This window comes from Leptosomus discolor, chromosome 2 (genome assembly GCF_034619465.1).
Source record: "Leptosomus discolor isolate bLepDis1 chromosome 2, bLepDis1.hap2, whole genome shotgun sequence".
NCBI classification, from domain to species: Eukaryota; Metazoa; Chordata; class Aves; order Leptosomiformes; family Leptosomidae; genus Leptosomus; species Leptosomus discolor.
In genome coordinates this window covers 121,251,533-121,323,015 of record NC_141392.1, presented here as the reverse complement: position 1 = coordinate 121,323,015, position 71,483 = coordinate 121,251,533, and the positions used below count along the sequence as shown (strand labels likewise).

At 45.1% G+C, this 71,483-nt stretch overlaps 2 protein-coding genes across 2 annotated transcripts; both read right to left on the bottom strand.

Annotated features, from left to right (window-relative positions):
- Positions 1-19,290: 19,290 nt before the first annotated feature.
- Positions 19,291-54,908, bottom strand: CDC5L (cell division cycle 5 like). Its single transcript, XM_086461650.1, has 16 exons — positions 54,779-54,908; positions 51,764-51,867; positions 50,513-50,674; positions 49,523-49,650; positions 48,578-48,677; positions 48,103-48,321; positions 46,830-46,974; positions 46,522-46,710; positions 44,958-45,106; positions 42,197-42,359; positions 40,617-40,781; positions 38,913-38,993; positions 38,311-38,556; positions 35,446-35,643; positions 21,349-21,561; positions 19,291-19,626 (listed from the first exon to the last, which is right to left on the bottom strand). Exons 1-16 carry the CDS (start codon positions 54,821-54,823, stop codon positions 19,522-19,524), a joined length of 2,412 nt encoding a protein of 803 aa, XP_086317776.1. The 5' UTR covers positions 54,824-54,908; the 3' UTR covers positions 19,291-19,521.
- A 2,908-nt stretch (positions 54,909-57,816) lies between these two features.
- Positions 57,817-64,434, bottom strand: LOC147416063 (uncharacterized). The gene is made up of 3 exons (XM_086460345.1): positions 64,392-64,434; positions 62,786-63,403; positions 57,817-61,944 (listed from the first exon to the last, which is right to left on the bottom strand). The coding sequence occupies exons 1-3, from the start codon at positions 64,432-64,434 to the stop codon at positions 59,294-59,296; spliced, it is 3,312 nt and encodes a 1,103-aa protein (XP_086316471.1). The 3' UTR covers positions 57,817-59,293.
- Positions 64,435-71,483: the final 7,049 nt, after the last annotated feature.

Genomic DNA, 71,483 nt, shown 5'->3' with positions numbered 1-71,483 from the left:
CTGTCTCTTCAGGTAAGCTGTCTTTTCAGGTCTCTTGTAGCTCTGCCAAAATCTCCTTGCTCTTATTCTAGTACTCTTGAGCAAAATGTGTGGTTCCCATTAATGATGATTATTGGCAATAGCAGTGGTAACAAAGACGTGCAGTCTGCTGGCACAGCCCTGGCTCTCGGAGGTTGCCTGCAGTGCCTGGGTGAGCAGAAGATGCATGGTCTTGCTTTGCCTCCAGCAAAGGCTGGTTGCTGGTGGCACTGTCCTCAACAAGCATCTCAGGGTGCATTCGTGTCCCTCTCCTGGGCACCGTGCCATAACAAGCTCCATGCAGTACCCCTTTTTTTTCTCACCAAGACCTATAAAACTACAGTGTTTGCTGGGTGTGAGCACTGGTCATGCTTATAACACTTGTTGTGGGGTAAAGGCCTTGCCCACAGGCTCCAGATTGAGATTTCAGAGGTCACTTTTCCCTCATACCCTGCGCAGGAGATCATTGGTGCGGCTCACATGTTCCTGACAGACCCGCTTTTCCATGCTGAGGAAGCAATTTCAGTGCCTATGAGAATATTACTCTAGGCCTGAATCCAGTGACCTTTATTCAACTTCTACTCCGTCAGGAGAATAACGATGGAAATTGGAGGAGGGGGAGTTGGAAAAACTTTTGCTTTCCCATATGGTGCCACCAGGAGTGTAATGGTGTACCGCACCATAACAGCACACGTTAGCCTTTGGCTAGAGGTTCAGCCCTGGCTGGTACACTGTCCTTGTGCCAGGTGAGGCTTTAAGAAATCATCCCCCATCTGCCATAACTTACAGATGGAATTTTAGTACTTAAAGTCCCCTTAAGAAGAAGAGGGGAGTCCAGCTGACTGTGTCACCCAAGAGGGAGGTATTCACCCAAGTAAATGTCCTCGATTAAAGGATTAATACATTTTGCTTCTTAGCTTGGTGCCCACAGGTGTAGCTGTCTACCTAGTCCTCAGTCCAGCTCTCTTCCAGCTGAAGCTCTGTTCTTCTAGCGCTCCACATGCTCAGGACCATCCCAAGGCACCTGTAAGATGGGGTTCCCCATTGCCTCTCAGCCAACCCCGTCTGTGAGCATCACTTCTGCACAGGGGTGCCAGTGATTCCAGCACAGCAAAGAGCGGCTCTGGAAGGTTTTGCTCAAAAAAATGATGGCAAGAATGTTCTTTATGACTGTCTCCTACAGTGAGCATTTTCCATGGTGATGGAAGGTCCTGGTCCAGTTCCTACCTCTCTTTGAGGAGACACAACCTTGCTTTCCCACCTGGACAGGCTACAGAATAAGACCTTTCCTTTTTTTATCTTTGGCCTCTCTGCTCAGAGCCGACCTAAGACTCTGCTCCCTGGGCAAATAATGTACTGCAAATGGCAATCCTTGGATGTAAGACTATCTCAGGAGTGTGGTTGGGAGGGCAGGATTTCCTTCTGCCCAGCCGTGGGCCCTGCGGCCGTGAGGAGGAGCGGCATGCTGGCTGGACCGAGGTGTCTAAAAACACGTGTGAGTGCAGACTTCCCCTTTGAAGTTCACTCCTGCTCGGTGGTCATTTGGCTGAGATCCCTATCTGCTCAGTTGAATCCAAGGTTTTGAAGGCTGTGCCTGAAACTTCAGGGTGAAAAGATAACACCTAAGAACATTCCCCTGTTTTAACTGAGTTGCTGCTCAGCCGAGATCTGCCCAAATTCCTTAAAATAGCTGGCTCACCCCAAATGTGCCCAGAAACTGAATAAAAGATTTTGCAAACTTGATCCCTGCCATGCCTGAAGGCTGTACCTGCAGCAGCTGAGCCACACTGCTCAGTAACAGCCACCTCCACAGCCATCCTGGAGGGAAGCAGCAGTCCAGCCACATTCACCACTTCATAGTGCATAAATATAGTAGCTCTGTGCATCATTCACCTAGTGGCGGGCCATTTTCAAAAGTTTTACCGCTTTTTTTTTTTTTTTGGTAGTAGGAAGCATCCTTCAAGCGAACATAAGACCATTTGATGTTACAATAAACCATTCTGCTGGCTCAAATCAAAGATGAGGCACCGAGGTGTTGTAAAAATCTTTGAGTCAACGAAAGACAGCTGGTTGAATCATTTCCCAGATTTTCATATGACTCATAAATTTGTTACATAGTGAGGAAATTCCCTGAAAGCTTCTTGGCAGGCACCACCAGTCTGACCAGTAGCTAAGAAACACATAACCTTCCAGTTATAGCGGGGAGCGGTGTGGGGAGGAAACAAAGAAGACTCTGCCTTTGGGTTCGAACATGGGATCAGTTGAAAATGCATTCCTGCCACCAAAGACAGAATCCTTCTGCATAAGAGGCCAGGAGATTTAAGGGACAGCTTCTCAGTTGTAATGCAGTCCAGAAGAGTTTGCCCTCTCGCCTTCCACCTATACGCCTGACGGCACACATACACAGAAACATGCACAGCCAGACTCTGTGGGGGTGACCTGGTGGTACAGATACCTGCACAACAGTCAAATGCATGAAATTAGACCTCATCCATTTTAACCAAGATCAGAACAACTGGTTTCATTTCTTGACAGACAGCCCTAATCCTGTCTTATTCAGACATCTAACTAATGGCAAAATTGTAGATGTTTCTGTCATCAAGATCCACATTTCTCTAAGTAGCTAATGGAGAGCACCTTTGAGAGCCTCTAAAGGGAAAAACCTGTCTGCCTGGGGTAGGTAGGTTGGGTACTTGTGCTTTGGGCTGTTTGTGGGTACTTGTATTCCACACAAGACCTTCAAAGGCTTTTTTTGTCTCATTGCTGACTGCAGGCAGACAGAAATGGCTTCCTTCAAGGGGAACAATTAAGTAGAGACCTATAGTCTTGGCACAAACTGGGGCCTCAGTAATGTGGACCTCAGCTCCCTGATGCAGCCCACCTCAAATTAAGCAGTGTGAATAAATCCCAGTGACTACCTGTGTTAATTCAAAGTTTGGGCCAAGATCTTGCCTGGCACCTCAGAGACCTTTTGAGCCCGGAGTTGTCTCCGTTTCCCCAGAAAAACAGAGCATTATTCACAAAAATCCCCCTGCTTCGGATGTCGCTGGTGCAGACATCTGCATCTGAATTACTCAGTTATCCCTTCTTCATGGCCAAAGGAAAGGACAAGCATGTTCCTCTCATTCCGAGTTACTGAAGCTCCACGTGATCTCTGGTATTGTACAGATAAGCTCACAATAAATTTTTTTCATGTCCCTGTGATATATAAAGAGTAAACCAAGGGACACATTGTCAAAAGCTGAGATGTGACATCATTAGTACCTCTACAGTAAGACTCTACGATGCACCTTTTGGTTGTTCTGTTGGGTCTCTAAACTCTGCGCATAGTTATCTTTCAAGGAACCACCAAGGCATCCGTAGGTGTTGGTGAGACAAACTGTTGTACAGCCTGGGTGTAAGCATGTTTCTGTGTTGGGGAGGTGCATGTCTCAGGTTGTAGCAGAGAAGCCGTGGTGCTTTGGTGTGTTGGCAGACAGGACATCTTAGGGTGGTTCCCTGTCACTGGGACCACAGGCAGAGCCCAGAGACCAGCTGCAGCAATTGACTCCAACGTGTTGGGCTGGGTGATGGGAGTGAGACAGTGTCCAGGTTGGAGAGTGTGAAGATGATGAGGGCAACCTTGCAGAGACGTGGGGACCACCAGAGGGACACGGGCCTCAGTTGGGGAACCATCAGTTCGGGTATTTTAACTAGTGCTTCAGAAGCTGTGTGACCTGGCAATTTGCCCCATGGAGTTTGCACACGTTTAATTAATCCATTACATAATTCGACAGCCATGGACAATCGTGTCTAAAGCTCCCACTAAAGTCCCAGTGCGTGAGCACACACAGGCACACGCACATTTAATGTAGCGCTGCTCCCTGCTCCCCAAATACTGCTGTGTTTAAAGGCCAAAGGAAACACAAATGACATTTTGTTTCTTCTCTGAGAAAAACACTTCCAAACTCTGACCAGCAAGAATGGATTGCATTTCAGGGACTTGTTTATTCATCCAAAGCTCAAAAGATTTAAGAGTTTAAATAAAATGTCTGAATGAGGCTCCGTGTATGTGAGCCTCTGAAATGCTCTTTTTAAGAGACAGACATCTGACGCCTTGGAGGAGCTCCTCAGTGGAAGAGAAGGCTTTAGCGGCTTCAGTCGTGCGCAATTAAAGCTGATCAGGACTTTGGACTGGTTGACAGCATAGAAAATCGTGCCCAGTTCAGCCCTCCAAAATGCTTCTCCATGTCACATATTTGTCACAGCTTTAGCTTCAAATTGCAGTGTGAAATATACAGCCAGTCACCTGGTTTAGGAGTGAAAATGTTCTTAGGAATTCAGAAACTTTACCAAACTGTTATTCTGACTGCTTTCCAGATTGAGACTTTTCTTTTTTTTTTCTCTTTCTTTTGGTTGCTTTAATTTAGTAGAGGAAGTGAAGGCAAATAGTTTAATCATAACCATCCCTAGGGGCAATTTAGAATCATTTTCTCATTAGTGTATATAATATGCAGTATAAGTAATGTTCAATCAGATGGTTGCTACAAAGGCCTATGCAGACACTGAAATGAAATGCATCCAATGCTTTGAATAGCTGAATGAGAATAATCTTGTCTTTTTGTATCTTGCTTCTTTGTTGGTGGGTGAACAGGATTTTTCCCCCTCTTTCTTCTCTCTTTTTTTTTTTTTTTTTTGGAGGGGGCAATCAAACTTTCTTCTAAATAGTAAAATCAAGTTATAAAAGTGGAGGGATTCCAAGACTATTAAGGCTCCAGGGAACTCAATCACAGACAGGGAAAGGCAGGAAGTATTTGAAGAGGGAGAAGAATAAAAAAAAATTAAAACCAAAGAGAGCAGGAAATACGTGCTCCATAAAGATGACTTAACTGGTAGACATGTGTCACACATCCAGAAGAAGCGTCCAACACGAGTATTTGAGGGTATTGTGGTGGAGGCAGTAGCTTCAAAGGCTTCTCCTCCCACAAAAGCTACTCAACCTATGATGCATTTAACCCCTCCCCAGTTTCATCGTGCCACCTTGTGTGGGTCAGGCTTGAAGTTGGATCATGGAAATGACCCCAGTTAAAAAGCAAGCTGTGAGGATTCAAGATGGTGGGGCAGGAAGTTCTTGCGCCATCTCTCCTGCCAAAGCTGGCACAGCACAGGATTACACCCCAGGGTGCAGACACGTAAATAAGCCGAAGTAAAATGTCTAGTACTTGGGTGACCAGGCAGTTCAATGATTGCCCTATTGCTCCTATCAGCCAGGGTGGGGTGCTCAGTGACAGCTACGTCACATAATTGGCATCTCATGGATCATGCTGACCATGATGGGAAGCCCAAAGAGCACTGCCTGTGATTTCAGCACAAGCTGGGAGCTGAGGGAGGTAAATGCTTTCCTCTTCCTAGAGCAAGAAGTTAGTAGGACGCCTAGGTGTTTGCCCCTTTCTGTGTTTGTCAGTAGGTTCATGGGGTGTTCAGGGTGGTACCTGCTGGCTTTGATGGACCCTGTCTGGGAAAAGGGCAAACTCTGGGATTTCCTACTTTCCAGCTGGCCCCAGGGTGGTGACTGGGATTGGATGTTGTCACTTGAACATCGAAGTCTCTACGTAAAAATGTAGTGGCTTCACTGGCCTGTTTTTTATAGGTTGGAAGAGACGTGAGTGCTGCTCCCAGCATCCACAGAGATCAAAGGTATGAAATAGGACTCCATAGCAAAGGGTTTTGCAGATCGTTTTTCAGGATCATTCAATGAGGGTTTGAACCTCCCAAGTTTCACTTAATTCTTCATAACTGAATAAAACCAAAAATTCAAAGTGAAACTCAACCCAGAAATCCACGTTCAGCTTGGTTTTGGATGGAAACCAAAGGAAATCATTTAATCCCAACATGGTTTCCACCAGAAGCTCTGTATTGGTCTGGGTTTGGTTGAAACTCAGCTTTTGCTTCCCCTTGCTGAACAGTTCATGTAAACTATGGAATAAGAAGAAACAAATTCAGGAAATACTTGTGTATTTTCCTTTAACAGTTTAAAAATACCTTCTGAATTCCATCAAACACATCAGTTCCATGAAGCTCCAGGAAACATATCAGTCCAAATTCTCTGTAAATTGGAAATAAGAGAAATTTGTCACTGTTTATCTTCAACACAAATACAGACATCCCAGCACTGGAAGAAGCAGGAATATGTAGCCTGCAAACTTTTCCCACAGGTAGAAAAAAAAAAAAAAAAAGGCAACTCCAAAACAGATTCTTTGTTTTGATAAACAAAAATGAAAGGCCTAGACTTGCAACTAGTTTTTCCTCTCACTTTTACAAAGTCTGAAGGAAGTAAAAGCATCACACTGCTACAACAGGCTTGGAGGATGTTTTCTGAGATATTAAAAATCATGTTATGCTACTGTCCCATTGTGCAACAGAACCAGCACACAGACTTTGAGCAATTAAGGACAAGTCTGATTATTGTCTTATCTCATGAGTCATTGCAAGGAAAACTCTATTGAATGAAGGTGACAGGGCAGTTCAGATAGTATGTTAGTGGTGAGTAGTGGGTATCAAAAATGGATATTTCTTATTTTAGGATGTGCTTGTGTAAGTCCTGCGAAAGTCTGTCACACAACAGCAAGTTTACCAGACAGACTTGTCTCACTCATATCCGCTAGATCATGAGAACATGATGCTTCATAGGAAGGGACGAGAAACCATAATTTACACTTATGGGATGAGCAGTCCTGTGCAGAAGTATTTTGCTAAGCCAACAATTAGGGGTTGCTTGAACTCAGAAGATGAAGTACTGGCTCCTTTGAGCTCATGGATGAGTTGGTATCAGTTGTTCTGGACTACTACTGTAATTTGGTATTCACCTTTAGGCAAAAATATTTGTTTCCAGAGTTTTGGGTATGATTTTTACCCTATAGGGAGTGCTGGGCGTCTGCAAGCTATGTACAAGGGAAACTCACACCCCAGAGATTATTTCGTGAAAATCCTGCTTGCTGACTTTTTGGTTGTTTCTCCTCAAATTCCTCATTAATATATTCTCCACTAATAAATCTTTTCATTGCTCAACCAGCTCTATAGAAAACAAAAGTACTGTTGGGGGAGTGTTTGATTGCAATATTTTTTTCTGTAGAAATAATTATTAGCCAATAAAGTTTGAATGAGCTTGGCAGAGTCAAATCCCCCACAGGGATTGGGTGCTTCTTCATTGGATCCTCTTGAAAAAACTCAAATTAATTCTGCCTTTGCCATGATTTGATTAGCTCTTGTTTCACAGGTGGTTAAGCTTCCAGAGATTTCTATCTGCGCAGCTAACCTGTGAAATAGCACTTGTTGCTCCTTTTGACTTTATTTAATACACTAAGTACAGTACATAAGCATATTTTAAAGACATGTAAAAAAGCAAACACAAAGAAAAGATTTAAAATATTGACTCACACACATGATGTTGTTGTGCTTCTATCCTTTGACTGTATGCAAGAACATTATGTGTTTTGGCCAGGCCATTGTCAAAACAGACAGAGATTAATTACCGCAGCCATTTGTTCTGTTACAAAAAAAAGATAAAAATAACTCATGAGTCATGACAACAGCGAATATTGTGGAGCCAAATCCTGCATCCTGTTTGCCATTTTCTAGCCTCAGCGTAGAAGAAAAGATGTGATTTTGAGAAATGATCTGGTGCTATCTTTAGTACCTCTGCAGTGTTTACACAGCTAGGGAAGTTGGTGTCTGGCATCGTCTCTAACGACAAGCAGACGTGGTTCGGGAGGAGGGTGTCCTGCTCCAGGCTGGGGAAATGGAGTGTTGCTGGATGGGGCTGGGAAGGGTTGGTGTACATCAGTAGATATGGCTGCAGGGCAGAGACATAACCTTAAAACACATCAGGACTCAGAAATCAGGGGAAACCCAGAGTTCTGCTCAAGCAGAGCCCTTCAGTATGTGTTTGGCATTTATTAGCATGTGGTCATCGGGCCTTGACCGCGTGCTTAGGCCCTGTGTGGAGAGGACCTCCTGTCTTAGAGTGAGCTTTCAAGGCTGAATTTCATCCCACCGTGTGGGACAAGATCCCCCATGTAGGGGACACGAATATGAGTATTATTGCCCATCTGCTGGTACACCCTCAGTGTTTCTGAGGTTTCCTGCCCTGGTATTATTAGTATGGACAAGGAGATGGACTTCACCTCTGGAGCATTTTCATGGCAGATGAACATCTCTGCATAGCCAAGAGGCCACTGCAGCATCCTGGGGGTGTTACCACCTTTCATGCAGTCTGAGAGTTTCAAATCCAGCAGTGATGCTGCCCAGCGAAATACCACAGAAATACCACATGCATCCCCCTGCCACAGGCTCCCTATGCTGGTACAGAAGGAGGGAGGACACAATGGTGGTCCTGTAGCTTAGCCCCAGGGGGGTCCTTGGAAAATGGTGGCCTTACCAAAAACCAGCACTGACAGTGGAAGTGAGCCCCGTCTTCCCTCCTGCAGGAGAGAGGGAACCTGCTTAATTGGCTCCAAATCTTGGAATATTTTATGAATGAAGATTTGGGTACAGGGGGTAGAAATCTGTCAGCTCTCAGGTAGAGTGAGAGTGCTAAGCAAACAGGTTGGTAATATTGGCAGAAAAAGAGGAACATTTTAAAATGTGAGCTAGATGCGCTTGAAACCATCTAAAACCTTTAAACCACGTTAGAAAAATGATTCACTGTAGTCCTTTGCTTCAACAGTTGTGGCTGTTTCGCTGTGGTAAAAGACCCTCTTTTAAGAGAGATGAGTCTATCATGAATTAATCATGCTTTCCTAACTGACAGCATTAGGCTGTGGCTGTGCCAGCACTTGCTGAGATGGTCAAGGACCGTTTATGGCTGTTCCCTCCTGAAGGAAGCAGGAGCCAGCCCAGGGAGGATGGGTTTGGGTCTGTACATGCTGGAAGTGATGGCAATGGGCTAATGGGGCTCTGCAGTCCACAGGGTAGGATGCTCAGCCACAAGAAAAAGGCTCCCATCACCTTGCCACTTTTTGGGGTGAGAGACCAGCTCTTCCTTGCTACTGTCCGTTAAGTGGTCACAGCCACAGCACAGGGCCATGTGTCACCAGTGTGCTGGACCTGGGGGTCTGTGTTGTGCAGCTGGTAGGATGCTTCCTATGCACCATCGATTCCCAAGGTTTTCTCAGAGGTTAGCAATGGCCAGGGACAATTTTTAACATAGTTATCATTCTGGGAGGATTAATTTAATAAGGGCGTGGGCACACCCAACCTTAGGGACAGGGATAGACTGGTTTAGTTCCCTGGCACAGATGTGGCCAGGCACTGCAAGGAGGATGCTGTAACCTCAGTGGGGCAGGCAGCAAACAGTGAGCAGCTCTGGACTTCACACCCAGATCCAAGGATTGCTCAGATACTTTTCATTTCACAGTGACTGGATATAATAAACAAAGACAAACTGGACCGGAGTTTCCTAAATTCTTCCTTGGAGTGCTCCTGCCTGCCTGGTCTGGGGAGAGGGCAAGAGGAGCTGAGTGCCTTGTTGCTACAAAACAAAATTGGGCAGCTCCTGGTCCAGGCATTGCTCCCCCGCAGAGAGCTGTAGGGATGAATCTCTTCCAGCGAAGGCTGTCCCTGCTCCTGGGTTTTTACTAGGCCAAGTGCTCTTGCCGAGGAGCTTGAGCCAAAGATGGCCAAAGACGTCACCTGGGTCCCATCATCTCTGGGAGTATGGTGATGCCAGACAGAAGGCACCTGAGGTCAGCCTTGCACGTGTGACATAAGCAGAAAAGCATCAGAATGCATCTTTTTTCTTTTTTTTCTTTTTTTTCTTTTTTTTTTTTTTTTAATTTTGCTGGCACACGTCTCGTGTGTCAGGTCATTCCTTCACACATACACATGTGTGCACTTCATTACAGCTTCTTGTCTCCCTCCCTTCCTCCACTTTGCCCCGCTTCCCTGCAGTATCCTCCTTCCACTCTGGGGCTTGGAAGCTGCGTGCAGCCTCTGCAAGAAAACTGCTTCCAGCTGTGGGCTGTGACAGGCTCTCAGCCGCTGTGCAGCTGTTCTGGGGCTTCTGCTCCCAAAACCAATGGGGAGGGTGGGGAAAGGCTGATCCTTACTGCTGACTGTCTTCAGAAGCAGCTACCCAAGGCTGGGTATGGAGGTTGCCTTTGGACACTGTCAGCAAGAGGCACAGGACCCTCTTGACAAGCTAAATCGATGCACAGGTCTACAAGAGCTAAAGGAAGATTTCAGCAAGGTGGGTCGTAGCAGTCTGGTGTCATCATCACCATTAATGCAAGAAAGGTCTAATGCTTGGGGAACCTCTACTTGAAGCCAAAAAGGATCTTGTGTGTGCTATGCCCAGGCAGCTCTGTCTGCGGCATGTGCTTTCTCCCCATTTGGTTACTGACTCGGTTTTGTTCGATGTCAAATACTGTCAAACTCCAAACGAAGCTCTTCAAGCCTCCTTAAAGCACTCTCTCTGGCTTTGGTCATACAGCCTTGGATACTCAGGTCACTGCAGAACAAATTTCTTTGTCTGAAAAGTAAAAATTCCTGTGAACCATTTCAGCCACTTTCCTAAGGGAACTTTCCTTTTGTGCCAAGGGCTCTTCTCAGCAGAATCCAGGCAGGCTGGGTGTCTGCTTCTCCTTGAAACCAATGGGACAGAGGTACTAGATTCATGCTCCTGAAGATACCAGAAATAGCCCAAGTACATTGAGTGAGATCAACAGGAAGATCTAAGTGCTTGCAAGTGGGACTTGCAGAGAATTTAGCTAGTTTGGCCCAAAAAGCTCTCTGCAGTTCTTAGGCCCCCTCCTTTCTCACGAAACTGCCCAGAACTGGCTTAGGCTGAAGGTTCCATTCTAGTGTAAATACCACTGTGATTTGCACAAGACAAAGTGTCCCCTGAAGGGTCAGGTATGGTATAACGCAGCCCCCAGTTTGGAGTTCAGCACAGCGTAGGTGGCCATGACTACATACATTCTTACGCTTCAAGAGTTTTGGAGGTACCACTCGGTATCTCTGTACCCAAAGGCAAGGAGGCCCTTTAGAAACATCTGTCCCTTACCACACCAAAGGGTTGGCAACCCGCTGCCCTGCTGAAGAGGACTTCCTAGGAGGCTGGTAGGCGCCTCCCCACCAACTGGCATCTCTTGACCCCTCCTGGCCAAATCTTTGTCATTATTTGTGGTTATCTTTTGCTTGGTGTTTCCAAGACACGTGTCTGCCTGGCTCCAGCTTTCGCTGTGAACCCTTGTTCTTCTGGCTGATTCGGCAGTTTCTTCAATTACTGTCACAACCTCCCCTTGCGTGGCCACATAGGCTTGGCTGTGCTCCTGCCATCACTCATTACTGCTGGAACAAGGGAAGGCAGACATGTTTGTGCATTCCCTGGTGATGCACAAACTGCGTCCTGTGGTCACTGGGGTAACTGTAAAACTAAAACAGATCCCTGCTGTTAACCAAAAGGCATTTGCAATAAAAGGAAGTGAACTACAGTGCTGGAGGGGTTGTTTTGCTGGTAACAATACATTCTGGGACCTGCTAGGAAATCGGATTCACTGCTCTATCTTCACCCTCACAATTAAGTTCACCCTTAGTTTAACGTGATTTAGAATTAGGTGGGATATTTTATGCTGATAGTATGTTCAAGGACTTTTTTTTCAGTGGCATTGCCACTGTTAAGGATGACAGAATAAAACCCACAGGATGTGCTACAGCAAACACGAAACACATGAAATACAATTCTTGAGCCTCATTTCCTTTCTGTACAATCCTCTCATGAGGTAGAGAATGGCCAGCTACTGCCACCTTCCTATCTAGAGACCAGGCAGGAGACCAGAGACAAAAAATTCTGCCTTCACTGGAATTTGGGTGCTTTCCTGGCAACATAGTGATGCCGGGTAGTTGATCTCTGGGATGGGCAAAATTGTCACGGAAGGTCTGGACCTTCAAATTCCTAAGAGTGCTGAAGGTTTGGCATCTCCTCCAGAAAGGTGCGTTGTCATACAGAAATGACACACTTGAGTGACTATAAACATCTGCTAGCACGGGGACAGAAACTGGCTGGGGCCCCTGAAACAACGGCCACCCATTTGATACATGGGGGGAAAACACCCCATGAGGGTGAGGAAGGGAGGCTTCGAGAGCTGCAGGGTTGGGGTTCATGCTCTGCTCTGAATCTCATCTTGAAGATTTTCGCTCTGGCTCCCTAAGGGAGTGCTTCAGCCCTGACACAGCTGGGGACAGTAGAGGCTTTCCTTCTGCTCTCCCAGTAACCTGAGTCCCTTCTCCAACTGCTATGCAGGTTGATGACCCTGCAGGACTCAGCTTGAAGGCTGCAAATGGTGCACGTGTGAGTCTTGCTAGGATGCTGGTCAGAGGTACGCATGGCCATGGAGCCACTAATGAGGCAGGTTTCTGTAACACCAGAAAACCCAAGGCTGGGTTTGGACACGTGAAGATGCACCACAAAGCAGTACCTTTGGGATTTAGCCCAGAGTTGAGACCTGTCAAACCCACCTCTCCCATTTCCCAAGGCACCAGGCGATGGCGCAGTCAGGGTATTTGAGCCGCATTCAGCTCATCAACAGTGATGGAAAATAAGCAGGTCGATCATGGCTGGGTAGATTTTGCGCTCAGAGCTCCTTCATGTCTACAGAGTGATTTCTTGAAGCACATGGGATCCACCAATGCCTGAGAGTTGGAGGACATTAGTATATAAGGAACTCTCTCCTCTTTCACCAAAGGACCTATTGCTTCTAGGTTTTCTCTTGTTTTCGTCTAAACTTAAAGCAAGGCCACCAGCATTGTCTCTTCTCAACTAAAGCACCAGGAAAAAAGGTAATGAAAATCTTTGAGGTCACTTGTACACAGGATGAGCTTAAGGACATAGAAGCATCATGGTTTGAAGGGAGAATACCTTTGAATGAACCAGCTGGAGAAGGGAGGTGAGATCCTAGTTTCAGAGTCCAGGACTTCACGAATATCTGTGTTCTCAACCCGTATGGTCTAATGAAAGACTCTACCTCAACCCAAACCCTTGAAAGTGCTTTGTTAGGAACACAGACCAAGGAGGGGCATGTCTATTCTATGCTAGAGATTGAATTAAGAAAGAAAAGAAGGGAGACACAATCTATGGAATAATTTAACTTCTATTTATAGTAATTTTAGGGCCTGCCATACAGATTAATTAATGTGGCCAGTAAACATTCTTTTTTTAAGATCCAGCTACAGTGATGGTCCTGTACAAGCCCCAAGATAATACTTGAACATTAACAGGTAAGAGAGAGACAGCTTTGAAATCAATGCTTTACACAAGGGCCAGACATTATAAAGATCAGTGAAATAATTAATTCTAAAAAACGCCCAAATACACAGTTGAATTACTACAGGGGTGCCTTTGTGTCTGAGGTTCAACCAGTGGATTCAGTCCTTTCAATCACAATTAGTTCTGGAATATTTTGCTGGCCATAGAGCTAAAAATGTAATCCTGCCTGGCTTGTTCAGCTTTATTAAGCATCTATGACTATTTTTTCAAAAGAGGATCTCTTTCTTCTCCTGACAGAAATGCTCATCAAATACAGACAGAAGAGGAGAGGAAAGGAAATGTCAGCTTCATTGAAGTTGAAGCCAAATCTCCCATTGGTTTCACCGGGGCCACAATCTCACCTAAGCTGCATAACATGCTTTAAAATGCTACTGGCACGATAATGATACAAAATAGACTCCATGTTTCTCTTTTTGGAAGAGGGCAGGGAGTGGGAGGAGAAGAGGGGAACCTAACACACACATTTGTCTGATCCTATGAGGCGTTTACCTGTAGCATGTACTTGGCAAAAGATCTGATACATGAACTGAATAAATAGTAAAATAGTCTGTGTTTCCTTGTGTCACAATTCATAAATGCTTTCGATGCACATAAATGATCTTACAAGGGGTACTTGCATTTCCTTTGAGGAATATTTAAGGAATCCAAATACATCAGAACCACGGTTGTAACTTGGAAACCTGAAAGCGATCTAATGAGGCAGATCCTGTCTAATCTCATACGTGAAAAACCTTCGACTTTGATTTGAAAGCAAGACTTTTCTAACCCTGACAGTAAGGCATCTCTTAACAAGTTCTGAAGAAAACCCAGAAAACACCCCCCTCAACAACCGGCAAACAATCAAACCCAGTATGAGTAATCGTACCGGCAGCAGAAGTGATGCTGTAAAACGCTGCTTGTACCCACCTCTCTACCTTTCCACATACTGTGTGGATCACAGTTGTGCCTGAGGCAGCAGGAATTGGTTAAAGCCACCTTATTTAAATGCATCAAAAAAATTAATGAGCCATAGGCTAGCTGGAGGGGAGAGGAGAGGCTTACCTAATGGCTGTGCCTGCATGCAAACAAAACGTGAAGTTCCTCTTTTCACTCACTGCTACTCCCCTTTGCTTCAAAGTCATTAAGGCCCTGATTAAACAAAGCACTTTGAGACCATGTTGAACTTTTAAAGTGGTGGGACAATTGTGTGCCCTTAGTGGGGAGACAGGGATGGCTTGGCTGACACGTCTGCTAAGCGTGTCTTTTAAGTCCTTTCCTGAATCAGGGTCTGATCTTGCCCCCGTGTGAATTAACGCGAGCGCAAGTCTTCAAGACCAGCAGAATTCCGTTGTAGGTACCAGCTGAAGTCCTGGGAAGGCAGCAAGTACAAGCCTGGAATCAGTTACAAGGTCACTGCGCTTTTAGAGGAGTATCTGGCGACTTTTCAACATGCGTTTCACTCAACTAAGAAAATGGGGGAAATGCTATTTGATACTTCACTTTTAAATCCTGCTTGGAAGACAGGTGTTGCTTTGAACCCACAGTATGGAAGATAACTGCAAGCCGCATTCCTGAGATGAATGTGAGGCAGATTAAGTCCAGACCACAATAATGTCATCTTCTCCAGCAACATCACCGTCCCGGGATATCGAAGGCAAGCCAAAGTTCACACACTAGTTCAAGATACTGCTAGCTAGTTTGCAGCCAAACCAAGAAGTTCAGACATGGGTTTTGACGCATTTTATTTAGAAAGCAATGTTCAGGCCATGTTTGCAAAAAGCAATGTATCTCCAGCATTTATCATCAGGGGCTCAGATCCAGCCTAGGCGGTTAGAGTCCCTCATTGTGGGTAGCTGCCTCATGTTAGCTACTTGCCTTGGAGCACTGCAGACCGTGTTTCACAGTCACTTTAAGCAGACAACGAAGTGGGACAGGCTCTGACAGAGGCAAGTCTGCCCCACCTCCACCTTCACTTGCACCTCCTACCTCAAAAGTTGGCCCAGCTCTTGGCTGTACAGAGGACTGGACAATTGAGCTGGATTAACGCGTTTCAAACCAAACGCGGCTGCCTCAGCGCTCGAACCAGCAAACGAGGGTGCAAAAGCAGAACAAGCAGCAACGGGCAAAGACAAGATGCTCCTTCTGTCGGCGCTGTAAGTCTCCGCTTAAGGAAGGCGGAGAACTACTGGAGATGTGCCATGTTTTGAAGAGCTGGCTCCAGCGCTGTTGGATTTCTCACAGGGAGCCTCCTGTCCCTTAGAAACGTCTCCCCCCCTTAACTCTAGCTCATGCTTGATTTTTGTTATCTGCCAGGTCTGGATGAGACACTCAGCTGTTACGATTTAATGCTGATCTGTCCTATTAACTTTCCCAGGTACCTGAATCCAACTCAACTGAAGTAAATGACAGTCTTATCAACTCCACGGACTTTGAAGCAGGCTCCAGCTCCAGCTGCCAAGTCAGAAGGGAGGAAAGTCATCAGCTGCAATTCTTTAAAGACCTGCAGATATATCTTGGCATGCTAAATGGAAATGAAGGAATTTCTCAGGGAGAACGTTAAGTAATGCTCAAAATAATTGTTAACATGCAGAACACGACACCCATCCCTCCTCTGACGCTCAGTCAGGTTATGGTTTACCCACTGCAGTAACCTGTTAACTAGTTTCCACTGTTTGTGCTTGTACTTTACTACTGTTCTTGGAAACAAAGACCAAATTAGTGGCTGGCTTCAGAAGTTTAATTAAAGTTTGGTGTCAAGGTGTGCTGGTCGCTCCTGTGTCCACCAAACACAATCACAAAGCATTTCAGAAAGAGATTCAGGGAGCATTGTTTCAGACGTAAACCGGATCTAAGCCCAAGACAGACACCCAGAAAGCCCAAAGCTCCATCACCACCTGCTGTTGGAAGCATTGACATCTACCAGCCTCCAAATTGGGTTGAACAAATTTCCTAAGCGCTCCACTTTAACCTACCACACCTGAATTCCCGAGATCAAGGATGCCTAGCCAGGCTCTGCTGCTCCATCCACGTTCCTCCGGATCCAACACACATGTGCACAGAGCATCCAGTGTGAAGTTTTTGGGGTGATTTCAGCAGATCTGACTGGCTGCCTCAGAGCGGGCCCCGAGGCTGCGAATGATACCCAGGATTAACAACCTCAGACAACATCTTAAGCTTCAGCCAGTGGTAAGTTACTGTCCGTTGGCACTGAAATACATCTGGCCAAGGAGGCAGGAGTGGTGCCATAGTCCCACCTCTGTCAATATTTTGTGCCTGCAAAATCAAGGCCCGAAGCTCTAGTAGCAGTCACCTCGGATAAAGACAAGATGGGGGAGCCTCTACAGCTCAACATCACCTTTGCACTTTCTGTCCTCTGGTCGCTACAGTCCCAATTACTGCAGGGCTCGTTCAGGACCCTCAGCAGTACCCGACATCAAGCCTTCTCCAGGACCCTCTGAGCTCAAGAAGCACCACAGGGCCCCAAGTGCCTTCTGAACCAAAACAGTCTCTCCCCAGCTCACAGCAGGATTGCTTAGCAGCCATCAGGTAAAAAGTCCAAGCAGGGTACAACTGAGCTTTAGGTAAGGCAAGAGATTTTGTTTCATTAGTTTTCTTTCATTACTGAGATAGGCAGAAACTTCAGGACCAAAGAAATCTGACTGGAGACAGGGAAAACAGTGGACTTGCTTAAGCGCTGTGTAAGCAAACCCAACTGGAGAAAACATTGAGCAAACCTCCTGCCAGTACCTTTCAAATGTAACCACCTCCTATCTGCTGCTGCATATGCCACAAACACCTCTCTGCTACAATTAATAACTGGTTAATTGTACGCATTTCAAGAAAGTAAAGAGTCTTTTGCAATTTATCAGTCCGTCTGAATTTGCCATTAAAAATATTTGCTAAGGCAGAGTGCTTGAATACCTGTCTAGCTCTGAAGCTGTCAAAAAATAAGAGGAAACATCAAAGAGGCTCTGCTGCTGCCCTAAAATGAAAGGAAATAATTGTAGTTGTGGTATCGTTAAACCTACGAGCGTTTTCTGTTAATATCTCTAGCTACCACACAACCACAAGAACTGTCATGATACACATAAATGTGATTTCTCCTTTTGGGTATAACCATCCAAGCTAAAGTACCCCATATGCTAAAAGATTGATGCTTAATACTTCTTTCCAGATGTGCTCTGGTTTAGTTAAATATTTAACACATTTCTAGAAGTATATAGTCTATAATTGCATTAATACTTCAGAAGAATGATGTCCTGGTGAGTAAAGGGAAAGATATTTCAAGGCTGGCTGTGTACCTACTCCCACCAGTGATCAGTACGAATCAGACAGGTTGCCTTTAAAAAAATCTGATTGCCATTGATCACCGTGGATGGCCCTTAAACAGCTGCACAGCCACAACCCTAACTGCGTCCCCCGGCAATATTCCCAAGGCCTAAACAAAGTGACATTCTGGACACGGTAAAATTGCCAACAGCAAAGTCCCCATTTAAACTCAAATATGCACAGTGATGCGTGCAACTGGATGTATTTAATTGCTGAGTTTGTGCTGTTAACAACACAGTTCTGCCTTTTTCCCTATACATTTCCACAAACACTGGCTCAAAAGACCCAAAGTGGAAGAGCTGGAAATAAGATGGATCCCCGGAAAAGTGATGAACACCTCCACAAAAACAAACACACAAAAGCAATCCCCTTCCCCACAAGGAGATGCCTGACTCTGGCAAATGCACGTGTTAAGAACATCGGGAACAGCTGACAAAACTTTAAGCAGTAACATCTACCTCAAGCGTGGTCTGACTAAATGGTTCTCAGAGATTTTGGATGAGATTTAGGAAAGTAGCTCAATGAACGGGAAGTAACGCATTCACCCCCTTCAATAACCCCATCCTCACCCTTCAGAACAGTCAAAGCAGCGAGAAAACGAAAGCCTGTTCAGATGTGGCGAGAGGAGGAGTAAATAGGGAGCTTTCTTCCCCGCCACACCACGGCCGCCCTGGCAGAGCAGCACACTGAGGAACCAGCTCTCACAGAGCAACAGGAGCGCTGTGGGCTGAGGGTGCTCTCCACGAACCCCGAAACGATGGCGAGCACCGGCGCCCTTCTGAGGTGCCGTGCCTGTGTCCGCAGCTGTAAGCTAAACGCTGCTCACGGCAGGCATGTGCCACCAAGCTCCGAGGGCCGGCCACATCCCCACTGCTCCTGAGCCTTCCCGGGGTCCCTGGCCAACAGCAACTCACAAACCACGACCTGGAGGTGAAGACACCGGTTGATCAGAGCCAGAACAGAGCAAGGGACAATTGTACAAACGGAACAGAACAAGTGACTGAGCTCCAGGGCTTGTGACAACCATCTTCCACGCAGTCTGGGCCAAGGCAGAACTGTGACCTTACCCAAGTCCTTCAGCCCACCGTATAGAAGTCAGCAGAAAAACGTTCATCAGCCAGACGGAGGGAGCACACACACTGTGCACAGATGATTTTAAAAGCATTAATACTTAGAAAATTGAAGGGTATTTTTTCTGCTGAAATCTCTGGGAACAGTTAGGCTATGCTGGGTGCTTTTATAAAACTTAAACCGACCCAGCATCAGGCCGGTGAAGTTACACTTACTGCCAGTACGACCATTTGAAGGTCTTGACAAAAAGGGGAGTGTTCAGTCACAGGCACAGAGAAGAATCAGAAATGTGCTACTATATGGACCAGAATTATCCCGCACAGGTCCTTTCTATTACAAGTTACAGTCTTGGAAAATAAAAACAGCAGCAGTGGAAGGGAAGAAAGACAATTTACCAGACACACAAGAGAGGCCTGGGATAGAGGAGGATTCAATTTTAGTTAAAAGACAGGTGTTTTCTTTCTTAATTCCAGGTTTATTCAAAAGACATTATTCTGCAGCCACATATCTTACAGGTCTTAAGACTGATAAAACACTAGTAATAATGTGATAACCTAGCAAATGAAGACAAGCCTAAAATCACACCAGAGTGATTTGGTTTTTCTTCTTTTAATAAAATTTTGGACATTTCAATCCAATTTTTAATACTGGCCAAAGCCATTCATACCTAGAGCATTTGGAACAGTTCATTAAAGGAACAAAACTCGACAAGATGCAAACAGCAGGCTACACTGGACTTCTGCAACTGGTGGCCAAAGCTGCTGGAGAAGTATCTGTACACTCTAAAAATGTTACATCACTGACGAATGGAATTTTGTGCTTTAATACTTTGCTTGAAAAGTCTCTTTATCCAACATGAAGTCAGCAAATCTCTGCTGGAGCTCCTTTTCTCTCTCCTGCTGTCGCTGCACATCTTCCTTCAGACACTGTAAGGAAAACATAATCAAGCAACCAGTCAGTTTTTCCAACAGTCACAGCCATGAAGACCTTTTCCAAAGGCTGTATTCTAGTTCCTTCAGAGGAAGGGGTCAGAACTGAGACAGGACATTGCTGAAGTTACTTCTTTTAAATATAAATGTAAACCAGAGCAGCTGGTGTAGAGTATCAAGAATCAGTTACCTTACTTCAAATGCCAGGTATCTTACCCTGGCTTTGACAGCAGTTAATATCAAATGCTTCAAAAGGAGATAGTCCAAGTTGGAAGCTTGCCACAAGCAGCGCACTGTATTTACCAGTTATCCATGGACTCTTAACTTCCATGAAGGTTTGCTCAAAACCTTTTTTGGGTAACCTTCCTAACTGACCCTGCAACAAGGCCTAACACAGGCCACCTTCCACTAACTACACGGTGCATGAAGCAGAACCATTGCTTGACCTAAAACTGCCGGCTGCTACTTTGTTTGATCTCCCTTCGCTCTTGTATCAGAGATAGTAAATGTATGCTGAGGATTAACTAGTAAAGCACCATTTACCAGGTGCCATTAGTAGCTTTCAAGCTATTTAATACGTTTTCACTGTTAACTTTCACTAAATCAATTAATCACTTTGAGTCTGTAAACAATCTATCAGCATTTCTAACAGTCTTCATAAAATAAGTTTTAAGAACAGATATGTTTTATCTTTTTTAATGGCACACGGTTGAGAAGATTTGAGCCTCAATGGAATCCCCCTCTTCTAGAAAACTAAAAGAAAAATTGTGCTCAGGTGAGTACTTATTTCTTGGAAAGCAAGCCTGGCACTGGCTCAAGCCTAGGACTGAGTCTCAGTTGAGGGCTGCCTTGTTAGCTGAGTAAAGCAGAGAAGAATATCCTGGAGATCCTTAAGCTAAGAACAGTGGCTCTGAGACATCATTTTCAGGTATCTCAGTGTACTTGTTTCTGCTAGTTCTGTGCTGAAGTCAAAGCTGCTTAAGAGAAGGAGGCATCTTCCTCCTCAAAGCCATGGCAACCAGTCAGAGGCTGGTAAGGCAGGCGGTGTTACAGAGGAGCAATGCACACGTCGTTAGCCAGTCAACGGGACTGCAGGCAAATGGCCTGAACACTGAGGATGGCTCAAAACTGTAGTTACAAAACAACTGCTCGGCTTCTGAAACCGAGAGCCATGTTTAAATCAGTACAATTACCCTCTTTCACAGGGATTTCTAAAAATCCAGCCATCTGACAACAACGTTAGTTTCAGGGAGTAATACAATCAATATGAGAAAAGAAAGGAGAATCTCCTGTAGTATGTACTGGCATTTGGTCCACTGACTTTTAAGGAAGTAGGAGGTTTTATACAAGTTTCAGACCTACACCAACAGTAATTAAAAACAAAACAAGCCAAATTAAGATAGATATGGAACTTAAGCCGATGCGCATTGCAGAAGATTAATAAAACAAGCCACACAAGGAAACAAAACATAAACAAAGTCGAAAAACACACTAGGAGATTAGTCCCAGCTTCTAATATATATATATATCTATCACAGAATCTTTGATACTGAAGTGAACGGCAGAGGAGTCTGGTTAAAGCCAAAAGTGTAATTTAAAAAGACCATTAAATACTTGATACAAACTCAGCCATGAACCTCGAGAGCCCCTGCACTGTAAAAACATCTTTTCCACAAAGTGCCTGTATTTGACCCAAGGTACTACATTTAGGAATCTCACCTCCAGTCTCCGAGGGATTGCAGCATCTTCATGTTTCTTCAGCTCCTCAAAAGTACGTAGCTCCAGATGTGCCTGTTCAATCTGGTCCCACAAATCATTCAATTGTTTGATGAGGCCCATTGCTCGAGACTGATAACCACCAAGCAAGATTTTCAGCTTCTTCTCCATCTTGGCAGCCCTCTTTGCTTCAGTTGTCATGTGACCTCTGTTTATCTGTCAGAAGGAAACCAAAAAATGTTTTCTTTATCTAGAACTCAAGTCAAGCAGGGAAAAAAAAAAAAGTAGTAAAAATTTATCTGTGGAACTGTATTTTGTTGATTGAGTTCTTTGATTTCCATTAACAAATCATACTGCACATTTCAAAACAACCTAGATTTCTGGATTAAAACCTTCACAATGTAAACACATTGTTCCAAGGGTGACGTCCACTAGTCAAACCAGGGGCGATGACACACCATGCGAGTACAGCTTTATAGACAGGAATCACTGCAGCTGCTAAGTAAGCAGCCAAGTCACATGACACCTTGCTACGCCGCATCCCGCTTACACAAATGTTCTTTGCCTTCGTAAACGAAAACTAAATCAAAATATGTTCCTCCTTTACAAAATCATATTCCTAGTCCGCAAAGCCAGCCACATCTTTCAGTCCTCCTGCCCACCCCTACAGGATTCAGTTAAATCACATTCTGTAAAGTAAAAAGGCAATCAGGAACGTTAAGGCAGCTCTGAACCTGTTTCTCTGTTGCACAGAACCAGAATGAAAACATTCAGACTGGTCTAGGTGGCAAATGAGCGGCAATGTTGGAGCATGGAAGCACTGCAAGGCACAGCAGGAGGACTATTCGAATGGTAACTAAATCCTACCCCCTATCTGCATGCGCTGTCTCGGGAGAGCCACATCAGGAGACAAAGGGCTAAGACTAGATCCTGACAACTCACGAAGGTGGGACAGGATGGAGACACCAACTACTGGCTGCTTCTAAAAGGTATGAAAGGCAAATCCAAAATAAAAAAAAAATCCCCAAAACCGAAAGACCCCACGGTCACCACCCCAAGAAGAACCCAGGTGCCACAATGAGAACTCAGCAGGTGGTGACCCTTCATTCCTGGCGTTGTCTTAAAGCATCTCAAAACTATCACTTGGATTCAAAAGCCTCGGTAGCTGAACGCTGGACAGATTACTTGATTAAGTGTTCAAAGTCAGGCTGAAGCGGGCTTTGGGCAACGTGATCTACTGAAAGATGTCCATGGCAGGGGGTTGGACCAGATGATCTTTAAAGGTCCCTTCCGACCCAAACCATTCCATGATTATGTGTCTTCGTGTTTGTAAGCAGGTGAGTACGAGACTGCAAATAAGTGAAATTGCTTTTGTCTTAAAAGTAAGGAACCTCACCTACCTGTAAGATCTCCCATTCAGCTTTACCACACTGCTATCATGCTGCATCATTATTCCCTCCTGTGCCACACCAAAAACCTGGAGCTCCCCAGCAGCCTCCCTAGCAACACTGCTTTTCTACGGGGCTTTTCCCTTACGGATCTCACAGCGAGAAGGTAGCATTATCTTAGATAACAGACAAATACTGAGACAGCACAACGAATCAGCTGCCTAAGGTCAGTGACAAAAGCCAGGAGCAAACCTGGACAATTTACAATCCAATAGTGTACACAACAGACACGACAAAGCGGTGAGACTAAAATGTGGTGTCAAAACCACAAAGCAACTGGCAGGGTAGACATGAAGCTCTCCTTCCTGGATCATTCCAGTAAGCGCTACCTGGTGTGCCCTGGATTCAGAAGTCTTAAGTTTCCCCAAAGTTGCCCAGGTCAGTTCTCTAAAACCGTAATCCAGACACAATCCATAAACAGACAAGTGATACAAATTACAAAATGCTGCCAACCGGGACACAACGCCAATAAAGCAGCATATTCACATGAACATGTGAGAAGTGTTTTATATAACATTTATAAATAGCAAAGGTAACAGGAGCCTTTGTGTATTTTTATACATGTATTCAGCAGGGCAAAATGAAATGAGCAGTAAAAGCATGAAACAGCCATCAGCATTTTTAAAGCCTGATCACAGAAATCTTTAACACTGAATCACAAACCAACAAGTAACACAGGACTGTACCACCGAGCCAAACTGTGGAGAGGTGTAGCATTTCCCATCTCTACTTATACGGACATAAGGTTCCTAGCTGTTTTACTTTAATGCTACTTCCTTTAAAATCCCCCAAAACCAAAACCCACCCTTTTTTGCAGAAAGCATTGAGTAAAAGATGCCAAACTCAACCAAAAAAGGACTCGAGCTTCTCAGATTTTGATTTTTGCCACAGTTAAACATAGATTAGTGCAGGAGATGAAGAAAAATGTCTTAAGTTTCCCAAGTGTTAAAATAGAAAAGCCTGACTCTGAACCCCAGTGGCTAAATCGCCTGTCCTTGCCTCATTTCTTTAAGTATCAAAGCCTTGCTCGTGAATTTTCTTGCATACAAAAGAATTACCACTGATCAACCAAAAAGCAGAAGCTTTTCACTGCTTTGAACCCTCCAGTTACCCAAGATACCATCTTTCACCAATGAAACTAAACTCCATTGGGTAGGAACTACTTTCTGATCTGTGCCTCACAGAGGTAACTACAGTCAGCCAGACAACCCCACCAGGGCTCGTGCAGCCTTCACAGTCTTACTCACCAACTACTGCAAGGCACATTTCACCAACCTTTCACACACCCAGCTTTATTAAAGGACACTCTATTATACAGCTGCGTGTTTCTGTAAAATGCCCTACTCCTTAAGAATTTATTCACTCATTTAAATCAGTTTTAGGAGGTGGTGCAGAGATAAACAAAGCGAATGGTCAAGGGAGTGAACTGTTAATAGGTGAGTGAAAGAGAAATTTGACTTTCTGACCAGTCGAGTTTGCTCCTGGGGAGAGAGATGCAGACTGCTATGCTTTCCAGATTCTGTTTGCAATGCAGACTTAAGCTATGCCCAAGGTGCTTTAAGCATACAGAAAGGCGCCTCTTTTTCAATATTTACATAAATCTAGAGAAAATTAAATAAATAGATTAGGGATTTGTGAGGATACTCTCTGATGGAAAAGTATGAAAGCTTTAAATGTCTTCACTGGTAAATAATATGCTATTACTGCAACAACAAATACAGCTGTGTGGTAAATGAACTATTTTCCAATTACTGTTTCTTGGATGAAAACCGTGTGTTGAGAGCCACTGGCATTTAGAGATCATGGAATAGATGGATGTAGAAGCAAACAGAATTTTGTTTGTAACAGAGGTTTAATGTAACAAAGATCAATTGTCCCAAGTTCCACAGCACAGCAGACAACACAGAGTACGCCTGGTGCGACATGAAACTTCAATCAGAATGTCCCTTTTCTAGAACAGGTTAAAAAAGACCAGTTAGAAAAGTGCCACTATTCTGCCGTGCCAAGTGAAGATCTGTCAATTTTCTGATAAAGTGTTAAACACTGAGTACCTGAGGACATGAAATACAGTTCTAAGCGCTATCTCCCCCATGCAGGAATGAGATGGGATCGGGGCATTGCACTCCAAAGTCCTGCATTATCTGCATGCTGGAAGTACCACCAGTAGCAGCAGCAGCACTGGGTTGGTCTCGCACCTTCACGTGCTTCAGTTGGGATTCAGTTTGCTTGGCTTCAGACATCAACACCCGAGCTCGTCACCTGAGGTCTTTCCATAACCAGGAGAGAAACTGGCAACTCTAGGGCACGGCTCATCTGAGCCAGGGCCTCGGAACGAGACTAAGCGTGTCCCTAAGACGGGCACAGACTGCTTGCTCAGACACCGTTACCAAAGGTCAGGTGGACCAACCCCACCCTAACTGTGTACTCTTTTAATGTATGACGTATAATAAAGCATTTTTCTTCCTCCAAGAAAACCCAAAGCCAGTTCAAATCTAATGCTTATTGTAGTACGAGACCCTGATTATTTAAGCACTCTTGAAATTTTCAGACAATGAGAATTGGACAATATTTCAGAGCTGTTCTGGTTATAGGTTTCTACTTTTAACTACTAGAGCTCCTTGGGCTGTACACTGCTATTCAGTCCTTGCTTTTCTACTCAGCTCCTTGTCTATCTTGGATTATCATACGCCTCGCTGCCATAAAAAGAAAAATAAAAGAGAAAAAAAAAAAAAAGAACCTCCCAAGTATCTAAACCCAGAAATAACAGCCCTTTCTTCCTTCTCTGCTTATAGAGAGAAATGTGAACACTCACCACCTTTCCTCCTCCCTCCCAACTACAAGATTTTAGGACCTACTACGAAAAGGTCAAAAGCAGGTCTCTGCTTTTGTAACAAATACTATTTATTAAAAATTGCTGACTGCTGCATTAATGCCAAAAACTGCATATAATTTTAGTTCAAGCTTCATAAAATTTTAAGGCTCAGATACCAAGCTGAAAATTCCAAGCAGTTATGAAGAGGTGTGTTTAAACAGTAGTCTACATTATTTGCTTAAAGCTAAGAAATAGATTTCAGTAAAGTCTGACAACCATTTCCCCCCTGAACCTAGCAGAAAACGTAAAGACATTTGAAAGATTTCTCCACTTCGTTATTTATTTTGTACTGCTCCTTGGCCAGCTTTGGTTCCGCTGACTTTTGTACCAGCTACAGCAAAACCAGAACAGCACGTACAGACACAGGGTAAAATGATGTAGGATGTTAGGTCAAGAAGTGCGAGAGCCTCATCCCATCCCAAATCTCTTATGTAAAAGCCTTCCCTCACGCCTAGCAGAGTTGTGCCCAGTTTTCAATACTACACCAGAGATCCAAAGAAGAGAAACCAAAACCGAGCAACAGACATAATCAGTGGTTTATAAAACATGACCCAGAAAAGGCAGACTGACTGAAAAAACGAGGGGGGAAGGGGGGGTGTGTTTGTTCTTTCTCCATCTAACAAAAATAGAGAAAATAAAGATACAACAACATGTTTTAAATACCCCAAAGATCCCTGTGAAAAATCAGTCTGTTCTTACGTCCACTGAGAAAGGAAGAGGGATTTAAATTTGGCAAGGAAATTTTAGATAGGAGGTTAGTGGCAAGGTTTAACTAAGGACAACAAAGAACAGGGGAAGACTGCTTATGAGAACAAACATCCACTGGGAAAGATTTAAGAAAAGCTGTCACTGAGGAAGAAAGGGCTCAAGTGCCTTCAAAACTGCATCTTCACAATTCCTGATCTCACTAAGTCTACTGAGGACACCCCTTCTCCGTTCCAACGGCTGTTTTTCCCTGTACTGACTGTTTTGTTTTCCTTCCATTAAATGGGGAGCTCCCGGCAATCCCTAAACAGCATTAAGCTCTCTTGTCCTCTCACTGAGCTGCTTAATCTTGCCTGATGGGTAAAAAACATGTAAGGAAAAACTCCGGCACATTCTTACCAGAGCCATGGTTAAAAGTGAACCAACCTGTTCTGGGACCCTGGAGAATCAACATATCCTCAACAAAGCTGCTTAGCTTGTGCAGGGAAAGCCTCTGCCAGCTTCAGCGACGCCGGCTGCACAGGTCACTCTTGGAACCTACATAGGACTGCTCCAAACGTGACTGTAGCCTCCTTCCGCACCTCACCCACAAGCGGCCCTCCCATCCTCAATCCTGCCGGCAGGAGCTGGATTAACCATTTCAATAGCAGGGTTTGGGAACTGGCCTCCTATCGGCTCGGTCAGCCAACAGGGACACTGATGACTGCAACACTAGGTCACCCTCTGCACACGTTTATGGGATCTGCCTCTACAAGCCTGACGGCGCACCCTACAATAGCACGCTTTTGCACAAAAATTCATTAATTGCTCTACTTAAAAATATTTTTCCACTTCCATGCTCTTGGACAGAATTCTCCATTTTTTGGCTTGCAACACTGATTCATCTGTCTACAGTTTGACCAGGCAAAACTCTCTGTAGAGTCTGCCTCTTACCTCTGAGTTAGCAAAAGATAACAGCCAGCCCTGCTGGAAGCTGAGGCTTGGGGTTACTATCAAACAAAAAAATTGCATTTCCAGCGTAGAACAATATGGGCTCAATCCATCAAACTGACATCAACATTACCATTAGCTCAGCTGATCACCTGACACCACTCCATGGCTTGACACCGTTTCGGCACTCTGCTGCGACACTGAAGGTGGTGCTTACTTAACCTACGAGGGGGTAGGAGGGTAATTATGAAAAGGTGCTGGCCAGTATCAGAGCAGTCAAAAAGGGACAGAATGTGTAACTTTCAAGAGATAACAAAGTAGGATTTAATTCTGACTGACTGGGATCACACGAGCTTTTCATGGGAAGATTCAGTCATAGGTGACCTCCAAATTAAGGCACTGCTGGTATGCAACTGCAACTTCACAACTAAAACTAGACTAAATGTTCAAAGCTCGCATGGGAACATACAGCTACCTTTTCCCAATTTAACAGGGAAGCCTCAACATAAACTCCTATATTGCACTTTGTTAGGCAGATCATGTACCCCATTATGACTGCAAAGGCTATTCTCTCTATTCACTAGTCAAAACTAGCAACTCAAGAGCAATCACCACATGAACTGTATTTCTCAAGTTATGAGAACTTGCCTTTAACTGTCATACCATGAGTTGGCAGGACTGTTGAGTAAGACAGTACTGGGTACATCAAGAACAAGTTTTCCCACAGAAGTTCATAGCATCTAACTATCTAGATCTAGAATAATCCAGAAAGCTACTGGGTAAGTTAGCAGTCACTGCTGATCTACAATGATGACATTAAAGCCCATGTTGAATATTTCCATTTGGGAATTGCTCCTACGACTAACAGTATTACCAATGATACCCATCTATCATAATCACAGTAGAAACACATCTAGAAAAGCACAGGTTAGGAAGAAAACCAAATAATTTTTTTTTTACTAAGGTTTCCTGAAAGCTTCCTACCTCTTCCTGGAAAAAAAAAAAAAAAAATAGTAAGATCACAGACAGCAACAACTACCTCAGGCTAACAGCTTTGATTAACTGTAAGGAAACATGGATTACTGCTGTGTCTGACGAGGTAATATGGCAGCAAGCACAGTGTCATTACCTTTAAAAACAGTCACTGCAAACCCAGAGTTCTTGGAACAGTCTCTTCCAGAGAAGAGGCAATCTTGTGCAAGCTTACACAATAAACAAGTTAGCAAACAGCCTGGTTCCCTCTCAATACACAGCAGCAGCCCCATGATGAGCCTGCAGCAGTCACCAGTACTTCATTCCAGCAGCTACTATTAGAGAAGCATAAAGGAAGGAAGTTACTTTGTGAGCAGCAACTCACACTGGCCCAACCTTCACAGGTTCTGACACTACTTCACATTAGGACAGGCTTTAAAGAGAGACAGGGCTGCAGATGAGGTGGCTTCCAGGAAAAGACTGTATCAATTTATACTCTTCTCCCTCTCCAAACACAATTTTCAACAGTGATGGTGTTCAAAGGCCTTTTGCCATGAAGAGCTTTGTCAATGCTGAACTTTATTTCTAAGCATGTAAGTTCCCATTATGAACTACAATTCCAAATGAGAAACCTGATTTCACCAACCACTGCAGAGGCAATCAACGACATTAGACATGGAGGGAAAAAGCCTCCCAGCATACTATGAGCAACTGGACAAACAAAAAGCTATGTAGCCTAAGCTTATTTTTAAAGAACTTTTTCATTGCTCATTTCCAATGCTGGGGTACATCCTGGACTGAGGACATGCAAAAAAGGACTTTTTTCTATACAAAAATGAGTTATCTGCTCCCCCAAAATCATGACCTCAGAAGAAAGGCTAGCACAACAGTGCAATTTGAAGACAAATTTGAGACTCATAGAGAAGATTACAGAAAAATGAATAGAAAAACCCTCTCACTGGCATTCACCTGACTCCTTACAAAGGTCCCAAAGTAAGTCAATAGTAAGAGAACTGGTATAAAATCAACTAGTAGCATTTTCCTCTGAAAGTAACTGTTTAACAGCAAAAGTATATTTATTTCCTGAAGCTGTTCAATTGGCAGTCTGGGAAACGTCATCGCTTTAAGAGCTGACTAGTCACATTTGAATAAAATCAGACCTGCTTTCCTCCTTCCTGCTCACGGCAATGAAGGTTTCCGGAGGAGTAGCTGTTAACTGCAAATGTAATTTGTGGGGAAAACCAAGGATGTCAATAAGTTAATTTACCTAAAGGATAGTGAACAATGATTTATTTTTTTTTTCCCATACTTCTAACACGCAAAGATACAAAGCTCCAGCTCAACGAGCTGTAAATGAAAAAGACAACCACTTTTCAGGGAGCAGAAGTACACCTAAAGATTTAGCAGTTTTAGATAGTGATTTTCAGCCGCAGGTCTACAAGTGCTTTGCACAGAAAACTACAGAGCTCCATAAGGCAAACGTTACTCCTTTTCCAGTGATAAAGGAACCAAGGGAGACATAAAACCTAGTTTTGTATCACTGATCTGAGGAGCTCTAGGTGCCTCTGTAATAAAAAGAGAAAAACAGGAAACTCAAGAGGGAAATTCAACTCTTAAATGGGCCAGGCTGCTCTCAGGAGGTGCCTCGTCTCTACCGAACCCAAAGGGGGCCTAAGGCAATTGCAGCTTTGCTTTAGTTACGAGGCTAAAATAAGGTGATCTGAACTGATGGGACTTCCTCAAACACACACAATGAATACTCACCAGTGCTAGAAAGAAAGTGAAAGATTTCTGGCTAAATTCGCTTATCTTCCCTGACACATTTTTTCTTACTGTAGACGTAAGTTATCCTTGGCAACACAAAAACTTTTATTTATTGCTTTCCTCACTACAGGTTATGGGTTACCTTCACTGTGCATCTCAAACATTCCCAAATTCTGCAAGTAAAGACGTGACGTGTTACAGTTAAGCTGATCTAACATCTGGTTACTATGGAAAGGGGTCTGCTGCTTAATCTAAAAATAATTAATTTTCTGCCAATTCAATGAACTGATCTGGATTACCACAGAGTTACAAGAGCACTGGTACGAGGTGAGAGGTAATGGCAGGGGGCAGCTGGAGAAAAATAAGTAGCACTGACCCTTTTTGGCACAAGCTAAAAGGTTAGAGCATCCTAGCTATAGCACAAACTGCCTGGTAATCATTCTGGTAACCAGTAGAAGTGTTTCCACACACAGGTAAAGACAATTCCGAAGGGATCTGCCATCTATCTGCGTTAGGCAAGAGTACTATGCACCCTCCAAAACCGCTATGCTAAATGCACGTACTCTGGTGATCGACTGTACGTTAAGCAGAGATCAGGCACTGCACCAGGGGTCTTGCACAGACAGTCAGCTCCAGCAGATTCTGAACAGCTTGACAGTGAAGCTCACCGTTAACCCTCAGATGTGATCCTCTGCAGCCAATTACATTCCCAACAGACCTTATTAAAAAAAAAAAAATCCACAAAGGCAGCACAATAGTACAAATGAATATAAGCGACTGCAGAAACAGACTACGCAGGGATTCCACTGTAGTTTATTTTTATGAGTAATTTCTCTATTCCTAGTCTTATAAATTATCTTTTCTCCAGGTGTTTTCTCAGTAACAGCACACCTGCAAATCCAAAAGAAACCACAAGCTTTAGAAGCCTGTAAACTAGAGAGAAATTAAAATACAACCTCTACTGAACTAGTAAGTGAGACACCTTGCAGCAGAGTGTACCACGTAACCCATCAAACTCCAGCTAAGCCACTGGTTTTCAACGTAAATTAATTCAGAGGACTTGGGCTGCGACCAAAAGCAAAAATGGAGACTTTGGTCTGGTAAACTACCACCTCGGTGTACTTCAGATATTGCAAAGAATAGAGAACTTACTGTGCTTTGCATATACAGTGTAACTAGAGCTTCCTCCTCTGTAGACTTTCAATACTGTTTATAATTTAGCAATCAACTGAAATGTCTGTATGCTGCAAGCCAACGTCAGGAACCACCTTCAACAAAAAACTTTCTACGTTATGAACTACAAAGGGAAGCAACTAGCTTGTTAAATACTCTACTATCTCATTGCATCTGATAAGGTTCCTAATTTAACGTACACCTTCAGTGTAGGTAGGAATGCTTTTCTTTGTAAATATATCACTTGAAAGAGAAAAGAGTACAAGGTATCACTGAGAGCTGAAGAAGTTACTAAATGGAACTACGAGAATCAGAATCCCGGAATCACACAGTATCCCATTTCTGAAATCACTAGCTCTGCTGTGTACAACTAGTACAGCCTAGCCTTGAACAAATACGCCAGACTTCTAGAAGCTACTGGAAAGATCAGAAAATTCCACGAGAATGCAAGCAAATCTAAGCTGTACCACAGACACATAGTGAAGTCACAGAGGTTCACTTGCATGGACCTGAAACTCCCCAGCCGTATGGCAAAAAACTTCACGTACTAACCTTGTAACCTGCTTAAGCCACGTTAAGTAACACATTCAAAGAGTCCAAATGCTTTGAAATAAAAGAAAAAGTGAATACTGTTACTAACACATAGTAGGTGTGTTAGTACATTCCAATACGTAACCACTGCCGAGTTGTGCGTTACAGCTGATGATGCCTGGACAGGACATCTAGCCAAACAGAAGCCTTCCACAACTGCTCCATTTTGCCTCCTCAAGTTCATCAATGACAGCATAAACCTGTTTGTGGTATCACCATCAATTTCAAAAACTTAAATGCCATGTCAACATATACAAGGCTGCCACCACGAAACCACCCAGGCACTGCAACAGGCCACTTTGAGAAAGACAACTGTCCACCCCATCAATCCACCCAGCAATCTCCGAGCCATGAAGACAGCACTACAAAGAGCTGGACTTTTTGCACAGGATCTGCAGGGCGTTAGCAGTCCCACACTGAAGTATTAGATAGTGACTGTCCGATGTGCAGCTGTCTTCAGCAAACATCACTGAACTCTCACGTTTTCTTTCTAATGATCTTAGTGCAATGTGAAGGGGAAGAAGCAGCCCCAAAAGCTGATCAACATCAGTTTCTGTTGCTGGCAAACTCCATTTTACAGTTTCTACTCTTCTCTCAAAGGAAGTTAAGAGCACAGGCAAGTATCTTGGGATATTGAAAGCTGAGCTAATATCCCTGCTTTTCATTAAGGTTGCCTGATACTTCCCATTAAAATATCTATTTCAACTGATATTGCTTTCAGACAACTTTACTTGGAAAAACATTAAAATGAAGGTGGGTTTTACCACTGCTGAGAATCGGTTAGGAAAAAAAAAAAAAAATTGCTGTGCTTTTTCCATTGTATATTCATTTGTTCATTAAACTGCTATGCTTTTTTATTTATTATTTAAAAAATTATTCATTTGGTGACTTGTACTTAGGAAACTGTATATCTTCCTTTCAGGAAGGGCCTTTTAAATAGGCCAGGGAACAGAGCAGCATTAAACTGCACTTTGCACCCACTGGGGAGAGATTCTCAGCTCAAGTTTAACTCTGCAAAGAGTCCACCTGCACTCAAACAGTGAGCAGCGAAAGGCAGCGCCGAACTTCCACTGCACCTGCAGCTGCGGGGCACTGCGCAGCTCTGCTGGCCCCGGGGGCCTGACTGAGTCGGGGTGTGTGGTACCCTGACCACATACACGAGCTGGTGCTCACTGCACCGTAAGCACACGCAGCAATTCGCCTTGTCCAGCAGCGCTCCAAGCTCCCAGTTAATCTGAAGAGATGGACCTACGGTGGCAAGGCACGGAGTCTCACGATGGAGCAGCAATGGATCGCAGACACAGCTGGCCGGGCTTTGCTAACATGGAGTCCCACGCAGTGTTAGTAGCAAATAAAATGCACGTTTTTTCCTTGGCGAAACCTCTGACTTGTGTTTTGCTTCCTGGGCGACTGTCTTGTGACTACAGAGCAATAAGCACTTACAGAACAAACAAATGCAGCAGGGGGTTGATGAATGGATAACTTGACCTTACTTTCTTTGCTTCAATATCCTTAATAGGCATACCACCACCAACTACCCCATCAAATATTGTCAGAAGATGAACAGAAATCAACAGCCCAAGAAAGCCCACACAGAAGTAACCAATTTAGACAGCAGAAATAGCGCGCAGCGTAACGGCACAGAGCCGCACACTGAACAATAAAGGGAAAACAAAATATTCAATAGCTACTCATTAAGCAAGTACCGTCCACTCTGTGCAGTAAATGAGTCTGTGGCAAAACCAGGCTGTAATCATGAAATTAAAGACTGCCTTGTAATGCATATGCATAGGCAAATTAAGCTGCCAGAGTAAGGCTGTTTGTGCATTCCCTGACTTTGGCTGTTTGACTTTGCCACTTTAATAACGCACTTCTAATGCAGTTTTGGGCGTAAGATATTTAAATTTCAAAAGCATTTGTATACAAATTAGGGACAGCCCTCAGACGGCTGGCGTGAGGCCAGCACAGCCCCGGCTGCCACACTGGGTGCGCGAAGTGCAGAGCAGGGCGGGCGGCGCTGGGCAGGGCAATGGTGCCCTCTGCTGGGGCAGCCGCTGCATGACAGGCGCTCCGGCACGATCGCCGAACCGCTGGGCTACTTGGGCTACCTGCAGGGGAACCGCTCCTGGCCCGAGTGGTTGACTAACAACTGTGGAGTCTGTACCTGGATGACGTTCTGGCCTGACAGACTTGACAAAACACACATTCACGCTGCATTTCACGTGTATGAACCAAGTGAAAATTCAGCCGTTCTGGCCTCTCTCTCGTGTTATTTCTGTTTGAGGAGGTTTACTTCTAGCAACAGTAGCTACGTTGATATTAAATACAGAACAACTTTAAAGTTCCCTTTTACCATGGAAAAAAATAATCTGATGCCTGCATAATTTAGAAAGACTTTTAGGCTAAAACGGAGTTTTGGAAAACAGTGAAGGACTTACTGCAAGTCTGAACAAACACATGTTCTGTGAGAAGAAACCATTTAAAACCAGCTTAAAACCAGCTTATTTTTTATCATCAAAGCTGCGTATTTTTGTGTTTTGCGTGGAGTGTTTGGGTGAAACTCTAGAGGACAGGGCAAGGGAAATCAGCATCAAAGGGTTCTGAATTGTCACCTTCTCCTTAGTGCACCTTCCCTCAAATGATTTCCTCTCCACACACAACTCCCCCAATCCCAGGACACCCTACCAAAACTTAATGCCTCGTTGAGTTAAGGCCCGTGACTGCTGCATTTTGAATAAACTGATGCAAGCATGTTGACACCAGAAAACTCTACAACTCAGCAGAAAAAGATGTAGCTTCAGCTCCTGGTCCCTTAGTACCAGTGCCCTGCCATAGGACTCAAACTGCAAGCAGACACATCGGTGAGAGGCTGCGATCTAACTCTGGCATTTTGCACTTGCAGAAAATGTTAGTTATGCAAATACAGAACTGCAAACCTGGAATTTCAGTTTAAAATGCACTCGTAAGGAGGCCTACTGTTTCCTGATAAAGCGGAACAGGATCACAAACATCCATGGTTCTCTTCTTTTTTTTGGAGGGAATTGCTGGAATTGGCAGAGGATGCCAGTCTGCCAAGAATTCAGGACTATCTGGACCTTCACGTATGTAATAGTGAATCAGAAACCAAATCTTAAGTTCAAAAGAGAACTTGAAAGGAGTTTTAGGACATTTGGGAGTTTTCAAGCCTCTTTCTCTGAAGTATCTCATACGGGCCACTGCCAGGGACAAAGCACAAAACTAGAAAGATCAGCTATCTGATCTGCTAATAGCAGAGATTAAGAAAACAGCAAAAAATCCACACGGAATTAAGAGAGAGCAGAACCTGACCTTCTCTCCAGTTGCAAATCAAGCGGGTGAGATGAGCAGTGTTACAGCTAACAATGCAAAGAGAAACTCTGTGTGGGAATACTCTAGGGCTATTTTAAGAAAAGGAGAAGGATGAGAGAAGATGATTTCATCACCTCAAGGACATCTATGAACTCCCTAGGAGAATTCCTCAACAACCTTTTCAAAGGAATCCCAACCAAAAGGCCTCAATGATTTATAAAGGAATCTGTAACTCTTACATCAAATAAAGAAACAAAACATATGGGTAAAAACTTTAAAAAAAAAAAAAGGCAAAAAGCAGAAAAAAGTGACACTGACCTCAAGCCTCTTTTCAAGAGACTCTATCCTATCTTTTTTGCTGGCCAGGTTAGCTCTTGTGTAGCGGCTCTGTCCAGGCAGGTATAACACCTGGCTGTAACACTCTTCCCACACCTGGTTATAAGCTTCACTGGAGAGCTCTCCATGCCCCATTCCTTGCTTTACCACTTCCATCTCTTGTGCCAGCAGATCCTGCGCCTGTTGGAAATGAGAAATGAGTTGCAGTTACAATACCTGGGATACAGGAAAATTCCTCTTCAGTCCTTCAGTGTACAGTTCACGGGGGCAGTTTCTCTTTTTGTACTAAAAGCTCACCACCAGGTTAAGCTAACTATGGAACCGAAGACAGATGCTGTAGATTATAAATGAAGCCCAGGGTACAAAGCTACTCACAGCACAACTAGCCCTCATTTTACACAATTTGGCCAAACTTGACATCACTCGGCTGTAGCTAATGAAAGCAGTGACACAGCTAGGTACTTCATCTTGCTTTTATTTCTTTTCTTCTGCAGCAAGGACCTTGAGGGGAGGGAGGACTGTACAGACAGAAGCAGCTGTTCTGTGAAACAAAAAAAATCGCTTTTCATTTCCTCTTCCTTGCCCTTCTCCACACAACCCGGAAAGTCAACTCTAACCATTAATGGGTGAGCTGTACAAGCTCCACTGCAGGAAACGCTACGCTGACCGTAACCACCCACGCTCTGTTGCTAGAGAACTACTAGTGTGAGACCAGCATTCTCCTGCTCCCAGTTTAGTTTACAAAGTAACTCACAGTGAACTGAAAAGATTCAAGTTCTCACAACTTTTAATATTTCTGACAAAGAGCCTGGCCTATAAAACGGCACAGGCACCCAGATCCTTCCAGTTTTATTTGTAACTAAAAAACCTATAATATCTTTGCTGATCTGGACTTCACTGGTCATCAGTGCATGTCCTCTCTTTCGATAAGAACTACGTGTGCACCAGGAACATCCACATCAGCAGCAGATACCTCACTGCAAGCAGACTTATGCTTTATAATAGCACATTGCCCAGGAAGTAATTCAGGTATCACCAGATCAGGTGATTCCAGGGATACTGGGGAAAAAATTAATTACTTGTCCTTGATGGTCAAGACAGATGAAAAGAACAAGCAGCAGTTTAACCACACCTGACAAAGCTAAATGTTACAATGGTTCACTTTCAGTTAGCCTCGATTTGTACACTGTGAGGAGCTACTTAAGGCTATTTAGTTGTGGCACCAAAAGAGTTCCACAGCTTTAAGAGCTCAGCATACTGTGCTTAGCACCACTGCTAATCCTCCCCGAAAGAGCCTGACACATCAGGAAAAGAAAGGAGCATTTTATGAACATTTTTAGGAGGAAGAAAAAGAAAAGAAGAAATAAAGCACAATAAACAAGCCCCAGATGAGAGCGCAGAGACAGGAAAACTTCCTGGTTTGAATTTGATTTTAGACAAAGAGGGAATATTACGCTGAATGTTAGAGAGCAAGCAGGAGCAAGGACACGAAAAACTTCTGCCCATCAGTTGGGACACAAAACTCCCAAGGGCTCTGAAGAAAGTTTCCAGACAAAAACTACTGGACTGTGTAATAGCCTCTAAGGGAAGTGATAGAAAACCCAGTTCTTGTTGCACTTCAAAACAACCAGAGAAAGCCTGTTCCTAAGGGAACACTCCAACACTGGCAGGGCAGTGAAACTCATGACCTAACTGTATTTCCCATCTTTAACTTCTCCTGCTCAGAAATCCCCAAGTACAATTTTTTTATTTAACAGCAGTACATACTGTTCAGTGGGTCTCACTTTAGGCTCTTGATTCATTGGTCAGATATGGTCAAAAAGATGGATTTAAAATTTGCTTGTGTACTTTTAGAGTCACTTTAAAGTAACATGGGACTTAGGTGTAAAGATACCACAGCTACTGTCAGAAGACAAGTCTCAGATAGCAGGAGCCTGCATAAAATGACTTGGTGGGATGTGATTTTGTCCTTTCCACTCACTTTTATTCCTGTAAGCATTTGGTCCAAGGTTACGGGCGTAACTTCACAGGTGAAACTCTGGAAGAGCCAGCCACGGCAGTGCATGTCTGAACTGTCACCGGCAGCGAAAGGCAAGAGCTGTGGCTGCTTCAATAAAATGAACAGCCCCAACTGGAACCCTTGGTCCAGGACTGCTGTTTATCTTGGGATTACATCGCAGAACAGGACAGAGGGCCCAGCCAGGCTACTCATCTCCTCCAGCAATAGCCTATCCTGCCCACGCAGCGCTTGTCAACCAGCTATGCTATAAGATCAGCTGCCACAGCCCAGCAGAGGCTCTGCGCTAGCACAGCTCTGTTGGATCAAACCTGACAAGAGCAATTAAACAATTTGATATGCTGCTCCAAGTTACAAGCTGGCTACCGCTGTCATATTTAGTCTGCATTGCTATTAAACAAATGCTTAGTAATTCTGGATTAACAAACTGCACGGGCAGCAGAAGGTGGATATCACACCTAGTTAAAGTCTCGATGACTTAACATCGATTTCCTGAAACAGCAAAGTAGAACTTGGTAATTGTTGGGGTATTATAGCTCCTACCCTTACGAAAAATGATAAGCAATCACAACACATTCAAAATAGCACCTAAAAGGCAATGTCTCTGGACAAATATAGCATCTTAATCATTCTGTTGAGTGCCTAGATTAACATTAGCTCACAGAAAAGAGAGTGTGCACTTAAATTATCCTTGCAGCTCTTCACACAATGCTCTTGGGATCTCCCAACTTAATTCTGTGCAGGCTTGAGTCTATCTTTTTTTGCAAGATTACAGGACCATGACATAAGGAGACATTAGGTCACTGCTAATTAAGCCATACAATTCCCACCTTCTTGAGATCCTCTTTGGAGAACTTCTCATAAGGATTTTGTTCCAAGTAGGCCATATGTTCTGCATTGTTGCTTCCAAATCCTGGGCCTTTCCCCTTCTTACCACTAGGCTGTTCTCCAAATGGGTGGTGTAAAAGATCAAAATGAAGCATAGTAATCATCTCTTTCTTTATCAGCTCTTCGCTCTTCTGCAAGTCTGTTAGTGGTGGTTCCACATTTAAGGGTCTCAGTATTGTTTCATTAACCTGCCCAGGAATAATTAAAAAAAAAAAAGCTCACAAACACCAAAGACTGCAGTTAATTCATATACCTCCACCTGATGATTAATTTTATGCACCAGCTAAACCATGTAGAACAGGTGCAAAAATCCCTTGGGGTGTGACACGCACAGCAACCTGAGCACCCAACTGTGGCCTCGTTTCTGCGGATGAAACACCTCATCATGATTTTGCTGTGAAAGTTCCCTGTAATGCTGAAACCAGCAGGCTCTAAAGACTTCTTTCTCTCAGGATCTACTTTGACTGTGTTTCCTCCTGTAATGGTTAAAAGCTTTATTTCTATTTTTTTTTCTTCCTTAAAAGTGAATTTTGCTTCCACTTACTTCTGAGGGCCGTGGTAGATTCTTCTGAACAGCTTTGTGCATTCTCTTCAGTTCCTTGGCACGCTCTGCATCTCGGAGAGCCTAGACAGACAAGCTAAGTGTTACTGCAGCTACTGTAACACAATCAGATGCTTCGTAGAAACGTATGTGATACAAAAACTAATTGGTTATTGCAGCTAAGATTCCTTAAAGGATAAAGACTTCATGTAACGAAGCCAGAGCCAAATAACGTGATGACATCATAATTTACTGCCTCTAAAGTAAAGACGACGAGCACAGCAGACTAACTCTGAGAAGACAGATATCCTAAACAGTCACTTCCAGCCATCATATTGTCCTTCATCCTCAACCCCAGCAGACTTCATTCTTTATCAGTTTCTCCACACCAGGTCTGACAACTGCTCTAACTCTCCAGACACGAAATCCACCACAAAAAAAAAAGACTTAAATGTGCAGCCAGGACTATTTGTCCTCTTCAACAACATAAAGTAACTACTTCACTAAAACAATACTTGTGGAAGTTAAAATCAGGAGATTTCTCCTTACATTCCACTTTCAGACAATAAATAACATGAAAAGGCAGAGTTGTCTAGAACCTCAGGAACGATGACCACTATCTTCCATGCTCTAACCCCAGTCGTGTCACACCTTTATTTGAAAGGCAGGATGCAATTCTCCTGTATGATATTACAACTTGAATTCTTTTCTCTGTTCCACACACATAAATTATCTGTATTTATTCAGACTTTTTATTAGGGTATGTATGCAGAAGACATGCATATATATGTATATAATCTGTTCCTCCCCAAATGGGACATGCTAGGAATCACATGCTGGGAAATGCTTATCATATTAGAAGATATCAGAGCACAGGATTTTTTAAAACGTTTTGTTCACTTGTTAAAGCAGAGTCATTGGCAAAAACCCCTCCAAACTAAAAAAACCACACATTTATTTGAAGGTATATAACAAAACCAGGTTTGCATCACAGAAATTATGATAAGCAAGAAATGGAAAAGAGACTGTTCTTACAAACAGAAAAATGTAAAGTGTCTCTAATTACGGGCCAGTACAGCTCTTTAACCAGCAGAACTTAAGCTAGAGCTTTATCGAGCCTTCCTCAAGTCTGAAAGGAAACAAAACAAAACAAAACAACAGTGACCCATTCACCACTTGGCTGTCTGGGTAATCCTGCAGTACAAGTCATACAAAAGGGACCAATTCACTGCCTGGCAGATTTCTACCTGTGTGCTACCAGCCTGCCTGAATTTGTATAAACCTGTCTTACATTTCACAAACAGTAGTTTTTAACCTTGAGAGAATCACCTGAAACTGGGGAAAAAAAAAAAAAAAAAAAAAAGCACAATTCTCATGTGCTTCTACAGAGCATGTGCCTCTGGACAAGAACCCTTTTAACTATATTTTTATCTTTTGGAGGACAAACGCAGGAGGGAGGACATACTCTTTGGAACTTTATCGTAGAAAATGACGTGACACATAACATTAAGAAAAGGATTCAGAGAGAAAACTGATTTAGCCTCTGTGTGCGTACACTCTGATGGCAGCACAGAAAACAGCACATTGTTGCCTGCTGTCCTGTAGAAGCTGCACTACTTCCACTAAACAGGTACGAAACTATGGCAACCATACAAGGAACATACTTTGTTTTAAACAAAAGGCATTATCCACACCACACACACCTACCTGCTTGCGGGCATCTATATCAGCAGTATCTTCTACAAAGGCTTCATCTACTTCATGTTCCTCAAGCTCTTTTTCTGCATTTTCAGGTAAAACAATCTCGAAGTCGTTCTTTGGAGCAGGAAGGGCCATGAGTCCAAGGCGCAGGTGTTCACGAGACTCCCTCTCCTGTTGAAACAACAGTAAGATATAATGCTCTGGATTCATGCACTAAGGCGCAACACGACCAAATTCCATTCATCAAGAGACATGAACAACACACAACTAACATCACCTGGCCACCTCAGTCTGCGGCAAAGCCAACAGAAACAAAATCTTTGAAGTCTGACAAAAGAGGCACGTTACTAATCCATGGCCTTCAGAGCACCACCCCAGAGTTGGTGCACAAAAACCCTCTGAAAGAAAAACCCAGCAGACAGCTTTCTTGAAGATAGCTAATGAAATCTTCAACCAGGCTGAAACACACTGAGCAAAAACAACAGCATGGCACTTTTACCTCCCAGGACTTTCAGTACAACAGCAGAGACTCGCATAAATACCTTTCAAGAAACTGAAAATATGTAAAAATGTGCCCATGCTGACGATGGGCACAGGGGTATTTGCAAGCCTCGCGGGAACTTTTTTCCTTGCAGTTGCTCACAAATCTGCGGATTGTGGCACAGTACGAAAATGAGGCAAACAGCACCAGGTCTGGAAACCAGTAGAGTCGATCAGGAAATCGAAGCCCCACTTTTCCTTCTGTCAGCAAAAAGCCTTTTCAATATAAGAAGGCTAAAACAGAACCAAAGTATAAGGACATCGAATAAACCTTGTCCTTCAAGCTAAGAGGAAATCCAAAATTCTGAACTTGAAGAGTTATTTCTGTGAGAAGAACACGCCAAAATCTTGAAGTGGATATCCTTAGCTAGCCCAAAAAGAAAAATGTCAATAGCCCTGGTGGGAGATACCCAAAGCCACAATTAAGGCTGCAGAATCAGCCACATAAAAGGAGTTCCCAAGGTGCTACCTATTAGGGATATGCCCTTTCATGACACGTCTAATTGGCAGGGTACATCTGGCTGAATCGCCAAGAACGGAAACATCTGTCGTCAAAGGCGATGAAAGAATCTGGATGGGACTCAGATTACTGGACATCTCAAACCCAAGTGATCCTAATGGCAAAAATTAAACTCCTTCAGCTCCATGTTGTCAACACGACAGACTGATGAAAAGCTCCTACAGGTAAATCGGGAAGCCAAGATGATGAGGGATTTGAGGGCTGCATCAGATTGCAAGAAAAATGAATCTCTGCTTGAGACATATTTCCTGCTCAGCTTCAAAGATACAAGCAGGACTGGAACTTAACCACGTCTTCTTTGACAAATAGCGTTAAGAGTGCTTTTACTGAGCACGCTGACATCCGTTCTGAGTGGCAAGAGTTCTGTTCTTTCAAATCAAGAGTTGATTTTATCAGTACTGATCTGTAGACAAGTGGTAGAAATAGCACTTGCTTTGTTCTAAAATAAAATTCTGTTCAGAAAATGAGAATTAAAAATCCTGAAAATTAATCGAGCACTGATTTCCACTTCTTTAGTACTTCTTACCATTTGTTTTGCGTAAGATGGGTCACTGTAATCTGCCATTCCCTCTTCTGGGTTGATGTTCAACTTATCACGCAGTGGAGTTCTACCAGGAGTTGTACCAACCACAGGTTTAGGAGTTAGTCCTCCCCGGGGAGTTAAGCCCTCTGGTCCATGAGAAGGTGTTCTAGAGGAAGTGCAGATACACTCGTTTATCTTTTGTGTAAAAAGCTCTACTTACAAAAGTCTGAATGCTGCAAAAAGTTATGTAAATACCATTAATAAAGTCAATCCAGGTTTTTTTCTTGAGTGAAACCATAACAGGCAATTAGAAGAACCCAAAAAATAAATTGTTTAAACCTGCCAAGACATAACCAAGGACCTGTCAAGCTGAAACCTAGGCACACCATTCTGTTAAGATAAGTTTCAGGAACTACATCAACACAAACTCCCACCACTGCTTTTGAGAGTCACAAGGCACTATTCTGGGATACAGTCATCAGGATTTAATTGCAAGCTCTGATTTCCCTACCACCTGTAGCAAGTCATTCACTCTTAATCCATCGGGCTTAACAGCTGTACCATCTTACCACTGAATGAATCACCCCACAGATGCCTCCTTGCTTTCACTAATTATTGAAGGAGTAATTACATGACAATAATTACTTTTAAGCACCTAAAGTTAGGCAAGAATAATTAAGTCTTGGATTTTGTAGGCCTCAGTTGCTTCTCCTCTGAACTAGGAAGAAACGCTGTTCTATACCAATAACCTACTACATGAAAGATGTGCAGACGCTGTCTTGGATATAGTCACAAGTTTTCTGTTGCCAGCTTTCACATAGTGATGATGATGATGATAATAAACTGGTAAGACATCACTAAATGTCTCAAAGAAAACAAGTTCAAAAAGGTGAAAAATTTCTAGAAAAAAGCCTACGTTACAGTACTCATCTATGCTTACATAAATATTTTCAGACAGTACTGACAAGTATGTGTACTGTAGGGAATAACCCTGGCATAGACAGACTGGACAAGGGGACTTCATACGTCATTTCCACTACTAGCTACTATAATCCTGCAGTACCAGTAAGATGCCATAATGGTGGACAAACCCAACAGTCTGTATGGCCTGGCACAGGCTACTGGTCCTTTCAAGGGACGCAACAGGCTCTTATTTACCAGGTATGTCTGAGAGAGACAAGGGATATTCTCCTCTTGCTTGAGGTTGTGCAGAGATTTTTAAGAACTCTCATTTAGGGTAACAAATACAAGCAATGACATTTGCAGGATGATACCACAAAAAACACCACAATGAATTTTTATGTTCTCAAATGACTGTTTCATAGGGTGTATTTACTTTGTTGACTACACTCGCAGAAAAAGTTTTATGCTGACTTTCCAGAAGAAACAATTTCCAAGTAAGCAGGGTGGTTTTATCTATTTCTCTCAGTTCCATGCCGTGTTTAAGATCCTACTACAAATTTTCAACTTAATACCTTTGAAGAAAATTCTTCTAACTAGAATGTGAAAAAAAAAAAACAACCTACACAACACAAAAACACCAAGACCCAAAACCTAACGCAAGACAACTTCCATAAAAACCTTGCATCAAAATATTACACATTTCATACCATCATAGGAAAGAAAAGGTGTACTTCATTTAAAGATTTGCTCTTTTGACCTAAATAATAACATGGCTCTGCCTCCTTAAAAAGTTATGGCTTTCCTTTGTTTATCTTTAACCACTTAATGGATTATTTTCTCTCTGCTCAAGGTCCTGGATGTTCACACTGATACAGCACTTCTGCAACCAAGTCAAGTCGAAACACAGACACTATATTTACATGTGCAAATCTGAACTTCAGAAGGTAAAAAACCACCAACAACCAAAAAAAACCCCAATCAAACAACAAAATTAGAATGTCTTTACATTTTTTAACATAAAGTAACCCAAATGAACAGCCAGATCACTCCAGGCCAAACTCTACATTCATTCTGTACTGCGCTGACGCCAACAGATCTCCAGAAAAGGATTAATTTATGTAGATCCAATTAAAAGAGCAGGGCTTTCACACACAGCTTTTAAACAACAAAATAAAGCTGCTTTTGAAAAGCTGCCATAAAGGTCCTTTTTATTCTGTTCTCCACTTTTCCAACTAGCATGATACAAGTAAAATTAGAACCCAAGTTGAAAAAATTGACGGACAAAATGGACCAAGTGTAATATTTTGTAGCTGTATGTATTTCGCATTTGTGGGATATATATTTATTCAGGACCCACTGCAAGAGTTAAACCAGCAATTCCATACTGTTTGGGTTGGCAATATAAGAAGTATTTTATTTTGGATATATATGGTTTATAAAATATTTACTCCAGCTTTTCAAAAATTCAGTGTGGGTTTGGCTAAGCGACCTCCCACACCTTCGACTCAGAGGTAACACTTTGGAAGGGCTCGGATCCACACACAGAGTGACACTCCATCTTCCTATTTATACTCCTGTATTACTTCTGTATAACTTATATTGCTCCAGACCACAGAAGACCTTACTTTGGACCAAAACTCCAGCGAGCTATACCCTGTACAAACACAGATGGGGATGGTCTGGCTGAGCTTGTGACAGACAAAGTTGTACAACAAGGGCTTGAAATAGAAGCGAGTTAAAACTTGGTTCAAAGCGCTGATCATAAGCTACTGTTGCACATATTCCACTCTGCTTCCTCCACCCACCTCACGAAACACACGCCCCCCCCCCAAGCAACCCTTAGAAAAAGACACTGCTTTACCTGAAGGGCGTGGACAGCACAGTATTCGGAGTCTGAACCACCTGTTTCTGTGGGGTTACCCCTGAAAAGTCACTTTCATGCAAGGGAGTGTTAAGACCTCCTTTCAGGGGTGTATCCACGTTTGTGAGAGCCATCAGATTCTGTGCTTCCTGTGTAACAGACAACACATGCAGTCCATCACTAAGGCTTCCACAGTCACACTGCCCTACACGTGGCTGACAGATTCAGTCGCAGTGAGAACAGCTGAAGTCCTTTGAATATCAGTTTGCGGAAAATGTTTAACACTTCTTAACTTTAACACACCCATATACTGGCATCTACAAATCCTACTGTTTCACTGAAAGGGATTCTAATCTTCATTTCTGGTAAAATATATTATAAACTGGAGTTGCAAAAATGAGTGGATTACTTGATGTTTCAACTTCCTTCAGTCCGCTAGATTCCGTAAGTCTGCAAGAGGTACCAGTGACTGAACTCTGAAGGCATCCTAAGGATCCTGATTTTCAGAGGGAACAGCACACTTGCAGTTGGAAATCTAACCCCAAGGAAGTTTATCCAAATTGCATTTCAAAGGAAATGTTCCAGAAGAGATGGTCACTACGCAGGTTTTTGGTCCATGACTCCATTGGGGCTTTTATGAATAACTCCCTGTTTATTTTATTTTTCCTTTTTACAATGAAGAATTAATTAAGGCACTCTGAAAACGAGCTAATGAAACTATGGCATACAGTAGTTATCTTCACCTAAGACTACTAATGCATCTACAGAACTGTGTACATGCGTCATACTGTGACATATGTGATGTCAGAGTGCTCAATTTGAAGGTGAATGTGACCATTCCTGCAAACCCTGCACAGAGACTTCGGTCATGATCTGCAGAGTCAGGAATTTTCTCTTTTCTCCTGTTACGAAACTGTCGAAATACAGCTCATTATCAACACAGGGTTTTTTTTCTTTTGGGGTGGGGTTTTTGGGGTGAAGTTCTGTTTGTTTTACACACCAGGTGCACTGACTTCATTTCCCCACACAGAACAAAACATTACCCAACACTGCCAGTTTTTGAGAGAACTCAGACACTGACACAATCAGTGTAACACAAATATAATTCAGAGGTCACAAAGGCAGGGTTTTGACAGTCTTTGTCTTAACTGGGCTCAAACCAATGAAGTGCTAGGAAAATATTCTTGCAGTTAATTACTTCTTGTTGGCTGAAATAAAAGCTGAACAGCAAAACTAAGTAGGAAACAATATAAAAGATGTTCGTTTAGGGATGTAAATGCTGTATGTATCTTTGATGCCAAGAGGTACCCAAGACAAGGCGAAATTATGCAAGACACCAGGAGAATGGTTAATGCTAAAAGTTGCACGCAATATATACTACGTACCCAAAAAAAAGTATCATAATGTTCTGAAGCACAGTGACAACTGATCAGACAGAAGTGGATCTGCTTCTCTGCCCTCCAGTGTGTCCTGAGGATCAAGTGTCAGTTCAAACCCCAGTACTACATATAATCTGAGGGATGTTTCCATGGTACTTCCCCCTTCTGTTCAGTTTATACTCTACCTGCAGGATCCTGTCTTGTGCTGCTGGAGTTTTGGGAGTCCTTAGTGCTATGCTGTTGTTGGTCACATTATATTCAGACAGAAGAGTGCTGGAAGCTGAGTTCGTAATTCCAGATTCCTCAGCAGTCTGGCGTGCAATCTCACTTGCCTGGCCTACTTTTACAACTTCTTCAAGTTCTGTATCAGATATCTTTAAAAGAGAAAATTCCAAGACATAGTAAGATAAAATACAACCACAAGATCTACTTAAAACAGAAATAGTTGACTGGTACTGGCCTCAAGTTGTTTATTGATCAATGAACAGCTTACCTGAGGTGCTGGAAGCACGAGTTTACTTCTTTTTTTGGTAAATTCTGACACTCCACTGGTCTGCAGAATAGCTGAAGGCAAGTCTGACTCTTTTTTCCGTTTCATATGTTGTTTGTCTTTTTTGCGCTCTCTTCCCTCCCTTTCACTGTCATTAAGGATTAGAGAATCATTTTAGAACTCAAAGCAGCTACAAAGTAAAGCAAAGCAAAGAGCAAAAAGCCTGTACCCTAATCACAAGTTGGATATGCTGAAATAAAACACGTTGCAGGAAGAGTGAACCACCTTGTGGTGCAGAAGTTAAGCGATTAGATACGGTCTGCAGATCTTGCAGCAGAACTTACGAGGCAGCATAATCCTTCTAAACTACGGAATTAGGCAACAGGTGGTTGCTTCAGCCACAGTCAGCAGGGTCACAGCAGCAAGAAAAAAATGTCAGTCCAAGAATTTAGATAGCAAGAATCAGAGGATGTGAACAGTCCCTTCTTCTCCAGCAGCTGCTAAGGGAAGACAAACACTTTCTGTAGGATATGGGAACCAATTTCTCTTTGGTATTTAATAAAAATGCTATTTTCTTCAATCAGCAATGGAGTCAGCCTGTGACATCTTAAGCTTCAGTCTGAAGCTCCTGCCAGACCCTCTGAACTAAGGGCCATGCAGAAAGAATCAATCAGATCACAAGCTAATAAACCAAGTGGTACGTAGTACTAGACTTACACTCTGTAAAAAAACAGTTGGCAGAAGTAGGGGGAAATTAAGTACGTACCATACAGCTCATGATGAAGATGGGCATTTGATTTCTCAACTGCATCTCTTGGGATTTTTGGGGGAAGGGGGAGAAATTAAGCATTTAAGGAGATTCTACCTAAGAATAAACCCATCAAAAGTAACACTACAACAAGTAAAACCTTCTCCTGTAAACAATCTTAATTATGTTATTACTTGGAGAAAGGACTGAAAATACATAAGCAAATCTACTGCTAAAAGAAAATGAACCTCAAAAACCTTACAATTTCCATTTAAAGACCAAGAACGTGCATGAGGAACTTTATTCTCATGGAAAAAAGGACAACTAGACCTTTTAGAAAGATAAAAAAGACTGAAAATGCAGAAGCAACCTGCACTAGCACATGTCCCACAGAAAATAACACTCCTGCTCACGTCATATTTCCGGCATTTCCAGGACTTAAGATATATATATGGGGTTTGAGTTGGTTTTTTTGGGTTGTTTTTTTTTCATATATACTGTTCTCTCCTTAGTAAAACACACACTTACGATCTTAATTCTCCATCCAGGTCTTGCTGACGTAGCTTCCTGAAATCTGCATCCAGGGACTGGTAGTTTTCCTCCGATGTATCATAAAAACCAGGGGCAGGCTTCTTTTCAAATGGAATTTCTGCATTATAATCCACACCTCTCTTCTTTTTTCTTTTCTTCTGGATCTCAATTCCAGCAGCCCGAAGTTCTCGTCTTTTCTGGAGAGCTGCAAGCCGTCTAAAGAAAGGGAACACTATCTGATTTAAAGTGCATACCTATGGGTGGCTCCTGCATCCTAAGATCTGGTGCTACTTTAAACCATTGCTGCTGATAGGGCTGCACGTATTTAGTGAACAAGAATGAAGCTCTTGTTACAAATTACTATCAAAAAGTCTGATTCTGCAATGACTTAAGTCTGTGCCTGACTTTATGCACTGTAAATACTTGAGTCAGCAACAGCAGTCCCAGCATATGAAACTAAGCACAAGCTTACCTAGCTTCTTCCAGCTGCTTCTCTCGCGCTTTTCTTTTGGCCTTCTTTCCCTGTGTATTAGCCAGACGAGCTCTAGCTTCAGACAGCATTTCAAGTTCATCTACAATAGTACAGAGAAATACAGATATGAATTTGCACTTAAAGATGGGAGTAAAGGAAAAAGTGACGTTAAGATCAGAAAGCAATCTCTAAAAGCTGAATGAATCAAGGTTTTCACAGGCATTCTGCATGATCACAAAACTAGTTTTCCCCAAGTTGCTCCAATATATTTTCTAAATCATTGGACACATGAAATGAAAACTAAGAAAAAAAATGCTTAATGCTGAAAATAATTCAACTGATCTCTACATCAAACCAAGTATCTAAGGAAGCAAACTGACCACATTAATGAAACTATAATTTCCTCTACATCTTCATCTGAGAGCATTATATTAGAGAACTTGTGATTTCCTTTACATCCAGATGCAAGAGCGCTACATTTGTGAACCTATGACTGTTCAAAAACACCCTTGGCCCATTCACAGCATTTTAGCAATGTTCATTTTTCAGCTCCTAACATTGCTACGTGCAAGGAAAAAAAGTCCTTAGTCCTCCTGCTTCAGCACGGGTTCATGTGGGAGGTTCATGAGCTGATGGGAACAGATCAAGATACAGAAATAAGAACACAAACAGCAGAGCAGTCGTCAAAGCACAGAACAGTCAGTCACGGTCGGAGATGACGAAGATAGATTAGAAGGCAGAAAACACAGCAAGAAAAGGAAGAGAAAACTGGAAAAGTGTAACTGACTGGTCAGATACAGAAATAAGACAAAACTTGTCGGACAAAATGACTGGAGGCAGATAAAAAAAAAAAAGACAAATAACCCAGGGTACAGAGGCTGTGTAAAAAGAAAAGTCAAAGAGATCAGATCTCTGTCAAAAACAGCAAACATGCTCCTATCTTACCTTCATCCATGTCAATAGGATCTGGCCTGGCTGGTTTGGTTTCCGGATTTGGATCAATTTCTCCAGGTTTAAGTTTCCGAGGATCATCAGCAGTTTCTTCCTCATTGTCTCTCTGAGCAGCTTTGTCCCTAAAAACCACATTGTATGTATGTGACAACCGCCCCCTTGTTTTGCCCCAGGCTCCTAAGAACCACACTTTAAATGTTCCCAAAGACTGATCAAAAGAAGTAGCCTTGTACAATGTACCACACATCAACCTTGTTACACAATTATGCAGAAAAGATTCATAAACATGGTACGGTTACGTGTCTGAAATCAGACACGAGAAAGAAGCCAACGCAGTATTATGCTGCAACAACAAAACGTTACACAAAATACAATATCGTCAAAGTAATAGTAGAGAACCCTCCTCGGGTAATCTTGAGCAGTAAAGGCAGGAATTTAAGCAGTGTGACAAAACAAACAATTGAGTGCTTCCCGTTATGCTTTTATACTCAACCAATCACACCAGAATTAAGAAAGCTCACAAGGGAAACAGCACTTTCCTTCTCTTCTCATGGCCTAAAGAAACCCTCTGTATCATACAGAGATGACAGCTGCACATTCAGCCATCTCGACAACAGGCGTCTGACATCTTGTCTTTTTTCTTCCCTCCCACACCCCAACCCATGATCATTAGCCAGTCAAAAAATACCCAAATAAACCTGAAATAGAAGCCTAAAAAAAGCATCAATCTTGACCCAGAACAACTAGAAGCAAGAAAATATACACCTATCTCTATTCAAGCCTGCTCTCCAGGTTCCGGAAGCTTTTCCTTTCAAGCTAGACACATCGACTGAAAAGAAACAGACCCTAAGGATCTGCTTACAAAAGGTCTCGGCCAACCTGAAACCACCACACTTCAGCACCAGGGCAGAAGGGAATGAGGCATCCACACAACAAACTCTGCAGGTTTTCCTGGTATGCACCTCTAGCAAAACAGTAACTCACAGCAGAAATTCATAGTGTTCCAAACACTGTGCAGCTGTTCTCCCAATAATAGGGGCAATGGTTCTCCACTGGGTTGGCATGAGCTTGGCCAGGTGCAACAGCTTCTCCTCTTCTTCTCGTGACCACTCTGTTTTTTTGATGCTCGGGTCTAGCCACTCGTACCTGTTAAAAAGTGAAAACAATTAAGGATGACAGATCCAAGCTATCCACTGATCTGTCTTGAATCAATTCACAACAGTGTTTACCCGAATCATTGCAATGAGATTTCAAAATCTTGTCACGCAGATTTCATACAAGCTTTTTCTGTACAAAAGGATGTCACTTCAGAGTATTTTTATGACCTACGTATTTGAAATTTACAATGTGTTACTTATGCATCACTTTTCATGCAGATATTGCCTCTTCTTCCTTTCCCCATCTCTACTCTGACAAAGTAAGGAGTCACTAAATTAATCCAGAAAGAGAAAATTAAAAAAACGCAACCACCAAAGGTACCAGAAATGGTAGATTTGTTTGGTCTGGATCCTTCAACAGTGATTTTACTAATCTTTAACTGTGCCAATACTGTTACCTTTACACAACAGTATTCTAATAAACATGTGCAGTTCAGTACTTGAGAAACTAAGCCTGGTTCTCAAATAGATCCATACTAGTTTTAAGCTTCTGTTTTTTAAATATAAAATGAAATTCCACTGTGCAACTTCTAAACATTTATCCTTAAACTAAACTCTCATTATAAAAAACCGGAAAATTATCTGTAAAAGAGATTAATCTCTTACAATTTTACTTCCTTGGTAATAGTCACTGATTAAAAATGTGTAAACCATAGAATCACAGAAAGGTTTGGGTTGGAAGGGACCTTAAAGATCATCTAGTTCCAGTCCCCCCACCATGGGCAGGGACACCTTCCATTAGACCAGGTTGCTCCAAGCCCCATCCAGCCTGGCCTTGAACACTGCCAGGGAGGGGGCAGCCACAGCTTCTCTGGGCAACAAATACGGGAAAAAAAAATCATGTAAAGGACTTTAAGTGAACCTGCATTTGCTAACACTGCAGTCACTGGCAAAGAGAACATCCAGCTACTTTTGTCCAATTACTTTCAAGCAATAGGAATCTGAAACATCCGCAACAGCAGAAATCAAACAATCTTAAAACTATTGTACCTCTGTGGACATAAACTAAGCTGTGGTAGTTTCTAAACTCCCAGTAATTATGAATCTCATATTCCCAGACGTGGCACTTCTCACTCACCATCTGGCTTTGCACTGCTTTGCTGATTTCCTATGCAACAAAGAAGCAATACGAGACCACTGGTTTTTGCCATATTTCATCACAGCTGCTTTCAGAATTTCATCCTTAAAAAAATAAAAAAATAAAAATACTGTTAGCGATCACAAGAACTTGCAAAACAGAAAGTGTGAGCTCAAGCTGAGGCGAACACTGTGGATTTAATGTAACGGGCTGACCCAGTGGAAACAGCACAGCACTGCTCCTTCTCTTCCACACCTTGTTCTCAAGACGAATGAGGATCTGTATTTCAAAGGCCAATGTAATCCATAAAGATTAAATGAAAGAGACACATGACAATTATTGTGGCCAACTTCACAGACCTGACAACTTCCAAAACAATTACTTCCAATCACTAATGCACAGTTTTTAAAGGTTCCGTATGTCTTACTTGAAGGACAGCAATAAAGAAGTAGGGAAGTGTTTCTCTGATGGTGACACAACATTTGGAAAAAAAATAATTTGATAAATACTTCTGGTGCCTTGTTTTGAATAATACCATAAAATTACTTTTTTTTTAATATTCTAAACCAAATGGAATACTTACCTATCAATGGAATATGCTCTTAAAAAAAAAAAATCACAAAAATAAAGGAACTTTATAGTTTATGTCTCTTTTAAAAGTAAATTTTAAAATAAACCACTTTAATGTTCAGAACGTAACCTCCGAAAGTGCTAAACCCAAGGCTTATAAACTTCTGGAGAAACCATAAAAGTGTGCACTGAGATTTGCACAAAAGCCAGAAGTCCTATCAATTGCCTGTCAATCCATCCATCAGTCCTTCTCTCCCCTCCTCCCAGATAAATGGGTTCATTATTTCTGGTTTCTTCCCATGTCAGAAAGTGGAATTTTAAATGGATCAAAGATATTCTTCCAGCTTTGCCAACCACAGATGTTCCTCTTCTGTGTCCAGTAAGCACTTGTGGTTGTGCTCAGAACGTGTTCAGCTGTACTGTGCAGATGCTACTCACCAACAGCAGAGACTGTCTAGCACAGACACCTCTCAGAGCACACAGTAGCTTTAATTGTAAGCTGCTGATGAGCTCTGGCTTGAGCTGCTACAGGAAACCATGATGTAATCTCTATTGGAAAACAAGTAATAAATCCTCTCATTTTTTAAAGCCTGCTGGTGTCATACGGCACGCAGTAGCCATACTGATAGCATTAGCAGGCTTTTCTGCAAGTAACTGGCCGTTTTCCTCACGAGCTGGTACCACCTGGTTCCACTTGCTGTCATTTTTATGTTGTATGTAAAATCAAAATGTTAATTAGAAAAGTAGCAGCACTACAAAGAGCTACTTCATCTCTGGTACACAAAAACCAGTGAAACAATGACCTATTTAACCCACTGCTGTTTCTCTTACAGTGTCACCAAAATTAGTCAATTAGACAAGACCATAAAAATAGACTAAGCATACAGTGGTTCTTCCTCTCCTCTGCTGACTTCCAATCGAGCTGCCTCCTGGCACATCACTGCTATGTCACAAGTGGTTAAAAGCACATGCAGTACATTTACCTTCTATCATTTTTTCTCACTGCTTTCTGGAACTATGTCCATGCCTTAGTGTTCACAGTACACAGTGGCCGAGTTCTAGATTTAACAGTGTCAGTTACATCCTTTTACTTTAAACGTACATCTAATAAAACTGACACCCCCGATTTCTCATGTTGTTATTTTCCTTTTCACAATCACTTGCATTTCTGAAAGTGCATGAAGGCAAAAAGGGGACAGAGGGGTGGGGCTTTTCGCTCTTTTTGAACAACACATTAATTTCTGTGTACAAGACACTTCCGGCTGCATGACAAAGAGCCCACAGCCACCTTCAGCATTTCCACATTTGCAAGAGTCTTGAAGGGCAATAGATTCCAGCTCCCTCATACCCCTAGAGAATAAGAACCCTGCCTATGCAGTATAAATCACACTCCAGCCTGTGAAAGGGACATCTCCACAGACAACAGGGCCCACGCATCCCCTCCAGCTGCGGCAGGGACGGCTGCCCCAGGGGGGCTAGGGACAGGACACGCACACGGCCCGGCTGCCCCAGGGGGGCTAGGGACAGGACACGCACACGGCCCGGCTGCCCCAGGGGGGGCTAGGGACAGGACACGCACACGGCCCGGCTGCCCCAGGGGGGGCTAGGGACAGGACACGCACACGGCCCGGCTGCCCCAGGGGGGGCTAGGGACAGGACACGCACACGGCCCGGCTGCCCCAGGGGGGGCTAGGGACAGGACACGCACACGGCCCGGCTGCCCCAGGGGGGGCTAGGGACAGGACACGCACACGGCCCGGCTGCCCCAGGGGGGGCTAGGGACAGGACACGCACACGGCCCGGCTGCCCCAGGGGGGGCTAGGGACAGGACACGCACACGGCCCGGCTGCCCCAGGGGGGGCTAGGGACAGGACACGCACACGGCCCGGCTGCCCCAGGGGGGGCTAGGGACAGGACACGCACACGGCCCGGCTGCCCCAGGGGGGGCTAGGGACAGGACACGCACACGGCCCGGCTGCCCCAGGGGGGGCTAGGGACAGGACACGCACACGGCCCGGCTGCCCCAGGGGGGGCTAGGGACAGGACACGCACACGGCCCGGCTGCCCCAGGGGGGGCTAGGGACAGGACACGCACACGGCCCGGCTGCCAGGCCTCCCCACGAGCAGCGTCAGGGCAAACGCCGCCGACCTGACCTCTGCCCACGGGGGCTGGGGGCGAGGAGGGAGGCCCAGGCCGCTTTACAACCAGGCCTAACCCCAAGCGGACACCCAACCCTCCGCACCCCCCGCTACACAGACCCCCCCCCCCCCCACCTCCGCACTGCGCAAGGGACCCCCACTACACGAACCCCCCACGCATGCGCACCACGACCCTTCCACCAGCGCCTGCGCACAACAACAGGACAGCCCCCCCCCCCCCCCCCCCAGCCGCTGAGGCCCCAGCCTTGCGGGGGGGATGGGAGAGTAAAGCGAGCAGGGTCCTACCTCGGTGTTCCGCCACACGCCGCCTTTAATCATAATCCGCGGCATTTTGGCGGCGAAGGGGCTCGGAGTCCTGCGGGGAAAAAGCGCCGAAAGGAAGAAGCGCCGCTCGCTTCAACGGGGCCAGCCCAGAGCCCGCGCAGGCGCCCTCCGCGGTCAAAGCGCGCTCTCTGCGCAGGCGCACGGGGAAGAGGCGGCAGCGCAGGCGCAGAGTGGCGGGGGAAGCTGGGGGCGGGGAGCGGTTCTGGCTGCTCTGCGCAGGCGCAGGCTCCGAGGCGCTGCGTCTCCTGGGACGGCGGCGTCTGGGAGAGGCGCTTTGCGGTAGCGCCACCTGTGGGCCGGAGGTGCGCACGGCGGCGGGGCGCGGGCCTGCTCTGAAAGGGTCGATGAGGGTTCGTCGAACCCTGCCCAGTCCCCCAGTGGGTACAAATCACAGAATCACAGAGTGGCGGGGGTCGGAAGGGACCTCTGGACATCATCTGGTCCAAGCCCCTGCCAAAGCAGGGTCACCCAGAGCAGGTCGCACAGGATCAGGTCCGGGCGGGTTTTGGATTATCTCCAGGGAAGGAGACCCCACACCCTCCCTGGGCAGCCTGTCCCAGTGCTCTGCCACCCTTAATGGAAAGAAGTTTTTCCTCATGTTGAGGCGGAGCTTCCTGTGCTCCAGTTTGTGCCCGTTGCCCCTTGTCCTGTCACTGGGCACCACTGAAAATAGCCTGGCCCCATCCTCTTGACTCCCGCCCTTTAGATATTTGTAAGTGTCGATAAGGTCCCCTCTCAGTCTTCTCTTCTCCAGGCTAAAGAGCCCCAGGTCTCTCAGCCTTTCCTCATAAGAGGTGCTCCAGTCCCTTTATCATCCTGGCAGACCTCCGCTGGAGTCTCTCCCATAGTTCCCTGGGGAGATACTGGAGAGCTCCCAATTGGGGAAGAAAGGGGACAGCAGAAAATCAGATTTCACCAAAGATCCATGTACAGTGTGTTTCATTAATCTGAGAAAAAACCATGCATTTACTGTTGCCCAAGTGGACACTCAAGCAGGGCTATACAGTACAGTATAGTAAAAATTAAATTGTTGTATTTCCTTCCTTCTCTTGTAGATAAATCTGGCGGGTGGGTAACCACGTTGCGGCACACTCTGATTTACCTGTATTCATTGACTTCACCCTGTGAACTTTCATTCGCTGATTTAGTAGATTGTCCTGGTTTGACTGGGATGGAATCCCAGCCCAGCCATGCTGGTCAGGCTGCTGGCAGTTTCAAGCCAGCCAGGGCAGCTGACCCGAGTTACCTACAGGTGTAGCCCATCCCATAATGTCATGGTCATTGTAAAGGGGGAAGGTTTGCTGAGGAGAGTGAGCTTCTGCAGGGTTCCTGCTGGGATCCCTCCTGCTCCTTCTCCGGTTTCTCCTGTTCCCGAGGATTGTGGTGGCTGCATGTTCATTTGGCTCAGTATAACTCTGTACACCCGTGTTGGTATTGGTGCTATTCCATAAAATCTGTTTTCACTTCAACCCATGGGTCTCCTCTCCTTTTCCTGATCCCCTTCCCTGGCTGGTGAGGGGTTGTTGGGTGATAGAGCAGCTGTTATAGTTTAGCCCCAGATATCAGCTAAATGTAGACATAGATGTATAGCAGATAAAATTGCACTTATTTGTTCAAATTGTTTGTCATTGGTGAGACTTCCTAGTACATTTTACTGTTTTGTCCAAATTCAAGATATGTTCATAAAGAAAACTAAGCAATTTTTTTTTGTTGTTGAAATAGAAAAATTCATAGTATAATTTAGGAATGGCTTTGATTTTTGTTAAAACTCTGCAAGAATAAAAATTTACACTTTTAGCTGGAGAAAAAAAAAAAAAAAAAAAAAAGAGCAGCACATGTCCTTATTTTAAAGCAAGTATGCCTTTGCATTTAAATTTCTCTGACTTAGCAGACTGAGAATCACTTCTAACCCCCAAAAGTGAAGTGTGTTGCATAAAGAACAGAGTGGAACCTCATGAGTTATGGAACACTTTATTGTCTTAACAGGCAACCACCTGGAATAACTATTTTTACAAACTCATCAAGCTCCATCTGAAAATGTATTCTGTTGTTCTTACTTAGAGCTAAAAGAAACTCGTGCTGTTCACAAACTTTTTTTTAAATTTTCTTCAATTAATTGATTCCCCCCTAAATTGGGCTCCCTTCATCATTGTACACCATACTTTTAAACAATTATTCTGTCAGATTTAGCTTTCCTAGTCTCATCTAATACAGAGACTTTGAGGTGCTGGAGAGAGTGCAGAGAAGGGCAACAAAGCTGGTGAAAGGCCTAGAGAATAAGTCTTGTGAAGAGTGGCCGAGGGAACTGGGGCTGTTTAGCCTTAAGAAAAGGAGGCTGAGGGGAGACCTTATCGCTCTCTAGAACTACTCAAGAGGACATTGCAGAGAGGCAGGTGCTGGTCTCTTCTTACAGGTAATTAATGATAGAACAAGAGGGAAAAGACTCAAGCTGCACCACGGCAGGTTTAGGCCTGACATTAGGAAAAAAAATTTCACTGAAAGGGTTGTCAGACATTGGAATGGGCTGCCCAGGGAGGTGGTTGAGTCACCATCCCTTATATGTGTTTAAAGGTCACTTAGATGTGGTGCTTGGAGATATGGTTTAGGGGTGTACTTGGGAGAGTAGGGTTGATGGTTGGACTTGATGATCTCAAAGGTCTTTTCCAACCTGAATGATTCTATGATTTTTATTTCCTCTTTGTCCCTGGTCGCTATAAGAACAAGTCTAAGCAAGGGCCTCTCTGCACCCCATTCCTTGGTACGGACTATAAACACCAGGCCTTATCACTGCTGGGAGCAGTCACTGTCTGGAAAAACAGGCTGCTGTTTCAGAAAGTGCCATTAGTTAGAGGAGACTTAACTGAAAAGTTAAAGCACTAAAACAGAATCAGTTATGGTTTAGCCCAAAGCAGGACATGTATCTATTCAGGAGTTTCAATCCACTCTGTGAAAATTGTGTTCTGAGTCACAGAACGGCTGCAGGATTTCAGGATGTCACCTGGCCCAAACCCCTGCTCAGGCAGGGTCACCCAGAGCTGGTTGCCCAGGACTGTGTCCACAGGGCTTCTGAGGATCTCCAAAGAGCGAGACCCCACCACCTCTCTGAGCAACCGTTTCAGCCTGTCTCCTACGTTACCAGAAAGCCTCTGCAAGATATGATCTGTATTTATAAAGAAAAGCCTATATGTGAGCAGTAAAAAACCAGTGTAGTTTCATGTTTACATTCTCTAAATTAAGGTTTATTCTGCTGTTTCATGGCCTGAACTGTAACGTTACGAGACAGCACCAAGCCCTTTGCCATTGTCCTTCCTCACACAAGTAGGGTAACGCTGCTGTTACCAATACTGCTGAACATATTCCAATCAGTGATGTCCACACAGAATTTCTAGCACTGTTAACTCTAAAACAAGCAAAGACTTGTCTAGATTTGAATATAAAGTGGAAGAAGCACCATCTGTCTTCACCATATCAGGGAATAAGTGCTATTCCCTGGACCATGTGGTCCTTACATGTGGTATTTTAGATAAGCAGTAAACCTCTTTAACAAAATAAATTTTACAGTTCAAGATACTGTTGAAATTTTCAAAGTAGCTAAGTAGTATTAACAATGTATCAGCAAGTGGTTAAAGTAACAGAAGTTATTTGAAAACTAGGATATTGTCTATTTTAAGGAACAAAGAGCACAGGAACTACCAGCCTGAGAAAAGAGATGGCATTTCATACTAAATTAACATTAGACATTTACATAAAACTGAAGATTAATTTAAGAATTCTCAGTATCATAAAATACCTGATTAAGGACATTACCAGTTCTGTCAGACTAAAGCATTACTGAAAGTACAGACAAGATAAGTGCCTAATAAACCTTTTATATATACATACAGAAAACGTTTTCATAACCCAACTACCCAGAGATGACACAAATCTTTTGTTTCTGTAATTTTGTGAGATACTATTTGCTTTCTCTTGCAAGCATTGCAAGAGAACCTGGGAGTAGGGAATGCAACTTTCAGCAGATGGGAGGTAGCATTAAGCCTCTAAACACACCGACAATTTTTAAGCTAAAAGTTATTACTATACAATATAATGTGCACTTCCTTCCCTCCCTTCAAACATTCTTTCAGTTAGACAAGATATTTTTTTCCTATTAATTTTTTACAAGAAAATACGTGGCATAAATAACTCCTTAAACTGATGAACATCGGCCAAACTGTAACTGACCCCGTGGTATCAAGAAGTTAGTCAGCCATGAAAAAGCAGCTCTGGTATCTTCTTTAACAGAGCCTGTTCTAGAACTGAAGCTCCTGCAAGAACCTGGAGAAAACCCGTGCCCCAAATTTCACTCTCTGGACCAAAATGCTGGATGCATCCGTTACCAGCCATCGTTCTGGGGACAGCAGGGGAATGGAAAGCAATGAACAAATTCAGAACGTACACACCTCTCCAGAACCAAGTGACAACTTGCAATTCCCAAGCTTATACTCCAAGCTTATGCTGCCCCTTATGCTTTTCCAGCAGTTTTTTGGCAGGCAGGGTCACGTTACACTTTTCACGCTTGAACTTTTTTTTGTGTGTTTTCACATGCTTTTGGAAAGCACGTTTATCTGTCGTGGAAAACTTACACCTTCTGCACTGCAGCTTTAAATGAGTCAGTAAGTGGCGCTTCAGGTGGCTGGACGTGCGGAAAGCAACAGCGCACTGCTCGCACTTGAACGGCTTCTCCCCTGTATGAATCCTCAGGTGTGGCTTCAAGTTTCCATTGTGGGCTGTGGAATAACCACACTCTTCACACGTGTATGTTTTGACAGGTAGCTGCTTTTGTTCGTAGAGACAACCAGCAGAGGTGCTTTCCTCACAAGAGTGTGAAGCCAGATGCTGTTTCAAGGACAGCCATTTGTTTGTGGAATAGTCACAGTTCCTGCACTTGAGGTGCTCCACGTCAAAATGCAGGACTCTGTGTCTCTTCAGGTGACTGGAAGTACGAAACTTCTTCTGGCAAACGCTGCAGCTGTAAGGTTTCTCACCCGTGTGAGTTCTTACATGTAGTTCAAGGTTGCTTAAAATGTAAGTAGCGTACTCGCACTCCGCGCACTGATAGAACCGCGGCTGACTTTGTGCTAACAGATCATTTTCTCTGCCCCTCTGGCCACCTGGTTGTACTCCACAGATTTCTGAACCCAGCAAGGAATGGATGTTGTTTGAACCTTCCGAGGAACCAAAATCTCTGTCTGGACACGTGCCTACACGCATTTCATGATGCAAGTCAAGATTCTCTGAACGGCTGCCTCCATAGAGGCAATGGCCAAACTCAAATCCATTCTTCGCATGAACAAGGCTGTGTCTCTGCAAATGGTTTGACGTTTTAAATGTCTTATTGCATTCGTTACATGCAAATGGTCTTTCATCTGTATGTATTTTTAGGTGCAGCTTGAAGTCGCTGTGAACAGCGGTAGCATAATTGCAGCGCTGGCACCTGTAGGTTTTGAATGCAGACAGACTGGAAGGCCACGTGTCCCTTAAGTTTTCCACAAATCTCTGATAAGCATCATCATCTTGAACTTGTGAACGAGGGGCCTTGGAGCTGAAGAGAGGTTCCTCTTTGCAAATCACAGTGTCCATTCTGTACGAATTCAGATGAACTTCTGATCTCCCAACAACAGGTAAGCTGTTGATTCCGTGGCTGTTTTCAGGGAATTTCTTTCCAGAGCACATTTTCTTATTGTCCCACGCATCACCCGGCTGCTCAAAGTCTACTGAAGCCAGCGTTCCCCCAGTGAGACAATCATTTACTTTACCAGAAAGAGACAGAGAAATATGGTCCTGGGAATCACCGTCAACTTTGCATATTTTGCTTTCATGATATTCATTGCTCTGATTCGTATAACCAGCAGCAGCAGCAGCCTTACGCTGTTCATGAAACTTCTTATGAAAGCTGAGATGTCCTCTAGTGTAAAACACTATGTTACACTCATCACATGTGTAATTCTTTAAAGGTCTCAGAGTTCTCTTTCTGCCACTTACAAAACCGAGTTGCTGCCCTTGGCATGTTTCTCTGGCTGCATGTAACCTTGTGTGCCTCTTTAACTCCGTGGTGCTTGTGAATGTCGACTGGCAGAACTCACAGGAATACGGTTTAGCCCCCGTGTGTATGTAGCTGTGCCTCACCATGCTTGCAAAATACAATGAGAAGAAGGTGCAAAACCTGCACTGGTACAGCTTGTACCCAGCATGCCAGTACATGTGATTTAACAGGTAGGACAAGCTAATGCTGGAGTAATCACACTGAGGACACTGGTAAGGTGGTCTCTCTTTATGTCCCTTCATGTGATGAATAAAAATCCTAGGATTTGATGAAGCAAAGACACAAATTTTGCAGGAAAAATTAACTGGCACACCCAGAGGTGTAAAGTCCCTTTTGATTTTGATGAAAAGTTTCTCGTATTTACTTTCTTTTTTCTCGGTCTCAGAGCTTCTTTCTTCAGATCCTCGCTGCCTAGCTTTTCTCGCGTTTATCCTATTTTTTCTTGCCTTTTGCAACCTAGTCATTTTCTTATGAAATTTAAGGTGATTCTTAAGGTTGACAGAAAAGAAAAAGGTTCTTTTACAAAAGCAGCATTTATATATTTTCTTATCTTTATGAGCTGAATGAACATGTTTCTTTAGATGTGCACTGCACTTATACACAGAACTACAAAACCTGCACTTCAATCTTTCATTCTTCCTCATAGAACAAGAGGCTTTGGAAAGAGGCTTGATGGTCACACTGTTACTTAGCCAAGCTAAACCTTCCTTCTGGCTTTGGAATTCTTTTGGGCTTGCGTGAGGAGAAACAACATTTTGTGGCGGATATCTTTTTTTAGGAAAGGGCGTTAATGTCTTATCAATATGCTCTCCAGTAGTATTTGATTCAGCAGAAGTGGAAGCGTTCATCTCCGGCTTTCCTGTATCTTCTGGCAATTCCTCTGAAGAAGGAGAACACCCATTAAGAAGCAGAGCAGAACAATGACAGGTAAATGTTGGTTCTTCTTTCAAGCCATGTTCCAAAAGAGAACTCGGAGCTTCGTCTTCACATTCGCTTCTCTTTCTGTTGTTAGCTTCACTGTCTCCATTCTTTGAAGAATCAGGATCTACAGGGCGATAAAAAGTCACATGCATGACATTTCATACAATCACCAGTGTTCAATATTAATTGGTAGTAATAATCCCAAACTGCCTAATGACTTGCTTGCTCTTTGCTCCTTTTGCTTCCTTAATCGTTTCCTACCTCCGCTTCTTTCCTAATGTCTCTCTCCCCTCAGCATTTAAATAATGTTTTAAGAGAAGAAATCCTAGCTTGGAGCCTCCTCCTTTTCACTCAAAGCTCTGAGTTTCATACAACAACACTGCATGACCCCCCAGTTTATGCCAGAAGTCCTATGAAAGTACCGTCACCAAACTTTGCTAGGGCTCCACTCTCGCAAGTATGATGATGCTCCTGCTGTCTTCTGGCTGTTAGAAGGGAAAGTACTCTTAGCACTTCTCTATGCCTTTCTTCCTAAAGGACTTCCATCTGCTATAAGGACTGGTGCAGATTAAACCTAAACTATGCCTCTCCCAGACTCTGCATATACTGATGAGTTACTGCCTGTTGATCTTCCCTCCCAAGTATCTCTAACTGGGATAAACCCCCCTTTAACCTAAGTTTCTATTTTCAGATCCTTTTCCCTAATGAAAGGCTGCCCTTTTGCAAACTGCAGCAGAATGCAACAGCACCAATTTATTGTAGTTTCGCTATTTTTCACACAAGTCTGTGGAAGAACTAAAGATACACCAACCAATATTCTCTTTCTGCTTCATATAATATTTACCTATGTTGAAATGCTTGCTCTAAAATAAACGGTTTGGCATTCTTCCTACACACTTTCCTACCTATTTCAGAAACTTGAGATTTACCAGATTTCTTAAACTCCTGTCTTATTATCAAGTTACCTTCCATTTCAACAATCGTCTCCATCTCCTTGTGGATTTCTGGTTGCTCCTCTGGACTGCCATCACAAAGAACACTTGCAACACTGACAAGTTCCTCTTCACGTTTGGGTATCACTGCGGATGTCAACTCTCTGCTTGTCTTGATGGCATCACCTCTACCCTCACTGCCAGCAGAGGAGAGGAGAGGAGGAATCTGCTGAAGGCCACCATCACCATCACATTCTTTACAGTCACTGGTTTCATTCATCTCTATAAACTCTGTTTTGCAAGACGACGTAAGCAACACGTAATTTGGACCGTATCCACCCTTGCCTGCGTCGCATCGATCACATGGTTTGGAGCCATCACCCACGCCCTCAGCACAGCGCCTTCCTTCAGCACATTCCACACCATCGCCCTTGTTCAAAGCACTCTCGTCTCCTCCCCAAACGCTTAAGCTGTCACTGTCATTTGAAGAGGTCGCACCGCTTCTGAGGCCAACGCCCCTGCGGACGTGCCCCTCCTGCTCAGCCTCCTCCTTCAGCGACGTCGCGTCCATCTCAGCGTCACCTTGGGCAAAGTCGTCATCGCTCAGCACAAAGACGGTGATGGGGAGAACGATCTCAAAGACGTCCGGCTCTGATGACACAAAACAAGAGAGCATCGCTACCGCTCCTAAAACACCCGCAGCGATCGCGGACAACTGATAGGGGGCCATATAGAAAATATATTTTATAACCGAAGATATATCGAAAATATTAATAGGGAGCTACATAGAAAAAGCTAAAACTATTAAAACTTGCTTCCCAGAACTAACATACATGCAAGTAAGCAATGAGTCACTAAGCCCTGCAAACTGCTTGAGCAAGAAGCTGACAAGGGAAACAGAAAAGACAGAAACAAGACATAATTCATGGCTCAGAGGTGCCAAAGGCAGGAGGAGATAAGAGCTAAGGAGGGCTAGCTAACATCCATCTCTAAACAAGAGCAAAAAGGAGACAGACAGATGTGCACACCTGGACAGACCAGGCTGAAACCAGCCTGATACTGCAAGCTCAGCCAAATTAGAGATTCCAGGGGAGAGGTGGGGAGTACACAGCGAGGAAGACCTACGGCCTTCATCCCTGAAGACCCCTGCCCACGATCACCAGGAGGAACTGCGCAAGCGCACCGAGGAGGAGCCCCGGGGGGGGGGGGGGGGGGGGGAGTACGGAAACGAAGTGACCGGGAGGAACCGCCTTTTCGGGGACAGGTCACGGATGTGTACAGGCGTTTCGAAATAGGTGACGCTTTAACTGTATAAATCCTGGAGAAGGGGCCACGGCGGGGATGGCCGTTTGCGGCGGAGCGATCCCCCCTGCATCTCCGCGCAACAAACACACCTACTTTATAGCCTTTCGGGTTGTAAAGTCTTTCCCGCACGTCACCACCGACCCCCGGCGGTGCCCGCACACCTGCCAGCGCGCATGCGCAGCCCGCCGTCGCACTCGGCCCATCCACCCGCGCGCGGGACGGGCGGTACTGCCTGCCGCCCCCCCCCCCCAGCTCCGTGCCCGGTCCCTCGCGCCCCTCAGCCCCCGCCCGCTTGGAGCCCCGCTGGGTCCCTACCAGGGAAACGGGCACCTACCGCTGTCGTCCGCCGGCTCCGACCGCCCCTGCCCCGCCGCCATCTCCCGGTCCGCTCCCGCCGTAACCCAGCAGCACCAGCGTCACGGCGGCAGCGGCGTTGCGCGTGCGCCGGCCAGGCGCGCCTGCGCACAGCGGCGGGGGACGGTGCTACCGGTCGCACGGTTTTCCAGCCGGCAGAGGGGAAGAGCGGGGGGGGGGGGGGGAGGGGGTCGGGTGTTCCGTGTTCCCGGCTACCGCCTCCTGATTGGCGGGAGCGGCAGGGGGCGTGGCCCGGGCAAGGGGGCGGGGTATCCACCCCCCTGAGGTACTTGCGGGCGGGCGGTTGGCGGCGATTGGAGTCGTTGGTGCGGCGCGGCCGCTTTCAGGGGGCTTAAAAATCAGTTTAATCGCCCATCGCCTGGCCCAGAGCACCCGGCCGTGGGCAGGGAGGGGTTGTCGAGAGCTCTGCAAAAACGTGCTCCCGTTTTAAGCCGAACAAAAGGGTGGGGCACCCCGTCAACCATCATGGAGGGCTCGGGCCTGCAGGGCTTGCCAAGAGTCCCTTGGTCAGGCAGAAACGGGAGAGACTTTTGGTGGTCTGGCCATGGAAAGCCGTGTTCCCTTCGGCCCTGCTGCTCAGGAGGGGAGGGGGAGGTCTGGGAGGTTGCAAGGGAGGGGAGAGGCCATTACAGAGCAGGCCTGAGAGCGGGTTTGCTGGGTGGGGATGGGGAGCCGCAAGGTTTCCAGCTTACCCAGTCCGCTGTTTCCGTGCATATCGTGGGTAGTCCCTCAGAGATGGCTTCAGGAGTGAACTCTGGAGTGTGTCGGTGAGGGTCTAGGCTCAGAAATTCATGTGCTGCTTCCCTGAAGGACATAGAGAACAGGGGCTTCCTGGTCAGTGAGTGGTTTCTCAGGGCTTAAAGACTGCTTTGCCCCACTCTTACTTGCTCCTCTGTGCCATGTCCTTGCCAACTCAGCTTATAAACTGACAAAAAAGCAAAGTCATTGTGTCATTAATCCCAAAGTGTTTCACAGAAACTGATACCAGGAACAGGGGTGAGTCTGACTGGTGGGTAGTTCCCAGGTTGCTCCTTTTTACCCTTTTTAAAAACAGGTGGGTTTTGCTGTGGGCATTTTGCGGGCAATTCCCTGTTGGTTTCTAATACATCAGCAGCCCCTGGCTCTTCTCTATTGCTCAAAACTCCATCTCCTTCCCCCGCTAAATTTGGTTTAAAGCTCTCCATGTATGTCTGGGCAGCTTCTTGGCAAAGACCATCTTGCTCCACTTGGTTGGAGCTCCCAACAGACCCAGCTTCTCAAAGACAGATGTGTGATCATGGAAGGCGAAACCTGGAATATGACGTCGGCTGTGAAGCTAGGCATTCACCTTTTCACTTAATCTGCGCCTGCATAAACCCCTTCCTCTCACTGAGAGATGAGATTATCCTTATGATGGAGTTAATGCTCTTTGGACACAGAGCTGTTGTGTCGCACTGTATTGCAGACCAGGCTTCCTGTCTGCCTGTTGAAACTGGGGAAAAAGGGACATTTTCTTCAAGAGCAGCAGCTCGGCTTTGGGCAGCCTCGCCTCGATGCTTTTCACTTTGCCAACGAGGCACAAGTTTCTATCCTCAGTTTTTCATTTAGCAACCTATTATTGAACAACTGTTTTAATGGAGTGGCATCTCAAACAATACTACATCAGTAGAAAGCCTTCAGAAGTCTGGTGTCCTCTGGATCTCAGAGTATGGTAGCCAGCAGCTCTGTAACTTTTGTAGCTACAGAAACAATGTCAGCTTTTTAATATGCTTACAGATGGTTACACTTTTTTTTATCAGTCACAAAGTTTACTTTTGTTTTTCATTTTCATTAGTCTGGAAAACTGATCATTAGTGTTATAGGATGTCATGCTGTTTATTAAATGTAAATAAATTAACATCTATAGAGAAAGGATCTTTTCCTCATCGTAAACAACGCTAAAACGACGAGCAACTCTGAAAAGAAAGGTAAATAAGGCCCTCATGCACAAGCCCCAAAGTTTCAAAGGAGAGAGGTGAAAGAGCTGTACATGCTTATGTCACAGGACAGCCTGTGCTTAACCAAAGTTATGGACACTGTCACATCATAGGTAGCTGGGGCCAGTACAGATCAACTGCATTCTACATCAGCCTTCATGATGACCTGGATGTTTCAACTCCTACAAAGCTATGGAGTCAACTAGAATAAATACTGACATGGCTGTATTGGCTACGGAATGACTAGAATAAATACGGAAGTGGAAAAATGCATCCAGATGTCAATGAGTCCTGCAAGGGGTTTTGTCCTGTTGTGGAGGGTGGGTGGGATTCTGGGCACCATTTAACCTGGCTTTTTTGACTGCTCCTTCCCATCAGTCCCTTGGCACGTGTTGTGGCCCAAAGCAGAGCGTCACCACTTTACACTGCAAAGCAGAGCAAAGCAACGTCACGGTCAGGACCCAGATACAAATCTGGACCTTTTTGCCACTCGACAGCTGAGCACAGGGCCAGTGGGAAGGTAGAGGAGATCAAAAGCATAGCAGGATAACAGAAATATTGACCAGGGGGGTTCTGGACAAAAAGTAGTGATTTTCTTTCCCAGAGCAGAAGAAGTAGGAACATACGCTGTTCTTTCCTTGTCGAGACATTTCTGGATGCAGGTGCCTTCTCAGGTTTCCTATGAGAAAAAACAAAGCTCCTGGGAGAAAGAAAAGGCTTATACAAGTGCAAACTTTGCGTGGTCTTTATGTCTAATTGGACAGCCAAATATCAGAGAGAGAAGGGGCATAAAATGAAGGGAGACAAAATGAGCCGGAAGGGAAGGGAAGGGAAGGGAAGGGAAGGGAAGGGAAGGGAAGGGAAGGGAAGGGAAGGGAAGGGAAGGGAAGGGAAGGGAAGGGAAGGGAAGGGAAGGGAAGGGGAAGGGGATGGGAAGGGAAGGGAAGGGGAAGGGAAGGGAAGGGCCCCATCCAAATACTGAGACTGGCCAGGTATACATTTGACACTTTATTTTTGTCAAGAAATAGTAAGCAATTTTAGAAAGAAGGACAAATGAAGAAATGCTCACGACTGCAGACAGTTCACACCATGTATTGCAGCAAAGGCAAGGGGAACAGGCACATATTGGCCATTCAGTCCTACTACAGGCAGTTCACTCTGTCAGTAGTCAAGATTGGAGACAGCTTTGTTTGCAAATGGCTGGGATGCCTGCTATCATTTCCCAACAGCACTTCCATATTCCTGTATTTCTGAAGTGCTTTGGTTGCGATATACTTTGGGACATGCGTGCTACGGAAAAGAGAATGGGACACAACTTTGTATCCCAATGATTTATCAGCGACTCCAAGTCTGTGTACGCACTAGCAAAGAGGCAGCTGCGTGTACAACAGCACCATTGACTCCAGTTAGTAGCTCCGGACCAACGGTGATCTGCAGTTCTCACTTAACCACAGAGGCAGGGAACTGAATGGCAGGGAATCGGCAAGAAAGCCCGCACTAAGGTCTCCACATCCGACGTTTTCGCCCATGTCCAGCATGTCCCTCATGTCTGTCCCCGATGCTACGCACCGCCAGGTGTCACACGCTCCATAGAATCTGAAGTTCAGGTGCCAGCTCCCCCCCTGGGGAGATGTGCCAGCTGGTGGGGATTTGCTCCTGGAGCTGATGAGTGAGCAGCAAGGCCTCCTGCGAGGGGTGCGATGGCTCTGAGGGCAGTGCAGCGCTGCTCCGGCTTAGCGGTGCGTGAATGAGAGGTGCCGGCCCAAGCAGAAAGGCACGGTAGCCCTCTCCTCGCCTCCAGTGCGGTGGTGTTGGGGCTGCATCGTGCCCCTCGGAGACGGGGCATCAGAGCTCGTCTGGGGAACCCAAGCAGCCAAAGTAACTCGGCACCTACAAGGACAGAGTCAGAAGGCACTGATGAAACCGTGGGGAAGGAACGGGAGTGACTTTGTTCCCTGCTCTTTGGGAAGTCCACCAAGAAAGGGGTCGTTGGTGGCAGGAGAGAGAACCCTTGCTGGCAGCGACTAGAGGGTTGCTTCGGCCCCTTCTCAACACCGGCAATAGCCTCAGAGCACCGCAAGATGACAGAGGCGTGCACTGCCCCCTTGCCCGGCAGAAGGGCTTGGCAGGCAGCCCCTAGGGAGCCATGAAGTAAGTGGCCCTTTCCCAAACCCAAGCAGCAGCATCCCGCACTGTCTCTTGCTCCAAACCCACGTTGGAAGGCCAAACGTGCTTCTTTTTTACTGTTTGGTTGTTTTTTTCTTCCCTCAAAGATCTCCGGTGAAATGTGAGCTTTTTAACAAGTGCCAACATCTCTCTCAGTGCCTACAGCTACTCGGAACAAGTCCTTGCTGTGTCTTTGGCATTCAGACAGCAGCAGCCAGTGCTAGGATTGCCAGGTGACATGAAGAGAAAAGCGGGCCTGTGCCTCTTTCAGCAGGTGGTGGGTCAAAGAGCTCAAAATCGTGAGTCTTGTGACCTTGCTGGGGTGTCTGCTCAGCCTTGCAGAAGCAGAGCTTCAACAGGAGCAGAATGAAAACTGCCAAAGTTGGAGTGGTCTGTTTCTCCTGACGTACAGGTTCTCCCAAGGGCAGGGGCGTGCTTCCTGTCTGGGGCCATCTCTGTGCACCTTGGAGAGATTTGCTATACTCAGAGCAGTGTCCCGAACTTTGAAAGATGGACGGCAGGGTCTGCTACGCACCTGGGCTCCTCGTTCTTCTTGCCTGCTTGGATTTCCTCAGTTGCCCAGCCCTGAGAGCTCTCTGTCTAGTTTTCTCCTCTTGCCGTCCGGCTGCCCATCACTTCCCTCCTCTTCCCTTCTTCGCTTTCTTCGCTGTGGCGAGCTGGGCACCCTTTCCATTCGATAGGATTGTTAGAGAGGTAAAGCCGTGATCAACTTGAACCAATTTGGCTCTTAATCAGAGCTGGCTCGTCTTACCTCCTCTCCTCAGACGAGCTCTTGAGGTGTTCGGTGCTTTCTGGAGCGCCTGGAGGAACCTGCAATGGAAATGTGGAAGTGAGCAGATGGCGAGGACCTACCTGCCCAGTTGCTGCCGTAGCTCTGAAAGGCAGATCCCCGGGGCGGCTTTGCTCAGCTCAGCGGAGCCCGTTCGGGTGGGATCCCCGCCCCAAGTGCCATGGCCAACCTGCGTCAGCTGTGCTCTGCACTTCTGCAGAGACGCAGGCTGCTGCCTGCCCTTGCTGGCCCCTGCGGCAGCAGTAGCGCCTCCTGAGGTGGGAGGCTTTTGTTGTCCTGCTGTCTGTGGCCTTGACGTACCTCTGCGGTTTGCGCCCCCTCTGCAGCCCCGACATACCTCTGCCGGCGAGTCCTCGGTCGATGCGCCGGCAAGGCCAGCCACCTCCTCCCCAAAGAGTTCCCCGCGGTGTTCAATGAGGAGCTCCACCAGCTGTGTCACCTGCACACAGCAAACCATGGGTTTGCACCTGGGTGGCTGGAAACGGGTCAAGCAGCCTTTCCCACTCCTGCTGCTCCCTTCTGTGCAGAAAGCTGCGGCTGTGGGGCTGCTCTTCCCTGCAGCTGCCCCACGAGCATTTGCTGAAGAGAGGAGGCAGCCAGGTACCTCTGAACAGCAAAGCTCGGCTGGGCCCGGCAGGCTGGAGCCGGCTGGGAAACACAGCGTACCTTCCCTGTCGCCTGCAGCAGGACCTCCAGGGGGAGCGTGTTCTCCTCGGCTGGGCTCAGGAGGTTTGGCCCCACGCAGATGGCCAGGTTGCCACCAGTCATCCTGCTGGTGGCTGCATTTCTGCTGATGTTTTGCAGCAGGGCCAGCAAGCTCTTGAGGAGCAGGAGGTTGGCCTCGGGCAACTTGCTGACCACCCTGAGGGAGCAGGAACCCCAGGTTACTTAGGCAGGCACTGGCAACACAGGTCTCCCAGGCTGCTCTCAGCCAAGCACACCTGAGGGAAGGCTCCCTGGCCACACCTGCTCCCCCGCGGAGGGGCTGCCTTCACTGAGATACACCCACCTCCCTCCCTGCTCTGCTGGCAAGTGTCCCTTCCTGGAGCATCCCCCAATGCCTTCAGGAAGAGCTCCAAGGAGGCCAGTGCTTTCCTGTGCCACTCCCCCGCTAAAACCCCACCCCAGATCATCAGGAGGTGGCCGGCAGAAAACACAGCTTCTTCAAGGAGGCCATCACTTTGCAGGCAAGTGCCGGCCTCTGCCAGTCCCTGCGGAGCAGGCAGGCTGCTTGCCACACTTACTCTTTCAGTCCGGCCAGCCTCTCCTGCCTGCTGGTCTTCTGCAGGGCACTCATCCACTCCTGGTAGAGCTCGACCTCGAGGAGCTTGGAGGGAATGTCACGGAGGAAGTCCTGTAATGCCAAGGGCTCTGGGTGAGGCTTTGAGCCCTGCTGCTGGGAGCACAGGCAGCATTCCCGGCCCTCTGGCTCGCGAGCAGGGGAGCAGGTTTCAGGGGCTGCTCCCGCAGGTGCCCATCAGCACCAAGAGGGCCAGGAGCTGCCGGGCTCCAGGTCAGCAGGGTTCACCTTCAAGAGGACGGCCAGGCGGTGCGCAGGCTGGCTGTGGAGGTGGACCTCCGCTCCGCTGTCGAGGGCCTCCCTGAGCTGCCGGGCGGCACGCTGACTGTCCGCCAGTCGGAAGATGCCCTCGGTGGATGGCCCATGCTCATGCAGGAGAGCCAGCAGGTCCTGCAGGGGACAGAGGAGGACAGGTGCTTGGCTGGGGCATGTGTGGACAGCTGTGCTTTCGCTGGGGCAGCATGCAGGGGCGCCTGGAGGTGGGTGAGCCTGTAGGGAGGAGCCCCGTTTGTCCCTGAGCGCCACTTGGGATCCCTCTGCTGGGGACACCACCTCTCCAGAGGAGCCCGAGGGATGGGGCCCCGCTGGCCAGGCTCGCTTACCTGGATGGGCTGGGGCAGCGTGCCGTCCTGGCTGCAGAGAGCTGCCAGGGGCCGGCCAAAGAGACGCTCGCTGTCACCAGAGCACGACGGCCGGGGCACCTCTGCGGTGACCGAGGTTCCTCGCCGCGCAAAGGGCCAGCGCAGCCACCTCCTCCTCCTGCGGGTCCCGCCTGCTGCCAAGGAAAAGAGAGCAGAACCCCCTGCGTGAGAAGGAGCA

What these genes read in the sequence shown, in the direction of transcription:
- CDC5L (XM_086461650.1), bottom strand. Translation starts at nt 54,823, where the DNA reads ATGCCGCGGATTATGATTAAAGGCGGCGTGTGGCGGAACACCGAG. An exon ending in GAACACTATGAATTTCTGCT is followed by an intron (nt 49,651 to 50,512) that starts GTGAGTTACTGT and finishes TGTGGTTTTTAG; the next exon opens with GGACAAAGCTGCTCAGAGAG. An exon ending in ATCTACCACGGCCCTCAGAA is followed by an intron (nt 38,557 to 38,912) that starts GTAAGTGGAAGC and finishes ATTCCTGGGCAG; the next exon opens with GTTAATGAAACAATACTGAG.
- LOC147416063 (XM_086460345.1), bottom strand. Translation starts at nt 64,434, where the DNA reads ATGGCGGCGGGGCAGGGGCGGTCGGAGCCGGCGGACGACAGCG. An exon ending in GGAGCCGGCGGACGACAGCG is followed by an intron (nt 63,404 to 64,391) that starts GTAGGTGCCCGT and finishes TTGTGTCATCAG; the next exon opens with AGCCGGACGTCTTTGAGATC. An exon ending in GACGATTGTTGAAATGGAAG is followed by an intron (nt 61,945 to 62,785) that starts GTAACTTGATAA and finishes ATCGCCCTGTAG; the next exon opens with ATCCTGATTCTTCAAAGAAT.